We start from the raw sequence: 72,089 nt of genomic DNA on the forward strand, positions 1-72,089 counted from the left end.
ACATTGATTTTTTTTTTCTTGCATGTAAAAAGCTTTGGTGAAATATTTCCATATTTAAAGTAAAGTTATTACATTATTTCATGGTGTTTATCTTCCAAGTCCACCTTTTTCCAAAAGTCACAATATTGCATACAAACAAATGTAAAGGTAGGATTCACTGGAATTGCTTATCCCTGCCAAGGTTATTACACTATTGATTGCCGGAGTATTTAACCACTACCAGTCTCCTAGAGCCCAAATTCCATTGATTTTCCAGGCTGCTTTTAGACAAAGGTGATGGATTCTATTGAACTCATTCACATGGCGGAACGTCACAGCTTCCAGCTTTTAAAGTAAATGATAGTTTTAATCTTTTGCTTCTGTCTCTACCCCCTTCCCCACACCCCCCCACTCTTTCTCTTTCCTTTTTTTTGATAATTTCTGTCACCGTTTGACCGCTGCCATCACACGGAGCCTCGGGGACAATGCGTTGCTGCTTCGAAAGTGTCCTTTATGAGCAGATTGTACTGCAACATCCTGCTCCTCTGAAAGTCTCTGGTGGCGATTCCTGTTCTGTGTTTACTCTCTTTATCTCAGTTAACTTTTTCTTCTATCTTACAGTAAAGTTAATTTCAAGCTACTCTGGTTTCTGAAATCTTTTTTACACCATGGAGGAAAGAAAACAACAATGTTTTCTTGTGACTTGAGGGTGGGCCCAGCTCTGATTTCTCTCCCCATACGGCCTCAGATGGCACACTAAGCAGAGCCTCAAAGACTGGACGCCAACACAAGATAGGAAATAATAATAGCAAAACAACAAACCACAATGCTTTAAGCATGGCTGGTGAATCAAACTAATTAGCAGCGAAGCGCCTGGGACCTTTAGTTAGTCATCTGAGAAGCCCATTAAAGCCCCCTCCACATCCTCTCCCGCTACTCTCTTGCTTTCTTGCTCCCACAGTAAATTTATTTCAGAAGACACCACTTTTTGAACATGATATTCTCCAATCTTAACACATTTAGCCTAATTTCCAGCCTCTCTGTTTTTACTGATCCTTTATCTGGGTCATTGGAATGTTGAATCACAGTTGTACTGTATGCGTTTAATGGTAATGTCTTCTTTAGCACCATCGCTGACCGTGAAATCTAACAGCATAATCACAGAACAGTAAAGTAGCAGTGTAATGGGCTTTATTGACTCTTAATTTGCACTGAAATGTTTCTTGGTTGTATCATGGGGCTCTTTCATTTTTGTTAAACTGTCATTATGGCTTTTGTATCTCATTCCATTGAGATGTCTTTGTGTAAGATGGATAGATAGACAGCAAGATGAGTAGATGGGTAGACAGATAGGTAATAGATACATTGATAAATACTGGAATGCATGGATACTTGGATGGTTAATAACTGATGGATAGTTGATGGACGAATGATACTTTGATGGATATTGGATGGATAATTGATGGATGGACGGATGGTTACTTTGACCCATGGGTTTGATATTGAATAGCTATTTGAATAGATGGATAGATGATAGATGGATGCATTAAGGTTTGGCTGGATGGGTGCATACATGGATGGATGGATAGATGATAGAAGGCTAGGTGGTAACTTGGAGGGTTGCTGGCTGGCTGAATGGATCGATGGGTACTAAGATGGATAGATACTTGTACTTGGTTTGTTGTTTACTGATGGATACTTGGATGCATGCATGGATGGACAGATTTATGATGATTACATTGGATGGATGGATGGATGGATGGATACATGTAGGGTTGGCTGGATGGATTCATGTAGGGTCAGCTAGATGGGTGGATACTTGAATGGATGATGGATATTTGGATGGATTGCTTATGGATAGATACATGGGGGGTTGACTGGATGGATGGATGGATGGATGGATGGATGGATGGATGGATGGATAGATACAGTAGATCATGGATGATGGATATATACATGGAGACTTGGCTGTATGGGTGGATACTTGGATAGATAGATGATGGATAGATGGATATATACATGGAGACTTGGCTGTATAGGTGGATACATGGATGGATGGATGGATACATGGAGGTTTGACTGGATGGGTGGATACTTGAATGGATGGATGGATACTTGGATGGATGAATGTGTATTTGGATGGATGGATTAATGAAAGATTGGCTGGGTGGATGGATGGATGGCTGGATGGAGGCTTGGCTTGGCTACATATGTATGTATGGATGGATGAAGGATACATTGAGTGTTGGCTGGATGGGTGGATACTTGGAGGGATGAATGTATATTTGGATGGATGGATGGATGGATGGATATTTGGATGGATGAATGTATATTTTGATGGGTGGATGGATGGATGGGTATTTAAATGGATATATGAGGAACGAAGAGAGAAAAAGTGATTTGTAAATGACAATGATAATTTCTTAGCAAAACATTCAGAATTCTCTGTAGCCTGGACCAGTGGCCAGTAAAACCTGTGCTGTAATATAATGCACAGGGCATAATGTATATATAGGTACACTGCATCTCCCTCTGTCAGTGTTTAGAGTTGGTGCAAACATGGGAGAAAGTTGTCTCTTGAGCAGCTCCTGTTGTCTGTTCGTGCAAACCCTAATTGGGGTATTATGGCTATTTCTGTTGGAGGAATGTTTGTATTGCAAGAAAAGGCCAAGTCACAAATTTCAGTGCCACACGAAAACACATACAAGCCTGTGCCTGAGCCGGAGCCCGTCCTAGAGCAACCCCAGCCAAAATCAATATGACAAAGGTCATTGCTATTCCAATCATAGCCGGGTCTGTTCTCTCTGTTTACTGTATGCGCCTCGTCTTGAGAAAACGCAGCCACTATAAACACTCCCTCTGTGGCATTATATCAATGAAATGAGGGCACGCTTCCGTTGGGGTTAATGTCATGCACATATTTATTTATCTTATTTTGATGCATTAAAAGATAGTGCCAGTGTGAGAGTGATATAATGGTTTGGTGTTTATTAGGTGGGTTCCTGCCAGTCTGAAAGATCCCTGCTGAGAGTGAGTGCTGCTAAATTGAGACCCAGAATTCAAAGGAGCTCTATCTAGATAAAGGCTCCGTCTGATTCACACAATGACAGACCAGCTTTAGTCATTGTACGGCTGTCAGTCAAGTCCAAACTTCAACCAACTTTTCTTTGCAGTCTTTTCAGTCGTCATGCATTTGGCGGTCAGTGATAGAGGAGGTGAGAACATCTGTTCTGTTAATCTGTGGGGCCAGTTCTTTTTTTTTTTTTCCCTCCCCTCTGAACTTGCGATTCCCGAGGACGCAGCACGAATGTCAGGCCTCGGCTCCAAATCTAACACGCCGCAGCGAGCCAGTGAAATCGCTAGGTGTCCACCATCTGTGTGCATGACCTGCCAAATGCCATGTCATCATCATCACCATCAGTCAAAGCCGCATCAGTCTCTGTGTGAATCTGTGTGTGTGTGTGTGTGTGTGTGTGTGTGTGTGTGTGCCTTGTAATTGTGCAAAGCTTCCTGTGCATGGTTTACGTGCATGATTGCACTTGAGGTGTTTTGTGTGTGTCAAGTTATTCTTTATTAGTCCCCATGAGGAAATTCGTCCTCTGCTTTTTCACCCATTCTGACTATTTAGGAGCCATGGCAGTGCCTGGGGACCAGCTCTTTTTCTGAGGCCACTGCCTTGGTCAAGGGCAATGGCAGGAGTACTACCTTATACCCAACATGCTGAGGACTGATGTTTGTGTCCTGTGTCCCATGTGTCGTGAGAGTTTGGCAACCAAAATGCTCTGCTAAGCATAAGAGAAAAATATGTTTTTGATACAATACAGAAAAAGTCAAAGCATCCTTTCTAATACCTGCCTGATATCAGACCGAATCGTCAACTTGTAACACTCAATTTCTGTCACCCCTTTCTTTTTTATATTTGGCCATAAAAAAAGAAAAAACAACACATAAATAACAGGTGCAGTAAAGTTTACTTAAAAATTGACTTACTAACACACATAAAACAGCACATGGGATACGTTAACCTTCAGGGCTTTCTGTCGGAGAGCTCTTTCTAAACCAAATCTTTTTTTTCTTAACACAGACATCATCTTTTTCATAAAACTCCAGGGTTGTCTGGCTTAAAGCCCTGAAGGCAAACTTCTCCCAACAGCCATGAAACGACATTATTTAACAAAGGTATAAAATTCAACTCAATAAAAACTTTCAAGGTTCACAGACAGTCAGTTGTTTTTTTTGGCTAGTCACCCATTATTAGCTTAAGCATGTGTATGTTAAATAAGTTAGCCCTAGTGATTAGCGGACTTATTTTTCCTCTACTCATAGTTTAACAGATTACATGCAACATTATTATTTTTCTCTCTCACCATTGGTTTAAGCCACTGCGCCTCCCAACAGAACAGCTTGGTTAAATTTCAGCCTACACGCACGTTTTTTTCAACCAAACATTGTGGAAACAGAGCAGCTAATGTTGCTGCAAGAAGTTAGTGAAATGCACATGTTTTATCTCATAATGGCATTGTCTGTTTACTTGTGTTTTTTCCATAATTGAAATTATTTTCACACTGAGTAAATGATGTTATCCTCACTGTCTGTCTCTCGGCTGCTTGTCATCTGACACAGAATTTCAAAATAAAGGCATAACTTAAAGATGCTATTATGGATCAGTGTTTTCACTTTGCATCAATGATATTGGATCATTGATCATTTAATCACTAGATAGATCCAGATCTATGGATCGTCACACCCCTAATGTGACATCATCATGCAATCTTGCAAACGCTCTACAGCACACTGACAATACAGTCTTGACAGCACCAATAAAACAAAGAAACAATCTGAAGGAGGGACAGGACAGTAAAACAAAACATGCATGACACTATGTTTCGATGATGATACTGTGTTGTTTGCAAAGAATGGAATGTAATAAATTAAATTATTTTTGTTTATTATTTTCTGTATTTTTTCTGGTAACGTCCAGATCCCCTGTGTTTTCTTCTTGTGTGAAGGAGCTACAAAACATCTGAATGTAAATTCTGGAATGGCAAAAGCTTTAAACTACGTCTTCCAGGGTTAACACGTTAATCCTGATGTGATTAAGGTCCATTCATAATGCATTTTTTTAAAAGTGCGTTGATCGCATGCTGCTATTTTTGTCTCTTCGATGCACCCTAGTCAAGCCGCCGCAGTGGCTCTCTGCTACCTGCTACCACGGTGATGGAAAATAAGACACCACCTCGCTTTTTTGAAAGGCTCTTTTCACTTTAAAAAACTCCCAGACGGTTCAGTTGATAAGTCAAAAGTAATATGCACCTGCAGAGAAAAAACATTAATGTCTTTCCAAGTCTCTGCTGCTGTTAGTCAGTGATGGAGAGTAAGCCAGCTTTACCTTTAGCATTAGAGCATGATGTAAGTCTGTGTTGTTTAGTTGACTCGTGAAAAGCAAGCCAGTTTCAGGAGGAGGGTCATTGCTGTGGTGTGTTTTACCCTGTTGGAGTTTCTCCAGGAGTTGCAGTCTTGAAAGACTTTAGACCGACATTGCAAACCGCACTGACCGATAGTACCAGGTATATTTATTGTTAAAAATTTCCTGGCACTGTACTGCTTGATTTCCTGATTTGTTTTTAGAGCTATTTTCTTTCTATTATATAATTAATTGTCAGACGTGACTCTGACTGGCACCTTATTTTATTTAAAAAGCATCAAACCCTGCATTAATTTAGTTCCCAATCAAGACAATCTGGTAAGAATTGCTTTGCCTTGTTTATATGGACCTCAAAAATGTTTTAAAATGCAAAATAACAGAATTTTAAACATGCAATTAAAAATGTGATTAATCATAGTAAACTATTGAAAGTCAGTGAGTAATCATGATTAAAAAAACAGTTTGACAGCCCTGGTTAAAATATTCTAACTTTGAACAACAATTCTGTTTCCTGTTAACATCGCCAGTCCTGCTCTCATCCACTAAAATGACATCCTATTTGCTGTCTACTGTCCCGGCATTAGTCCCGCCTGTGGCGTTGATTGGTTAATCATTAGTCCCCGTAGCTGTGCTCTTTGAGTTTGTTTTTACTTTAACTCAAGAAAGTGCTGTTTCATGTCACAATGCAAGATGAAGTCAACTAAATGGAGTGGGCAGCAGTGCTAGCCCTTAGCAAAGGCAGTATAGGCGAATGCTAAGGATGCTGTTATCCATAGGGGGCGCCATGTATGGGGGAAGAAAAAAAAATCAAAATGTTTATGTTTTACTATTTTTTCAAATACTATTACCACTGTTATTTTGAAATATTACATAGGCCTACAACAACATAATGGCATAGCAAAGCCTACTTAATAAAAGAGAGGGCTTTTTCTCTGTGTTAAGTTGATTTCGTGTTCCTCAAAATTGTGCCCGTGTAAATTAGTTGGATATTATGAACATATATTTTACCAGACAGTGTTGGTGTACATGTGTGTGCTTGCAATTTACACATTAGTGCTTGAAAGTTATCTACAGTAAGGCAGTGGTAACATGTATCTAAGTACATTTTATCAAATACTGCAGTTTGGTACAATTTTGAGGTCCTTGTACTTTCATACCAACACATTCTCACTCCAACCTTGTCACATATTGACGTCCAGATATGACGTGCAAGGTACCTTGGGTGAGTCGGTTATTGACATTCTGTGACACAGTGTCAAGTTCTGCCTGTTACATACTTTGTCTTCTTTCAAAATGCACTTTAGTTTTCACAGGATATTTACTGTTTACATACAGTCTCTTACACAATAAACGCACTACATTGGTACAACACCGTGAAATTATTTTTTTTTCCCTTCAACAACAAACGCATGTGGTCAGGTTTAGGCAACAAAAACACCTGGTCAGGTCTAGGCAACAAAAACACCTGGTCAGGTCTAGGCAACAAAAGTACCATCCCGGGTGAAAGTCAGTGTTTGTTGGATCCATCCACCAACCCTCCTGCCCACCCCACTCAGACTTTCGCCACGTTAACTTTCGTTCTTGTCCCGCAGCATTTCCCCCTGACGCTGCCGGGCACCATTAAAATATAATTGCAACTGGCCGCATGTCATGCAGATGTTAAAGGATGCCTTGTTTCGTTGGTGTCTGACGCCGCAAGTCACTGCCCAGGCACTGGATTTCAATGACTTCAGAGTGAGACCAGGTTGTTAATGCTAATTTTACTGCCGAGAGGCAAATACTCTACTTGTGACTCACTATGTTCTTTTGCAGCTGAAGTAACTAGTTACTTTGCAGAATAATATTTTAAACACAAAACCAACAATAAGCTCATGAAATACAACGCATTTTATAGATTCTACAGAATAAAAACATTTCCTCCAACTTGACCAACTACAACATTAAAATGCTGTTTATACAGACTATAAATGCATCAGTAAAAATAATCAAGGGACATAATATACTGTGTAAAAATATAACACCCACCAGGGTTATTATTTTGCATAATGGGTACTTTTCGGAACATTTTTCTGTTAACACTTCCATATTATTATTTAAGGGACATTTTGAATTTCGTATTTTAATGGTGTAAATTTTATAACTTTAAGCAAAGGATCTGACTGCTTCTTTCAACACTGATCAACAGTGTGCGTGATTTCGTGCTTCTCTCTTTGTTTGTGAAGACGTGTTGGTCACTTGTGTGTGTATGACACCTGACCAGCATTCATCTGTCCATCTGTTGTGGAGGAGCTAACAGGCTGCGTCTTCTGTCAGATGGCGGATCTGATGCAGAGCTGAGATCCTGCAGTCTTACAGCTCCGGGATGTTCTTCCCTCTGAGTGGAATCGGTGAACAATTCAGGACCACTGGGTTCTTCTTCACTACAAACTTCGTGAATGAATAATTGCATTTCATATGGAAATAATTAAGTGGTACATAATGCTGAAGGGCATGTCTGCTCTTTGAAGACTTTTCTGTTTAAGATAACATGAACTATATCACTAAGGTCAATATGTGTAGTAAAAATGTTGTTATATTGTTTATCTTTTATTCATCTTCCAGGCCAGAGGCACACCAACCTGACCTGCATATTTAAGACAGCAAATGTCAAAGCTTTAATGAACTGTGTGTAGGTTGAATCAATATTGTGTTCTATCAATGGACAATTAGTGCTACAAAAAAATCTTTATTTATACTGAATGTCAGACATGAAGTTATGAACGTGCTGCCTCTCAATCTGAAATACATCATACCGGCTTTAATTGAGACTTTTCTTTAAAGAAAAACAACAGCATCAGTTTTACTCAGCAACAAAACAAAAATAGCATTTGTTTACATTGAGGTGACAAAGCCCTTTGGCAGCCTGAAGAATTATGACTCTTGTCCGTTGGGAGAAAAGAAAGAAATAGCATCACATTATACAGACTTGGGAGACCGCTGTTCGCTTGCTGTTTTCTACTGACCTTCAGCGTTGGATGTTGGTTTGTTTTATTTGGCACCATGCACGGTTGTTCCCCAAGTTTAACCAGATGGTTCTTATTTAAATGATTATGACAACCATCCCCTTACTTCAGTGTGCGGATGTCGGGATTAACTGATATTGTTTTTTTACGTAATGTTGCTACAATATCTATAGTGTCCTGATTCCTGCATTGCTGCCCAGAGGACATAAATGTTGAGAGTTGCATTGTCTGTGTGTGCAGTGAAATCCCTCGTAAGTCATGGAACACATGTGTCAAGTCCCCAGGAACAGCGCTGGGCTTTGAAGCCATTTTGTCTTAGTTTTGTATTGTAATTTGTATTGTATAGTGGTAAAACATGGAATAATATCTTCCAGGTCAAGTGTTGTCATTGGGCCCAGAAAGACTTTCCCATAAACTTACATTAGGAAAGAGACATCTGTAAATCAGTAGATACATATTTTCAAGTATCGGCCTGATAACATTCCTGAAATCTAGCAGAGTAGCATGAGTAAATCATTTTATCCCTTTTCAAGTTAGCGGAGGGCTCAACCGGGTGTGAGTCACTCAGCCAGCGATAGTCTCTAGTGCACTTGCTCTGTGGGTCCAATGATTCGGAAATTTCAGGTAATTGTAGCCCTGGAAAGTCGAACTTCATGTTCCACTGAGTAACTTTCATAGAAATGAGCGGGCCCACGCCTCCAATGCTGTATCCAGTTCTCTTTCTACATCCATTGTGTGTGTGTTGGTTTGTTTTGTGTGTGAGAGCTGGGCTAATTACCTGAAACTTAAGAGGACGAGCTGTGAAAATGACAGAGGGAACTGTCATTTCAGCTTTATATCCACAAAAAAAGTGCCTGTTTTTGTGCGTAAATCTAACCAAACCTTAACCATAAAGTCTTAGTCTTATTTGTGCAAAGATGGTTTGTAACAGTCTGATATATTATATCATCCTGCTCATAGAGGCATTGCATCATTAGACTTTGACAGTATATGTCACCCTGGATGGCAATTACAAACAACCTATTTCACTTTTATGCAGCTGAACTGAACATTGTTAACACTCTTTTATTGTGTCTTAGCTGGATAATCTTTTGGAATGGGTGAGTTGTTTTATATTGTTTGTGCTATTTATACTTTCATGCTGTCTTCTTGACCAGGTCTACCAAAAAGAGGTATTAATATAAATGGGACCTGGATAAATAACAGTAAATAGAAACTGAACTGTCATTAATTTGGTGGATTTGTTGGTTTTATTTATGCCAGACTTTGAAAGAGAGATATTTTGGTTTAAAACAAAGTGTGGGGAAACAGTCTTTTGCTGTTACTGTTTCCTGTTACTCAAACTAACAAAGACAAAACCTCAAATTTCCCTAAACCTGTTTTATGCAAATCAGAACCGCTTCAAAGAAGATTAGCTTTTTTTCATACTAATTTCAATTTTTAATTGACATTTTAAAAAGTAATTACAAAATTTCAAGTTAGAGTTGTGCACAGCCTGCCAGCCGGCGTAGGCAGTATTCAAAATTCATCTTTAAACAACTCGATCACCTCAATCTATGGAGTCCCCGGTGATGAGGGACCTGGCCTTCTGGCTGTATTATTCTATTATAGAGCAGCTCATGAAAAAAACAACTTCCTCTCTGCTCATCCCCAAAATAAGATTTCAATTGATTAAATGCCACTGTTGGAAGGGAGCATCATCAGATTTGACCAAAGTCTCTCAGCGTGTTGCCACTGCTCCAAATGGGTGGAGTTCTGAGAAAGTCTGCGAGTGGGAAGATAAATGTATAGCGAGGCAGAGGAGGAAGGAGAGGAGGAGGATGGATGTATAGTGGAATGGAGAAAGATGGAAAGGAGGAGACGGAGGAGAATAGAGGGGAGAGAGAGAAGCAGCAGGGTGATGGATGTTTGGGAGGATGTGTTGGCGATGGAGGGGTGTAGAAAGAAAAAGCAAGACCGGGAGATTTCTGCCCGATCTGCAGCATAATCATCCAATGTGTCTCCATCTGGCTTGGCAAAGACATCATTAAGGAAACCAGAGGTCGTCTGGGTTCATGGAGCCGCTGAGGCTCAGCCTTGCTCCCTTCCCTCCTGCCACTCAATTTGTATAATTTACCTCCATTCCGAGTCTCTTTTGAAAAGAGCCTGTTTGACCCCTAATGTGGAGGAGTCAAAAAGTTGCGTCTAAATGAAATGGATGGCTGAGAGACTCCCTGCGAGTGTGTGGCCAGTCAATAGCCTGGCAGGGAGATGCTGATGATGATTCTAGGAGATGGCTGCACTTCGGAGGAGTTGTTTAGGTATGCAGGATGAGCAAGAGGGGCCGACGGAGAGAGAGAGAGACAAGAGAGGTGGTGATGGGTGGAAAATGAAAAGTTGAAGTGTGCCCTTCCCTGCGGTGATTTGTACAAGTGACCCCAGATAGAAGGGATGCTCAGTGGCATTCGTACCCCTCTGCAAAAAAAAAAAAAAGGCGTGCGTTCTGTTTATGTTTCATACTCCATCATGATGAGGCTGCACTCTAAGGGATGGAGGGATGGAGGAACAGAGGGGGCGAGAGTGTATGGTGCAGTGGAGGAGTGATTACCCGGCGTGGAGCTGAGGGATGAGAGCCAAACGGGTATTTTATTTTGTCAATTGGAGTGTGCAAATGGAAATGTCAGAGCGGCCGGAAAACTAATGAATCTGATAGGAGAGATGCCACCTCTCTCGCCGAATGCCTGATCAATTGCCATTGTCTTCTGCGGGCGCTGATGTTTTTCGTTGTTATTTTTTGATGGTTTTCTCCGCCTGGCCTGGCTGCTCGCAGTTAAGAGTTTGATGGTGAACTTTGAGTCAAGGAAATAAAGGAATCGATCTCAGACGCGAATCAATGCTTTCATCTGTTACTTACAAGTCTGGGTCTGTGAAAAGTGATTTTGGATTTGAGTTCCCTAACTCAGTTAGCAAAGTAAACATAAACAAAAAAGGGTGTGCCAGCCCCCCGAACAATTTGCTTCTGCCTGGATCACAGTTAAAAAACGTCAATTTAGTCTCGTTTATTTCCACATTCCCATTTAGTGACAGATACACGCTGATACTGAAATTCCCTAATGGCAGTAACAGAGAACAAGTTGTCTCACTTCAATTAAGCGAGTAACTTTCATAACCTCAGAGCATTTTTGTGCATTAGTGACACAAAATGACAGATGTGTTTAGTTTAAATTTAGACTGACAATGATCCAGTGCGTCGGGGCTTTGTGCTTGTTCAGTCACAATTTCTGGTTACTTGATGAGTGTTGCAAAGACTGCAAGCGCCGCGCGGGATGAAAAGGGGGGGGGGAAGCCTGCATTTGCACTATTCTATTTTGACAAGCAGGCTAATTTCTGCCCAGGGTCATCAATATTTCTGACACTTCAGTGGTGGCATAAATATAGAATGAATGTCCCTTTGTTGTGCTCGGGGAGCTACATGCCTCCGAGCATCAACAAAAATCACTTGGATCTGTTTGTTAGCTTGTTCAGTCAGTCGACGAGCCTGTCGCCGGTCCCTCAGGAGTCTGTCTGCTTTCAATATCATGCATCATAAACAATATCCAATTTGGACTATTGAACTATGAAAATACACTGCGCAGGCGGGGGAGGGAGATGACAAGAAATCAACCAGCTGTATGAATGATTAGTAAAAGCACTGGTTTGGGCTAAAACAATCTATGTGAGAAAAAAGCAACATGATGGTTTAATCTAAAGAAAAAAAGGCCTATCAGGTGAATCAGTGTGTCGTTGAAAATTGCCTTTATAAATTTAAAGGGGGGCCTGCCCATTGTTCCGACCACCCAAATTCCAGAGCCACGTCTTGTTTGTCTGAAAATACACACTCCCTGCAGTTAGACAACCCAACTGCCAGAAAAATACCTTACATCTGTCAACTATGCTATGGTGAATGTGTGGTTAGGTTAAAGCACAAAAACAACTTAGTTAAGGTCAGGAAAAAAATCATGTTTTGGCTTAAAACACACGTTTGGTGGCACAAACATCGCTGGAAAAGCAGGGACTGGTTGGGGTAGAACACCCAGGTTCGGCAGCTCAAGTGCTGCTAAGAACTGCCATGATGGGATGACTGGGATTGGTGTGCCACTGAGAAATGCTTCAAAAGGCTGGTAAAAACATCCATGATCTGTGACTCACATGCAGCTGAGAAATGACATGAAGCGTCAGTCAACAAAAAACGGGATCAGTGGCTCAAACGCAGCTGAGAAATGCCGTAAAGGGTCTGTAAATCATCCGGGATTGGTGGATCAAGTGCCGCTGTGAAATGCCATGATGGGTCGGAAAAACACCCAGGGCTGGTGTCTCAAATGCTGCTAAGAAATGCTGCGAAGGGTCGGTAAAAAAAATCCGAGATCGATGCCTCAAACACCACTGAGAAACACTACAAAGTTTGGCAAAAATATCCAGGATCTGTGGCTCACATGCAGCTGAGAAACAGCAGAAAGGGTCATTAAAATCATCCGGGATCTGTGGGTCAAGTGTCACTGAGAAATGCCTTGATGGGTCGGAAAAACACCTGGGACTGGCGTCTCAAATGCCGCTGAGAAATGCAACCTAGCACTGGTAAAAAATACCCAGGATTGGTGGCTTAAACGCAGCTGAAAAATGCTGTGAAGAGTTGGCAAAAACACCAGGGATCAGTGGCTCAAACTCTGCTTCGAAGTACCACAAAAGGTCAGTAAAACCACCCCATATTGGTGGCTCAATTATTAGAAATGCCATGAAGGGGTTGGTAATAATATGCGGGTTTGGTGCCTCAAACGCCAGTGAGAAACACTGTGGAGGGTGGGTAATAACACCCGGGATCTGTGGCTCCAACACCACAAAGAAACGCCACGAAGGGGTTGGTAAAAAATGTGCAGGATTGGTGGCTCAGACACTGTTGAGAAACACTGTGGAGGGTGGGTAATAACACCCGGGATCTGTGGCTCAAACACTACTGAGAAACGCCATGAAGGGTTGGTAAAAACACACACGATCATTTGCTCAAACGCCGCTGGGGAACTGAAACTAACTGCAGGGAGTATGTATTTTCAGAGAAACAGGACTTTGGAGCAATGGCCGTTTGTTTTTGGGATAACGGGCTGTCTGAGAATGGGCTTTCGGTCCAATGGGACATTTTTCAGACTAATAGGGCTTCTGAAATTTGGGTTGTCGAAACAATGGCACGAAGTTGTCCATTCATTTGGCTGCCCACCTGAATCACACACTAATGTGGCTTTGGTTGAGTTATATCCGAGCATCTCTATCTGTCTCCGGAGTGCTGCGGGCTTAAGACCTCTTTGTTCTAAGAGCGTTCCCATCCCTTTGATTGAATCCTCCCTCATTACCTCAGTTCCCTTTTGATTCTGATCAGGCTCAACAACCCCTCTCACATTTTCTCACCTTGCTAATCCGCCGCCGGAGTCAGGAATGGCGATTGGCACTTGCTCAACCTTTACACCCTTCATTTGAAGCCCGCAGGGAGGACTCTGCAACCAGCATCTCCTGGCTCCAAAGCGAAAGCCCATCCAGACAAAAATAGTCATTTCTTGGAATGGAGATGCAGCGAAGAGCTGCTCCCGCTAATGGCCTGCAGGACTGAGAGAGAAAGAGGAGCCAGACCCTCGTTATCACCCATGTTCTTTGACGCACTTCAGAGGACCACGGAAAGCTTTCTCTTTTGACAGAAGACACAGGGCTTACAAATGGCACAAATCTCTACAGCTAGTCGCACAGACACTACATAAATAGGGCTTTTAGTCATATTCATTTATTTTGTTCTTGCCTTTTTCTCCGACACTTTTTTTTTTCCTTTCTGATCTCAACATATTCAGCACTAGGCAAAACTATGTGGTAGCTTTTTATTCCCCAGTGAGAGAAAAATGTTTTAACATGGCCTCAAGAGAGAATAATTTGTTATTGGTACAATAATGAATGTGATGGTATTCCACAGTCTGCTGCTAATTCCACCATTAACATAATACAATTTAATAGGTCACTCAGTTTCTTTTATTTCATAGATGAACAGCTTTCAGTCAGTAGAAACATCATTCTGGATGCGTGCATTATGGAGGAGAGCAGATTGCCAGACTGTTAACAACCCCGCTCCCTTCATTTCAATTGCAAATATTCTGGGTGGATAATTTATGTAAAACACAATTATCATCAATATGAAACGGTCATTTGGTTTCGCCGTGATCTAATCGAAACTGGTGGATTTGTCTTATCTGGAGATGAAACGGGAGATGGAAACACAAATGTGGACAAAGGACAGAAAGAGAAAAGGGAATCTATCAAAAAAAAAAAAAAAAAGATAATGAAGATCAAACACAGGGCTTTGGTTATTGTTATTCGAGTTTCCAGGGAAGCGTGTAATGAACTGAAGCAATATGGTTGTTTAGTGTAGCCTTACTGCGAGCCGCATGCTGCTCCACAGTGTATGGAATCACACAGAGCCACCATCCACACGTACCGGGGGGGTTGTGAGGATGATTGATGGTACGCTGCAGCCATTTGTGTGTTCATTTTAGGAGCAAGTTTAAAATATCGGTGTAAACAGCCCTGACAGACAGCAGGGAGACACACATAAAAACATCTCTTCCTTCCTGTAGCTTGATTAGCACGGAGGCCTGAGCGAGAGACAAAACTGATGAGTATTGTGCGTTTAAATGTGCTTGCATTGCGCGCAGGTACGAGCAGTAATTTGAAACATACGAGGGAGAGAGGCACAGCACTTTATCTGCGTTGATGTGTTCCTCCGCTGAATGGCCCTCATGAGCCTCGACCCCCATCTAATAAAATCCATCCCTCTCTCCACCCAACGCTGCCATCATTACATCAAAGAATAAGGCCACCCGTTATGATGAAAGACACACACGCAGCCATTTTATTTAGGCCATAGGCCCCCTTTTGCACTCCTATAGTACACAAAGTCTCTAGGGTTTTTAAAAGGACTGCGATGCCAGAATGCAGCTCAGATAACTGACAGCAGTTTGCATTTTTTGAAAAGAGATAAAGAACACCAATATCTAAAGTATAGATATACATGAAGTAGAAGAGAAAAAGAGCAATTAAAAGTTAGTTTTAGTTATATTTTACCTTGCAGATGCCCTGCAAAACACTGTATCTTTTCTAAAAACCAAAAAATAAACATGACAACTTATCTTACAAATTCATTATTTTGGAATATGTTTGCAAAAAGAGCAAAAGGATGAATTAAACAAAATGTTATCATGGGAATCTATTATTTAAAAGCTAAAATATATTATTAAATGTACTAAAATTATAAGTATAAACTGTAGATTCATACTGAACCATACATTTTGATCAGTTTATAGATTATAGGCAAGTTAGTTGAATCACTTCGCTGGAAACTGGTCATAGAATTCAAACTCTGGTTTTAGAGGGCCTTAAATCGTCTTTATGAGGGGTTTTGTCGGGTTTAATTTCATAGTTGGAATATGTTTCAGGTGATTCCTCAGTTTGAAATTAGCTATTGTAAAGCTGCCATGACAAGGTGCTGTTTGCATCCATAGTGCCACCCCAGTCAATGATAGGAGTGCTGATCAGGGTTTTTACTCTCATTTTAGTCATGTTGCCTTCATGTCGAAATCAGAGCACACTGAATCATTTCATCTAGGATTAACAAATCAAACCTTTAACTGGACTGAGAAGAACCAAGTTTGGGAAGTTGTTGATTTTTAAGCTCTGTATTCACTGACTTCTTTCTCTCTTTACAACATGCCTCGTGAAATTACTTTTCTCTGACTCACTTATTTCTCCATCTGTTGTCTTGTCTTTCCGTGTGTATGTGTGTGTGTGTGTGTGTGTGTGTGTGTCTCAGTCACTCTAGTTACAATGCTGAAATGCACAGGTTTGATTGGCTGAGTAGCATCATGTGAAATTATTTAATGCATGCAGTTAGTCTGTAGGTTTTCTAGTCAGCTGAACCAGTGATACAAATGCCTGGGTTAAAATAGAGTTAATTGGTTGTAAGTCCAGGTCTGGATAGGACGCTGTTTGGGTCCAGACCCTGGGGATGGAGAAGGATGGCAGTTGAACAAGAGGGACGTATTTTGGTCATTTGGCTAACAAGGGGGACGGCGCCCCCCCTTCAAATAGCCTCCTGGAGTTAGACGAGAATTAACAGGATCGTTAGCTTGAATTAGTCAAGCCACATTTATGGAATGGGGCCCGGGCCATTTCAGCAGACAGAAAAATACAAGGTCTTATCATTAAACAATTTTAACATTAGAACTGTGCAAAACCACTGCTACTCATATGCTTTTTAAAATAAATTTCTCTCTCTATTTTTGGATCCATCAAGGCCAGCCTGTGATGTCACTTCACTGACAGGTCAACAGAAACACAAAGTGATTTAAATGTGCCAGCAATCTACGAAACAAACTTTAGTTTTAGGTTTTGTACTGCATCTGAGCCAGGGGTGGAGCTAGACGTTGTAGACATTCGGGACTAAGCCCAGTCTGAGGGCGTGCTCCTCCTCCCCATTTACAGCAGCTACCAGAACTCATTTTTAAGCCTTTTGTGATAATAAAATGCCGAAAAATCTGTATATCATTTGGGAAATACATGATAGTTGTCAAGGAAACAAAATCACCTTGAGAGCTTTCATTGTATTTTCTTTCTAATTGTTCTCCAATTGTCTTCATCATTCTGAAACCGTAACACAACTGTTGAGGATGACCTATATTCCGCCCAAAATAAGGCCTAAAACGGTCTGATACTATTTTTAAAGGTTCTGCATGTGGTGCGGAGGCGTGGAGCCCACCCTCCGGTTCCCCTCGGTTAACACCATCTGTCTGCACTGTTGCTTAGCGCTGTTAGTAGTAAGTTAGCATAGTTAGCTGCTAGCCGCTGGCTCAGCCACCCCTATTTTGAGAACCTGCAGACAATTCATACGCTCTGAATTTCGCTGGAGTCCCTTTCAGTTACATCACAGGTCAGGGAGGAATTTGGCATAAACAGCCTTACTAATCTCAAAACCTATTTTTGTTACACCATGCTAGAGATCACAGAATGAATGTTAAGCTGCTACATTTAAACCCATGCCATTAAAAACCTGGGCTGCTTTAACTGAAAATTAAGGATCCCTAACAATTCCAAGTAAATTAGATTTTCTGTTTCAGAATTGAATATTGGGCCAAAAGAATAACCTTTACTCAATATTAGATTTCTTTAGGGAATAGCATCGTAGGATAAAAAAAAAAAAAAAAAAAAAAAAAACATTATCTCAATGACACAAAGTTGAAGGTATTTTAAAACCCTGAAAGATTCTGTGCTCTTGAGAAAACATTCAGGGCCAGAGTCCCAGAGGCCACCGCACACTCTACCTCTGGTCTGAGCGTCATTTATTTTGCTCTTTTTTCCTGTCATGCTGTTGTGTGGTACCACTCTAGTATTTTGTTGTTGCAGCTTATTATTATCACAACCACACGGCATTATTTTCTCTCTGAAAAGCTGCAGTTCATGGCTTTGTAATTGCTGCAAAGAGTAAAACTCTGTGAAGAAAACACTGAAATGGCATTAATGACACAAAACATACATTTTCATACTTCTTACTTGCACAAAAAAAGTCATGATAAATGGTGAGGAATTTAAATTTTTTAACCTCACACGTTCTTCTCGTTATATGAAAAATTGTGACTGTTGGCACAGATGCTTGATCAATTTGGCCAGTGCATAATTACCAGAGAGTAAATTAGCATTTATGCATACTTTTGCAAATATTAGTTGTATAGGCGCATATTATTTCAATTTTAAAAAAGCCCTGGAGACTGATCTCAAAATTGTAACCAGCATGAACATCCATTACTCAACTCCTCTTCATACCGTCCATCTGCCTGCAGCAGGTCTTTATATAGATAGGTCTGAGTGAAGCATTAACCTGCAGTAAAAAGGTGGTGCATACACGGGGAATATAACTGTAGGTAGCTCTTTTCCTCCATTTCACAACAAGATCTTCATGTTCTGTGATGATTAATGCAGGCTGCCATGAATATCGATAGCCCCTGTAGCACTAATGATTCTGATGGGAGCGATGGTGCATCTGTGTCAAGTTGACGAAGCTTTAGAAAACCTGCTAAGGAATGGGTGTTCGTCCGTGTCCTTGCTTGTTAGGTGTGTGCACCCCCCCCTTTTTTTTGTCCCAATCCATCATTAATGTAAGCACATGCATGTGAATAACTCATTAGTCCCTGCATCGATCAGCTGCACGTCATAGAGGAAACAGACAAAGGCAGGCAGCAATCAATCAGTAGCCCAGGAAACCAATCAACTATTTGAGAATGGGTCTTCCAATTAGCGGAAAAGCCCTCTGTGGTGTAATATTATTTCCACATTCAGTCCAGGTTAGACTTATGAGCTCGTATTTATCAGTGTGTTGGGTCCCTTATGATGAATCAATGAATCCATATCCTCTTTTATATTTGGAATTTCAGTGATGTCATGCAAGCTGTGAGTCAGAGGAAATATGTAAATGTGAAGGCAACAGTCTATCAGGTGCACATGGGGCTAGCTGGAAATGGAAGTGACTAATAGCGGCTGTGTTTTGGTGGGTCCCTGTATGTTTACGGATTTGCATGCATGGGGATGTGTGTGCATGCTTGTGTGGTCATTTTGATGCACTGCGGAGACTCAAGGGGGAAAAAGCACGTCATTTTTAGCTGCACGTTGGAGGCGCCTTGGGAGTGATTGCTATGGAAATGGAGACAGGAAGAGGCCAGGCAGAACAGAAATGCACATACACAAATGGCTTTTGACTGGTCGCTCTTTGACAAGCCGTAGCAAATCTGCTGTGACAATCTGTCTCTACTTTTCAGGAAATACACAGCAATACATGTTCAGAATGGCGATGCTCTGGCCAAATTCTGGCTTGCTGATGATACATGGTGGGTATGAAAAATTCACCAGTCATCAGGAGTAACATCGGCTTTAGTGTAGACGCATCAAAACGTGCTAAGACAGAGAACAACCTAAACTGCTGCAGCAAAACAGTAAAGAAATTACTGATAAAAGTTTACCTTCATGATAATATGAAACCTGAACAAATATTTAACTGCAACACTCTTTGCTCCCATTTCTCATGGGTTTAAGTTAAAGATCTAAGACTTTGTTTATGCACTCAGTAGATATATTCTTCTCAAATTTTGGTCACTAATTAGTTGTAATCCGTGGTATTGAGCACTTCTCCTTTTCCAAGATAATCCATCCACCTTACAGGTCTGGCATATCAAGATGCCGATTAAACAGCGTCATTACTACACAGGTGTGCCTTGTCACAATAAAATGTGCAGTTTGATCGTACACCACAGCGCTACAGATGTCTTAAGTTTTGAGGGAATGTGCCATTGGCATACTGATTGGAATGTTTAGCAATGTCCACCAGAGCTATTGCCTGTGAACTTAATTCATAGGCAACATTTCACGACTGTAAGACATCTCCAGTGTTGTTTTTCTGAATTTGGCAGTACATCCAACCAGCTGCTGTCAGGTCACAACCCTGTTGAGGATGATGAGAACGCAGATGAGTTCTCATCATCTGAGATGGTTTCTGATGGTTTGTGCAGAATTCTTTGGTCGTTCAAACCAATTGTTGCATCAGCTGTTGTGGTGGCTGGTCTCAGACGACCTTGCATGTGACGATGCTGGGTGTCGAGGTCCTGGGCTGGTGTGAGCTACAGTTGTGACGCTGTTTGGATGTACTGCCAAATTCACAGAAAGGACACTGGAGAATGCTTATGGTAGTGAAGTGAACATTAAGTTCACCAGCAGCAGCTCTGGTGGACATTCCTGCAGTCAGCATGCCAATGGTATGACATCTGTGGTATTGTGTTGTGTGATCAAACACTACATTTTACAGTGGTCTTTTATTGTGACCATCCCAAGGCACATCTGTGTAGTAATGATGCTGTTTAGTCAGCATTCAGTTTTTATGAGAAACACGTCTATTGAGTGCATAAGTCGAAGTAATAAGGGCCATAAGTAGAAAAGGAGCCATTGTCCCTTTGCTTTAGACCCCTGGCCAACATTTGATTTACGTCTGAGATCGCTGTATTATAGCTAGAGTGATCCCATCGTAATATGGTCTCTCATACTTTTTCTGTCATATGACTCCAAGAGACAAATCTATTTTTATTCTGTCATGAAAGCACTCCCTGTTTTGTTATTGCAGTCTATAGGTCATTCGGTTGTCCCTCCAGTAGCTGGCTATAAAGGGCTCTTAAAAGCAAGCATTGGCATTAAACATAGTGCTAGCAGCAGGATTGTAAATGCATGTTGACATTTCACTTTTCATTTAAATGTAGCTGCCTGTAGCTACACTGGCTGACCTACGTGGAAGTTTGTAACTTTAATAAGCTGATAATTCAAACATATAAAAGTGCCTGTAGCGGCTTGAATATTGTTTGCTTTCTGCAGCCCTCGCAGTGCAGCGCTATAGGGTAGGATCTTATCTTAGATAGAGGGGAAATTAAACATTTAATTGCAGCTTTAAAAATGTGGAAAAAAGGAAAGAAATTAAGAACACATATATATTAAATCAGACTGTTGTCTGAGGAGGACTATTATAAATATGAACCATTTGGAAAACAGTCAAATACAAAGTGTGTAAATAATACCTTCCCACATGCTCTAGGAATTTAGTAGAGGAGTAGAAGAGCATTCAAATAAATCAACTGCAGTAGTTAAAGTTATGAATTCACATTTCCTGTAATTCATTTTTTCACCCAATAAAAAGGAAAATTATCTGCCAGCCACTGACTTAATGACTGCCTTTTGTTCAAAATGAAATAAATAAATACACTATTGAACTTGCACCTCCCACTGGTGGATTGCACCTACAAATCTCCGGCCCCCTGACAATGATCCTCGCAAAATTAAAATGAATATGTAACCAGTAGGAACACCCATCTATAAGCCTTCACAGAGCATGCTTTAATATCTGCCTCAGAGCAGATGGCTTTTTTGAATAGAACAAGGTGGTTTTAATATTTGAAATATTTGAAGATTCAGCAAGAAACATAATTTTTCCTTCCTCACTGCGGATTAAATGGTGACAGCTCACTGGTTCTTTTCATGTGGGATTTAAGTTAAATCCAGAGGGGCTTTTTTTCTAATATAGGTTGCTTTGAATGTTCGAATTCAAACAAAAAAAAAGAAGGTATAACCCTAACTCAAAATGCCTGCCAGTGGAGGGAGAGTGTCGACAGCGAGGGGAGGGAGAGGGAGTGAGACGAACAACGTTGTGGAAATGCAGGAGATTGGGAGAGACAGCAGGAGAGATGAGTTTCTGGATAACATTCAGCTTATTCACTCAAGTATGTAATCAGGAGTTGTAAAAAAAATATAGGAAGAACAATATGGCTAATATCCATGAGCTCCTTTAATCTCAAAGAACATGTTTGGTCGGTGGACTCATTTACTGGCTCCTTTGGCTGTCATGTTGTGTTTTTCCCTGGACGCAGACCGAGAGAGACGCTGCTGCACCTCTGTGTTTGAAGGGTAGGCTGATTTAGTGCTTGTGTGTGTGCTTGTCGATGTTCACGTTTGTCGTCTTCTTGTAATTAGTGTCTTTGTATCAGTGAGTAACCTTGAATCAGGGATGGCAGTTTAAGTTGATTTTGCCTTCAGTATCTCAACACTCATTAAACAGTAACTTAACATTTAATTTTTATGAAAAAAAAAAAGAAGCAAAATGACATGAAATACAAGAGGCCGTTACTTTCAGTCCAGTGCTCCCTGACTCAGTTAGCTTTAGCTGCATTTTAAAGCGCTATCCATTTAGAGGAGGTGAAATTTCAATGTTAAGTAATGTAAACATTTTGCCTTTTATTTTATTTGCTGGCTGTGTTAACATGCAAAAACATAGTGCTCACTGCCCACTGCCCACCCTCCAGTCTCCACTGGTTAGCTAACATTAACCTTGGCCGCTCTGCACTACGAACCACTCAGGTTGGGTGTTTGCAAGCTAGCGGTGCCGCTCATTCGGCAATTACTATTTGCTGTCCCCGCTTCTGGGGCGGCGTTGCTGCTAAAACATGGTACTAACCTACAGTCTCCCCCGAGGTAGCCCAGATAAGTAAGTGGCTTCGTTTTGAGCCGCAAAACCCCTTTATTATTGTTAGCTCTATTAGCAACACTAGCTTTGCCGCCACTGCTTACAGTGCTAACAGAGCTAACAGTAATTAATAATGATATACAGGGTTTGCAAAGTTGAGCAGCTTAATCACCACGGCAACCGAAAGGGGGACAACCATGTTTCCATGGTAACATTTTTGGGTGAGGATGATGTTACTGGTGGCAATTGCAGAATAAGTGGCACTGCTAGCTAGCTCCCACCAGACCTGGTCGGTGCGCAGTGCAGTAAAATGTAGAGGAGCAAAGTTAACCTGTAGACCCAGGGAGCCCTAGAGGGTTCTCAGGGTAACTGCTGGGGGGGGCCCTTAATTATTATTTGCTAGTTTTTATTTTAAAAAGTTTTTTTCTTTTCAAAAAATTTAAATATCTAAAATTAAAAATTAACATGAATCCAAAATACTTTGCCTTTTGCAACAACTTATCTTTTTAAAAGTAGTGTCTCCTTCCTCACCTACCTGAAAAGCAAATACAAGTCAAGACGGCAGCCTGAGGCTCACATGGCTCTCTGCCTGACAACCTTCACCCACCCGGTTAAATATGCAATGCAATTTTTTACTATATATGAAGTCTGTGGTCCCTGCGCCATCCCTCTTTGAGCTAAGGGGTCCATGGTTTGAAAAAAGCTGAGGACCCCTGCTATAGTCTGACACGGGTGACTGGTCAAACATATTCTCTGTGGCAACCTGATTTACAGCTAACCCATGACATCCCGCCCTTGAATTTAGGTTTGCATGTGTCTGTATGTTGGGTTTTTTGTATAATGTGGGTACAGGTGCGTCCTCAGCTCCACCAGTCTTGTTTGTGCAACCATATTTTGTGCCTACATTTGCAAGGAGACAGACTCAGTCTGACCTGAGCGTTACCTGAGGAGCACACCACGTCATATTTTAACTCCCTGTGTCTTTGACAGATGGCTCGCCTCTAAAAGCCTCTGTCTATGGTGCTGAAGGCTGGCCTGATGTATGAGCGTTAGGGCCTGTTTGATAAATCCACCATGTCACTCTGCCTCTGACAGCCATTCATCATGCTTGGCTTTCTCATGTGAAATGTTCTGTGTGCCGGATAATTCAGTAAGACAAATAAAAATGTGAGTCCTAAAGCTGCGACTGGGCTCCGTCCCACCCTACGTTGACTTTTCAGTACTGTACTTTATCTCTCTGTCGTAGGGACGCTGTGTCCCTGTCTAAGCACAGGCAGCTGCTGTAGCTTTAGCACAGTGACTATATTCAGACCAGCTGAAGGACGAACATGTTCTTAATGAGGCGGCTAATGAGTTCTGTTCTTTTGTTGCTGTTTTTTTTTTTCCTTCTTCCCAGGGTTAGGACAACCATTCAACCATTCAGCTGACTTTTCCCCCGTGGTCTGACTCAAAAGACTCCCTCTGTGCTACTTGGTCATTATCAATATTTTGTTTCACATGTTTGCAGTTGAAATGTCACATATAAAAAGTCATTACACAGTTAACATTGCGCCATGGTTGGATGACGACAAAGAGAAACGTAGTATAACTATAACACCATGCATTTGGATTAAAATAAGCTACATTATTACAAACATGAGAAAAAAGCAAAGCAGAAAAGTAGGCGATTATTTGTAAAAGAAACAATGACATTTATTTTTTTCTTAGCACTTTTCTTAATTAGTCTGTTGTGCCCATTGATCACATATAGTACAGTTAATATAAAAATGGCTTTTTAACTTTACACCCAAAGCAACAACGAAATGTTTTCTTAAAATATGTATGCTAAAAATACTGAGAAAGTATTTCCACTAAAAGTACCGGAGAATAGCTTGTGATTCTGCAATGATGACATGGCCATGTTTCTTCAGTCTCTTCTCTGTTTACCTCATGTAGTTCTTGTTGTAGGCACTTACCAGGGCATAACAGACTGCTTCGTGAGGAGACAACACATCAATCACCTCCATTTTAATTAACCTGTTATATTTGTTTTAGTCCGACGCCTTTTTTTCTCCTAGTCACCGTTGCAATGAGAACTACACAGCATAAACAGCCATTTGGCAAAACGTCCTCGCTAGATACTCATTTTGTAGCTGAATTTCATTAAGCTTAATGTGACGTTGTAATCAAAAGTAGTCCGCTCCTTGCCTTAATTTAAAACCCATTCAAACTGTTCAGATACAGAGGATTTGTCATTACATCAACATAATAGAATATATAACAATATTTCCATGAAAAATCAAGAATCCATTTTAAATAGAAAAAGGGGGGTTTATATTTCATCAAAAGGCTTACACCATAGTCACTGTAATTTGTCTACTCTACTATATCTCCCTTCCCATAATAGACAGGTGTTATTACTGTATCTCTAACTCGTCTATGGATGTTCGACAAAGCACAGACGGTATTGCTTGGGACCACACGGACAGTTCCACAACTCTGAACACATTTAACAGTCAATTACAAGAGAGTTGACCATCATCATCATCATCTCTGCTTTCTTTTCTCTGCCTGCATCTCTGTATGAATGGTACTGAAATATATCGTTTTGCAGTAAATGCCCCTTTCTGTTGATGTGAGCTTGGTTTGATGTAACGGTTACAAAGCCACCACTTCAGCTGGGGTCGAAACCGGGAGAGCATGTAGTCTATTTTAAACTGTTCCATCCCAGTCCAATAATAGATTTGCCAGTGCATCTGAGTCGGGGACCAGCAATGGGTTTGCCTTTGAAACAGTACTACAGATTTGTCCACCCCCGCCCATGGCCTTGTCCATTCAGTGTAGTTGGTGTGTGGTGCTCTACAAAGCTGCGCTTCTTAAAAGGCATTGTCAGATACATTTATGACTGTGGCTTTCACTTTGACTCCACTTGGCAGTCCCTTACCCGAAACCCACAGCTTTGTAAAGAAAGGAGAGTGCATACCGGTAGCTTCCACTGGTGTCAGCGAAGCTTTGGAGTCGCATTTCCTTATATCCCCATAAAGGTGGTGGTTCCTCAGAGACACATAAATAAGCAGGCATGCCACTGAAATCACAGCCAAGAGCACACCAAAGACGGTGATTACTGCTGCGTCCCATTTTTCTGTGTCCTTGGCTGCCAGCTCTAATCCCTTAGTGGTGACATTGACACATTTGGTGTCATGGTTGGAGTGGATGCTGCTGACATCCACACAGACTTTGTACAGAGTGGCGGGGCTGAGATGAGTGAGGTTGTAGACCTGAACGTCAGAGGGAACCCTGGTGGTAAACGCCGTGGTGGGATGAGTAGCATCTGACCCTGTGTACCATTTAATGTTGGGAGCCAAGGTGCCGTGGCCGGCCTTCCACGAAACCAGGATGGAGTTTGCCTCCACTGATTTGATCATGACATCCAGAGACCCGTTTACAGGTTGGGGGAAATATCCATTCACCTCTACGGAAACAGATTTAAGATCAGCTCCGACCAGATTATGGGCGACACAAGTGTAAAGACCAGCTTCTTTTTCTGTTATATCATAGATGTCAAAAGTCCCCTCTGGGTGCATGTAGAACTTGTCAGACACGGTGTTAGGCAGGACCCTGATACCAGACGAGGTGATCCAGTAGATGTCTGGTTCTGGTTCAGCGAAGGCCCGACAATGGAGTGACACTGAGCTCCCATTCTGTGCTTTAATATGCCCAGGCATGCTTTCGGGAGAGATGAGTGGCAGACAAATCTCCATCATCTCCCTGAAGTGCACCTGTCGGACATGCTGGCCCTCGTACTCCGGCGGCTCCACACAGTACAGAGAATCAGGCTCCATGAAGCGGAGATTGGTCTTGTTCATGTTCATCCAGCGGATCACACAGTCACAGCGGATGGGGTTGCTGTGCATGCTAACCTCTCTGAGATTTGGGAGGGACTCGACAGTAATCCTGTGGAGGGCACTAAGCGCGTTGCCGTTTAGCATTAGGGTTTCCAGCCGCGGTAGTTTGTAGAAAGCATTAGGATGGATATAAGAGAGTTTAGGATTGTTGGTGGCTTCTATTTTGGTCAGCTCGGGGAGGTTATTGAGGGCAAAGCTGTCGATGGAAACTAGCTCTGGCATGCTATTAATCCCCAGTTCTTTCAGATGGAGCATATCCACAAAGTCTCCTCTCTGTATCCTTGCAATTGGGTTTTTATTTAGATCCAAAAACTTAAGATTTTTTGCGTTTCTCAAGGCAGAATGAGGCACCTCTGGGAAAATATTATCATAGAATGAGATGCTTTCTAAGTTATCAAGACCAGCCAGTGCATCATCAGGAAGCTGAGACAGATTCATCCTGGTGAGAACAAGACTGCGGAGGTTACTGAGAGGTTTGAAGTTCATATCGTCGATAGAAAGAATAGGATTCTCACCAATCATCAGGATCTCCAGATTCGGCATGGGATCAAACCATTCTCTTTTAATTACCTTCAGCTTGTTAGAATTGAGGTGGAGCCGCACGAGGTTGCTGAGACCCTGGAAAGCCATCGGGGAAATGGAGGAGATGAGGTTGTGATTCATGTAGAGCTCCTGGAGGTTAGCCACCTCTGCAAGACTTCTCTCTGGCAACTCTCGTATCCAGTTTTCCTCCATGTGAAGGGACAGCAGCTGAGGAAGATTCCCCAGGTGGACATCGCTGATGGAGGATAAGTTGTTTTGCGATAAATCAATCTCTGTGATGTTGGCCAGGTAATCCAAGGGTTTGTCAATCTTGGCAACATTGTTTGTTTGCAGTAATAGTACTTGTGTGCCTGCTGGTAATTGTTCCGGCAGGCTAAAGAGTCCCAGGTCATTACAGTCAACTGTCTGCGCCTCCATGTACACCGAACTCGGAGAAAACCAGGGTCTAATCTCACACACACAGAGCTTCGGGCAATCAGGCCTCTCCTCTGTGGCCACAACAAAAGAGGCCATGGCCAAGCCGACGAAGAGACGATCCACGAATGACACGTCCTTCATATTGGACCGATTCCCTCCAGTAAGAAATTGGTCCTTGTAGATTAAGTGGTCTGAGCTGTTAACTTCACAAATAATGAATCATTTGCTGCAGCTGCTGAGGCGATTGACTCACCGCCCCTGCCACCGCCACCACCAACTGCAGCAGGGCTCCCTGGGGTTTTTTTTGTCTTGCTGTGTAGACGCCCTTGGATGTAATGACCAATCACTCAATGCTGCCTGCGGGTGTCAGGGTTCGGGGCCAAGGCTGCAGTCAGGCAGATCCGAAAAGGTGGGAGGGGGAAAAAAGAAAAAAAGGATGGATTGATATTATACCTCAAAGGACTTATGTTATGCACATTCATAGGTATCCATGAAAAATCTGCTCTTTCTTTAAAGATGGATGTCCTCATTGATTGTCGTCACCAGCTTCCAGAGTCCACAGCCCAGTCCATTCCTACCTGCGTAAGACAAACAAGACAGAGAGAAGCGGTGTGAGTATTACATACTGGATGAGGTCAAGGAATTTCATAAGAGAAGGATTTGGACATATTGACATTTGTTATAGGCACGGTGATGCATGTTGACATTTGTACATGCTCCCTTTAAGATATAGAACCATGGATTTATACCTGCTTGACCTTCTAGACTTCATTCTGGGTACGTACTGATGTGGCCCAACAATATGGCATTCAGTACTGATGTAAGCAGTGTGACTCTATTATTGGTTAAAGAGAAGGCTTTATTAAGATTCTTAAATGGTAGACATCCTAGGGCTTAAGCATTAGCCTTTAGGGCAAGCTGCTTAAAGACACTGGAATATGTCAGTCACTATGGCAACAAGTAAACGGGCAGCCAGCAACAGAGAGACAGTTGGGCCGTACATGCAAACGAAGCATTTGACACAGATGCAGTTTGCACCTGTTTGTTAGAATCTGCAGCATCCGACAGCCATGAAAATTAAAATGCATGAATGTGTCGACACAATTAATCTGTGCAATCAACAAATCTGCACGCTAATAGGATTTAACATTTTTGGAAAATACAGGTCATGCAGTTCATCAGTGGCTCCGTATTGCAAACAGCTATGTTAACACCCAAGGGCCTAAAGGGAGGGGGGAAAATACGAAATTATGGTCTAGGACACACATATTTACAAATAATAATCAAAGCTCAGAAAGAGAACCACAAGTCCTGTATGTGGCTTTGTTAAATGACATTTACGGACTTCTTCAAAATGACACATTGAACAGAAAGTGACGCCTTTACTGTCTGAAACTGTCTCATTCATTACTCACTTATTCATCATCAACATGTTGTGTCATCACTCACAGGTGTGTAAGAGTCATTTTCACATCTATAATAGCAACAACTAATAGGACTGTCAGCAGAAAGTAGTTTGCTTGCAGTTGACTCTATTGGTCCTATTGTGTGAATCTATTGTGGGAATTTTGAGAGTACTTTAGTATACTATTTTCACACCAAAATTAGGGTGTATAAGCAAGTTTTTTAAATGTGAGAAAATCCGTGAATAATAGGTGATAGACTCCTTTTGGTTTGTCCTGTTGATGTCACAAATGTGCCTGACATTAGGTTAGTAAATAGTACAAAGCAGCATGAAAGCCAGTGAAAATGTGGCTATGTCTTTTTCACATCCGTTACTTATTCAGTCTCTCTGTCAAACTCTATGCTGAATAATTTGGAATGATGTTTGAGTGCTGCTTGGACAGAGATAGAGAGTATTTTTTTGTGTTGCATCATTGCATTGCTACAGAAAAGGGCCAAAAAATAGCACGTCAGGTGTCATTTCCATCACTGCCCATTGGAGCTGATCAGAGCAGGATCCGAATTAATACCTATGATTACTGCAGTCATTTACCTGCGAGTGAATGCTGATTGTAATCTTTCCCATTAAATACAAAAGCCACATGTTAGTGGGTTTATTGTCCATTGGAAAGGGGGCTTTAGTATTCATATATCCCCACAATTAAAATGGCGTAAGATGAATTTACTCCACTACAAAGTAAAGAGGTAGTGATTTTGGACACAATCCTTGTCTTGATTGAGTGAAAGCTCAAAGCTAGAACACATTTCATGTATTTTATTAGTTTTTAGGTCACAGACCTGGTTTGTATGTATGTTAGAGATTGAGGTAATGTGTATGTATAAATGGTGTTTTGGGGACATAAAACATTTCTTTGTTTCACTGACTACATTTACATGCACAAAATATTCGTACTAATCTATTTACATGACTAATGAAAATAATTATTCCACTAGTTTTCCTATTCATAAGCAGCCATGCATACTCCGATAAACATGACCTTTCGTGTCATTTATCATGTCAATATGTAAAGTGGCTTGTGCCATTTTGCTTTTCCGCATCAAAATACATTTTTTCCACTGTTTTCCATGGGTGGCAGACTTGTTTGAACACAGCCTCCCTCTTTCGTTTCTTCAGCCACCTTTTTGAAAAGGTCGGCGTAGCGATATCCTAAAACCTATTGATATCCAAGTCTTTCATAGTGTTTTAAAGTAGGTTTGTTTCTTCTTCAACGCAGAAATGTGGGCTTTTCTTTTGGGCATACATCTCTACCACAGCCTTGCAAACTATTGGCTAGTTGATTTGTTTACAGCGCATACATGACAATACACAGAGCTGACCGAAAACAGGCAAGAGGACGTGTGTCACACACTGCAGTAAAAAGCCCAATTGAGATGCATTTTCTGAATGTGCTGTGTACATGTCCAAAGACTGCTATTACAACCTGAATAATACTGGTCCCACATGTCTTTATTGGAAAATTCTGCATTTGGAAAAGGCCTAATTTTGAACATTTAAACGGAATATGCCGTTCGTATGACACATATTAAATTCAGGATGTTGTTTTATTCTGAATAATAGTGGAGTGTCAGTGTGCACATAAACTTTATCACTGACAAATAGTGAATAAACAGGAGCGGTTAACAATAGTGTCCAGTGTGGATTTCTGGGAGCCCCTTTTTATAGTTCAGTTATTAACTATGTTATGAAATGGGGCACATTTAAACAAAGATTACAAGGCAAACAAATCACTAGATTTGGTCCTTTAATTATCTGCAATTTCTGGTGTAGCAGAGGGGATGCAGTTCTTTCAGTTCTTCCAGCGACAAACAGTGATTGAATTATCTATAAATATCTTCATACAAGCATGAAATAATGCAAGGGAACAATCATCTGCTATATATTACAAATGGAACTATGAAGCATCCTCTTACATGCGAGTCAGAAATCTCTTTTTTATGTTGTGTCTCGTTTACTGTCACATTATTCATGTTCCATCCTCTCCTGCTACGGTAGATACCCCACAGTTGAAGTGTACCATGTAATTTTGTCGTATGTAACTGCCTCGTACCGAACAAATGGGTTTGATGGTGCTTGTGATATTTTGGGCCTTTAAGAGCGCACAGCACATCATGGGAAAAGTCAAGAGAGACAGGGGATGAAATGGAAAGAATCAAGAGAAGAAGTGTGACGGCGGCTGGAAAGTGAGAACAAGAAAAGAGAGAAATGGTTTCATTTCATCACCCTCGCCGTCTCCACCTCAGTGGCCACGGGGGAGATGTGGGAAAAAAATAAAATAATATAAATAAATAAAAACTTGAGAAGGCAGCAGAAATGCTGCAGTTTGCCCCGCTGGCGAAGCCAAGCCAAGGGTTCATTCCTCAACCTGTGCTCCGGCGTTGGCTGGAGTCTGGATTTAGAGCGGCGAGGGAGGAGGGACGGCAGACACGGAGCTCGGGGAAGGAGAGTGAGAGAGAAAGAGAGAGGTATTATTTTTCAAAAGCACCTGGCACTTTAATAAGCTGCAACACCCAGAGCATTCTGATAAACAGGGTTTAGCTTCTCTCCCTCAGCACTGGCTCTTCATTGTGGGCTATGCAGTTGATCCGTGCCCTGGAAACACGGGCCAGAATCTGTAATTCAGCCTACAGCGTTTAGGTCTCACCTCTGCTCACTCTGGCTTCTCTCTTTGGTAATCACAATTACCAGCAGTGTAATGCGGTCAGGTTAACTATTATTGCATGGCTTTATTGTGCAATCACTGCAGGTGGCTCTAACGGGGTGCTGTTATTTGTTTTTCCGATGATGTTAATTGTGTCTTTGGGGATGTTTTTAGGCTGTGGCTTCTGTTGTATGATCAATATTTTCAGTTAGAGGCTTTGCAGCACTCAAATCTGAAGTCTATTAAGTGTTGGTGTGGAATAAGAAATAGTGCTGCCTGAGGGCGTAGTGTTGTTTCAACACTGGGGGGGACACAAATGAAACAGGGGGTTTTGTGGTCCACCACCAGAAAAATGTGTGCGACAAACACTGAATTTCCTGCACTTTCAGCATTATTTGTGACTTTTCCGCATCAGTTTATGGTGTAAATCTATTTCATTTAGTCACCTGCTACAAATGCATGTGTTCTAAATACTGAAGGAGATATGTCCCATGCTGTCCTACTTTCGCATCACATTAAAAACACATTAAATCCTGTATTACTTCATCAGATTTTGGTAATATTGGATGTGAGAGGACATGGCTGATGGCGAGGAGGGGGGAAAACAGATTGAGCAGGAGAATGAATCACTGTCATTAGTTTAATGTTAATGTCTGTTGTGCCACGTTGGCGAAAATCTAGGATGGGATTAAGGAGGCTTTACCGGACAATTTGGAAGGCGGTGTGGCCAGCAAACACAACATATTTCCCTGCTAATTAATGAGGATACAATTCTGTTAATAATAATCCAACACTTGGTTGATGAAGATCTAGATTTTAGGCCTTCTTGAGTGTATTATTGAAAGCGAAGCTTGGGATGTTAGTATTGGAACAGATAGCTTTTTCAATAGATTAAAATAATAAAAGTCTATTAGATGTCTATAAAATGAGAAAAGAGAAAAATGTCTATCACAAAACCTCCAAGGGGTGGATCTGAGCAATATATTACATTGACGTCATGATATCACACTTGATATCATCTTAGATTTTGGATATTGTAATATCGTAAGTGTTGTTTTTCTTTTCCAGCTTTCCAGACTGTTGTTCTATTGTTTGTCTTTACCCACTTAGTTACTATATCCTCAATAGTGATGATTATTTAACAAAAATCTCATTGTGTACCAATAGTCAACCCTACGATATTGTTGCAATATATCCAGGTATTTGGTCAAAAATACTGCGGTATTTTGATTTTCTTCATATCATCCAGCCCTACCCAGGGGGACTGCCCATTTTTCTGACAGCTCATTGTTTCGAAACCCCAAGAGTCCGAAAAATATCCCATTGAGCTGAAAGCCTATTGTTCCAAAAATACAGTCTATCAAACAGATCATTGAACCTTTCTGGGTGCCAATCGTTTTTTCCTACTATGATGAAAGCATGATTGGCTAGTACTCGTTGCTATGGTTGGTTGGGTTGGTTAGGTTTAGACATGAGGAGTGAGATTGGTTCGGGTCAGGGCAAGCCAGTCAGAGGCACAGTAGGGCAAGTCATGGTAGAGAAAAAAAATCACAGCAGGGTCGACTGATTACAGGACATCAATCTTTCTAACTACAGAGAAGGGAGTGTATTTTTGGAACAATGGGCGTTTGTTTTCTGGATAACAGGCTGTCGAAGAGATGGACTTTTAGTCTAATGGGACAATTTTCAGATCATTAGGGTTTCAGAATGATGGAACATTGGAACAATGGCATGGCACCTTTAAAGACCCCAACCTGACGTGTCAATATTGTTTGTTTTGGCCGACCGACAGTCCTACACCCAAAGATAGTTTGTTCACTGTTATAGAAGACTAAGAAAACCAGGAACACATTCACATTTGGGGAGCTGTGAATTTTCCTCTTAAACGATTACCAAAAACTCACCTGTAGTTAATATCGAATTATGATTCTAACCATTCAGTTTGAGGTAAAATGGCTTTAAAGGAAAAGTACTAAAGTATGTATGAAAATGTGCAGCTCCAGATGGAGCTGTGCGAAATCTGATAAATTGCAGCATGTGATGTCACTTGTGTCATTAAATAATTTAATTAATATTAAAGTTATTCATTTAGCATTTTTCTTCCATTGTATCCAATATTGTGGATTTTTAATTGGCCTAATTTGTACTCCATTCAAAAGCAGATTAATACTTTATGCTCTAGCCTTAACAATGAGTTAGGAAAACTCTGCAATACATTTGAAATGGAGATTTACTCTCAAATTATTGTTATTATTATTAATGCTGCTTTTTAATTTATTCCTCTTCTCACTGTATATTTGACTCTGGGATCAAGACCGGATTAAGTATTGCATGCCTTTCATTTTACCAGAAAAAAAAGTTTCAAATGTTGTCAACAAATCTATGTAAATCAGGTTTAATTTACAGTCTCCTGGATGTCAGCTGAGGTCCCAGTGAAGGCTGCTGAGGGAAGGAGATGGGAGTCATTTGTAAGAAAACGCTGACTGAATCAGAGGTGGCAGACCTGCTTGCCGTTCAATGACTTCGTCATGCAATAAAACAGTTAAGAATAAAGGCAAGACGGCCATGTAATACAACTAAGAAAATGTTTATACAATGCATGCTTTCAGATTAGCTAAATGTTAATGGCAAGTGGAACATCCTCAGAGCTCAGTGTACTTAATCAAGATGTGTTAACACATCAGCGGAATTGAAAAGCTTTCAACAACAGAGCCTCCATTAAGAACGCTTGTTTGGCTGGAGAAATTGGGCTTGTTAAGGACACAGAAACCGCATTTCATTACACTTTGGTGTGAAGCCGAAATATTGCACCAAACTGCATCATCTTAAGTGAACTATCCCAATCATGCACAGGCAGTTGAACAGGTAAATTGGTATTGTTCAAGTGTATTATGTGAAGCACGGTGAAAAGGCAGTCTATATTCTTGGGGCCTTTGCACCGTGACTGCTGTGACTACGGAGTCCACACACTTGTACTAACCTATTACTAAGAGGTCCAGTGAAGCTACTCAGCCGAGGCCCTCCCACACACACCCCACTGCCAGCTAATTTCCCACAATCCACTGCTCAGTTGCCGGTAATTGAGCTAGAACGGGGAGGGGAGGGAGAGATCTGGAGGACAAAATGACTTGCCAGAGGAGGAACTTGTCATAGTATTGGTAGTGGTGTATTAACCTCTGGTGACCTGGAGAATGCTGCCATTGCAGGAAATATTAACCTCAGCCAGACCAGGGAGCAGAAGAATTAACAAGTCAAAGATTGGGAGAAAACAATGACTACCATGCAAAAAAAAAATGTTGTGGTGTTTTTGGCATTAAGTGGCTGTAACCTGCATTTGGCTACACAAAGAGTAATGTGGTTAATACGGCTGGGGCAAATAGAATTAAAAGACGGATGCTTGTAATCTCTGCCTGGGAAAGCCTTTGGGAATCTTGTGTCAAGAGATGCATAATCAACAGCTGCTAATGTAACCTAGAGGGCTTGAAATGGGATCTCCTGTAACCTAATGTCTAACTGCACTTACACGTTAAGCCCGAGCTTTGACATTTGTTGGGGCAGCCAATGGAAGCCTTTTATAGGTCAGGCTAAGGTGTTCACTCATGGAGCTAACACGAGTTCCCAGGTGTCAGAGGGAGGAGGGGGTGGGAGTGGGGGTTGTGGGGGGCAATCATTCAAGCCATGGTCTCCAAAGCACCACCATTACGGTAGCAGGCTGACACTCTAGCCCATGGGCTTTTCACCTTTACCAGCGTTAATCCTGACTGTGAACATTACAGCAAACAAGCTCCTGGTATCGGCCTTGTTTCAGGAACTGTGAGACAAACAGCTAGGTTTCTCTGCCATCACTGATTACACCAAAAAAAGGTTAGACCTGCATAGCAGGCCATTTTGGTCACAAAACTCAACATATCACCTTTTTAAGTTGACCCTGATAGCACAAAGTTGCCTATTAAAGAATCCTTAATGGCGCTATGTAAAAAAATATATATGTTTATTGCAAATGTAACCATCAATGCCCTCAAACTTCCATGTATCTTTAATGTTGGAAAAGATACATCCACTATATGGCACTAGAGGACCTTGTAACACTACCCCCACGATTTCTGGTGGTACTGCTTCATTTTATCTCTATACGTAAGCTTTCAGAAAACGCAAAATACTTCGTCTGTGTCCATATACATATCTGACGTTGAGCATAAATGAGCCTTTACACATCCAGCAGATATGGAGAAACATCAGCATTTATTTGTAGTCCTCTCTCTGGTCTCCAAGTCCAATATTTACTCCCTTTCAGCACTGGTTTGGTCTCCATTTACTCCTGAGGGACATATCTGGCTCTTAAGCTGCTAAATGCTCCACTCTGCTCACCAGCTAATTGCCAACTTTGTCTATCTTCAGTTTGGTGCTCAGCAGGAAGTGTATGGTGGGGTTTTTAAAGCTTCTTCGTTGAAAACAGCTGCCTTCTAAGGCAAAACAAAGACCGTATGAGCTCAAAGACGCTATATCTTAGAGCTGAGGGGAGCAGAGTCATGTGATTACTATTACAGCCCTACTGATATTAGATTTTTTTTGGGGGGGGGGGCAATACTGATATGAATATTTGGATGTTGTAAAAAATGTGATTTGCTTGTCACTACAAGAGGCCCTTTCCATATCTGGCATTTATTAAAATTAAAATCATTTTATGTAAGTAATTTTGCATCACCATGAAAGCTCAAATAGGCAGTTTAATTTTGGCATGATTGGACAAAAATCCCATATTAACCTTTAAGCATATTGTAATTGAAGCAGACTGAAAGAACACTAAACCTCTGCACTTCCCGCTTGGCTCTGTTTTCAGGCTTTAGAAAATCCAGCCCATGACGGGAGACTTTGGCCAATCAAAGGCCATTTTCAAAGAGAGAAGCTGTCAATCATGTCAATCACTGCTCATGAACTGAGGTCAAACTGTCAAACGAGGCAGCGCTGATCAAATATGAATCAAGATCAGTTACTGCATTGACCATTTATACCTCTAATGTTTTCAGAAACATATTTTAGTGTACTGTTTAGCTGTAAAATGAGAAGTTTGTGATCCGGCCTCCTTGTTAACAACATTCGAGCCGAAATGAAGAACTTCCCACTGGCTTGAGTAAACTATCTCATTTAACAGCTAAACAGTGCGCTAAAATATGTTTCTAAAAACGTGTAAGACGAGAAATAGGCAATGCAGTAACACAATCTTGATACATATTTGGTCAGCACTGCCTAGTAGGGCTGAACGATATGGAGAAAATTTCATATCTCAATATTTATGCCAGATATCTCGATACCGATACGATACGATATGACTATGTGTTCAGTGAAAACTAAGCATTCTTTATAAAAAAAAAACAAAAACGAGTCCGAACCATTTTCTGGAAGCCCTCTTTAGTGACTGAATACACGGGAATCATGTGTAGCAATATGGTACGTTATAGTGTTTGTAATGTCTTTGTGCCTGCTGGACGTCGATTGGTATGGCATTATGCTACTGAATGCATCGGCAATCCGACCTTGCTTGGGCTTGACACAGGAGGCCCCAGATGTCCCTGCCGTGTCTTTTATTGCAAGGCACTGTTCATACAGTACTCGGTAGTGTTGTCATGGTACCAAAATTGGGACCCACGGTACGATACCAGTGAAAGTATCACGGTTCTGAGTAGTATCATGATACCACAGCAAAAATGAGGCAGATGTGCCTTTTGTCATTTATAATAAGATAAATCACTCCTCTATAATACATCAATGATATTTCAATGGAATAAATTATTTATTGACTTATTCATACTTCAAAAACAGCATCAATAAGTGATGAACATCGGGGGGATCAAAATAAAATAAATAAATAAAATAAAAATCAACCAGCCACCCTCCTCCCCTGACAAGTAAAGAACAGTCCCTAAAGTGCGGTGAGGTTTGTGGAAATGTGAACGGCTCATTTTCCTCTGACACGTCACATACCTGTGTGCCGCCACGGCTCGGCTGTTCAGGTACTACTGGGCAGTCATGACACCAACTTATTCACCTGGAGCCGGGCTTCTCGGTCGCCGGTAGCCAGCGTCACCAGGCTCTTCACGTACGGCGAAATGCTGGTAAACCACGTTATCTTGCGGTGGCCATAGGGCTCCGCCGTATTCCCGTCTGTGACCCCCGTTCAACTCACAACCGGTAGGTTTCGTCTTTCGTTTCTGCTGCAGGTTGAAATCTGTACTCACACAGCGTGCTGAATGATTTATTTTGCTCAAACAAAACTATTTTTAGTCGCAAATGTGTTGTGTGTACTAGCAAGTTGCTAGCAGCAGCACGTCTCCCTTTTGCTCAAGGGGATGTTTGTGATTGGCTGGCTTTGCTGTCGATCCAAGGCAAGCAGGAAATGAGGTTTGTGATTGGCTGGCCTTAGCTGTACATTTAGGGCAAGCGTAAAAAGGATGTTTGTGATTGGCTGAGCTGTACATGCAGGTCAAGCTGGGGAAACTCATGGGGAAATTATATCGTCAATATCGTTGCCTTTTGGGATATTAATATCTTGCATGTTCATATCTCGGTATAGATACGATAACAATATATCGTTCAGCCCTACTGCCTAGTTTGACAGTTTGACTGCAGTTTATGAGAGGTGAACAACATGATTGACAGCTGTCTTAGATTCTTTGGCTCTGATTGGTTGATTGGTTTGATTCTTGCAAATGCCATTAGGAGCATCTGCCTCATGTACTTATGTCAGGATATAGTGACAGTTACAAAAAAAGTCATTAGCTTAAAAAAAGTTCCCTACCTTAGCTTTAGGAGTTGGCAGCTATTATATCTGTATATTTATTGACATTTTCCAACAGAGAAGCTGCTGAGAAATGACACAGTCATTGCATCACCATTACAAACTGGCATGTCTTTAGTCCTCGTTAGTCACAGATTTCACTCTTAATTAGTGTGACATTTGACACCACTGGAAAACCTGGAATCTCTTCTCATTAAAATGCTGCACATTCAGGTTGCCTTATTGTTGTTGTCAGGTAAAAAAAAACAACAACTCCTTTTTTCGTCAGATAATATTAATTTCACACAGGAACATACTTTATGTGAATGAATTTCATGAGTTACAGTATGTGCCCAGAATGTACCATTTGGAGACAATTTGCTCTCATCTGGAAATATAGCGCCAGACTAATCATGATATACCTGATTTGGGACCAGGCTACATTTAAGAGGTTCAGCTGCTGTCAAGGTGAAAAGCTTTTCCATTCAGATCTTGGCAACACCTCGCACTTACTTTCCCACCGGGCCACCTCCATTATACTAACACTGTGGCTGTTCCGGACAGTAATGGCACAAATACAGTTTGATTAGAGACCAGTGAGATATGACCACTTTAAATTAATGAGTGTGCACAGCAGGGGCAGAAAGCATTGGTCCTGGTGGCTCTGCGGTGCTAATTCAGGCGAGCCTGACTCAGGTCGGCCGCGCCGCCAAACAGCCGGGCAGAACTGTTTGTTTTATACTGTTTATTGAAATGAGTTATAAATCCTCCCCCCTCGCTTCACAGGGCTCAGATGGGGTTTAGCGGAGCGGGGAAGTAAAGATGATTGCTTTGTCGCAGGTTGGGTGCTCGTGAATGCCCTGTGCGGCGATTGACCTACAGTTCATGTAAAAATAAAATCACTTATTATACAAAACACAAGTTGTGTGAGGGTTATGGCAGGCATGAAAGCGAACATTTGTGAGATCTGAGCTGAGGAACAAGTGTAGATGTAGGTCTGTGTGGGGAGCATATTGGCCCTTGGGGAGATGATTATGAGGCCTGCGCGGTTTAAGTTGTAACAAGGCAGTATTGCATCTGCTGAGAGGTAGACATTACACTCACTGTGGTAAAACTGGGTGGAAGACATAAAGGTCAGACCTAAGTAGAAAGTAGGGCGCAGGCAAATTGCCTCCTCTTTCAGAATAGCCTGTGTATTGTAGAAATGGTTCGCTGGGAATTTTGATCCACTGGTAATAAGCCTCGCAAGCCTTTCTTCTTCAAGTCACCCTCTCGCTCTCAGGCTCTTTCTTCTTCCTCCATTTTTCTCGTGAGTTTGCAACCCCCACATCTCTTTTTATAAATCTCATAGTTAACATTTCTCCTTATGTTCCCCACTTGCATCACGATCCACCCAAGCCACGGACTACTTAGAAAGTCGGCATTTAATTTAGTCTCCCTGCATGTCCTGGTTGCCGTCTTTCTTTCCGGGCATCCTACTGTCTCATTGCTCCTTTGCTGTCAGCCTAATTGCCTTCTCAATACTTGTCACCCCTGCTGTGCCAAATCTAGTCTATCTGCATACCATGTGACTGTTTGTCTCAGTAGCTGCTAGCTCCTAATTACCAGTGTCCGTGTCTGTGTGAGTTTCTTTTGGCCTGTGCGGCATGGCTTTTTTGAAACTCCTAAAGTCTGCCGGATGTGGTCCAGTTCTGTGTGCAGTGTGGCTGTCAAAGCCAATTGTATTCCACTCAGTGCGTCTTTTTCCATCAGACATCAGCGTTCTGGACATTCAGAGAAAACCAGGGCTGCCTAGGGCGCCCAGTATGCTAGGTCCTTGACAGCCGAAATAAAAAACATTATTCAAAATTTAATATGTTTTGATGGTGAATATCACTGCATATAACACACTATTTATATTTTGATTTCTTAATATTACACGCAGTCACTTTGCAGTTATGCAATATCACAAGTGCCTGATGGTGTTCACACAAAATTTAAATGCAATTTTGGCATTTTTTATTAGTTTATACATGAATTTAAGGATTACTGTAAGTCTTACTGTGTGATTGGTGATTTCTTAATATAAATAAACCCATCTAAAACCCATTGGCAGGGTTTTAGATGAACACCCACCAAGTGCCAAATGCTGCTTGATTCTCTGTTTGGTGAGTAAATCACACAAGGCTATCCGCCACGCTGCTGGGTAAATGTTTTGTACCAAAATAGTCCTGTGGTAAGAAACTATTATTAGAGTCTTTACCACGTTTTGGTGTCATTTACAGGCACGCAGCTGTGCAGCTCCTCTGCTGTCAGTGTCGCAGTTTGACACGCACATACACACAACCTATTTTTTGACGGCACATTACAGCTTCACGCCTTCCGTTCTTACCTTTCACAGTAAAAGGCCCTAGACATGTAGGCCGCACTGCATCACTGCTCACCAGAGGGAACTTATTCACATGCTGAGGCTGTGGTGATGAGTTTTTGAATATATTAAAATAATTTTGCTTCATATTTTGCCCTGGCAAAACATAACATAATGCTGCGTTCACATGAAATCAGGCAGACGGTAGACAGCAGACAGGAAACGCCTTGTGGACAACAGAATGGCAGGACGGTCAAACAAAACGTGCAGGACGATATGCTGCGATGGTGGCACCATATTGTTAACAAAGAATGCAATTATATATAGTAAATAAAATGGTTTGGTGTTTATTATCTTGTGTAATTTTTCTAGTAATTGTCCAGTGCACCTATGTTTTTGCCTCGTGTGGTGGAGCTACATAATATCTGGTTGTCCACAGTGGAGGACGGAAGCAAGGTAAATACAATTTTACCAACCTGTTCTCGTCCACTAAAATGATATCTGATTTGCCATCCACTGTTCACCTGATTTCATATGAACACAGCATAATACCTTTGTTACCTCAGTGTAATGTACTGAAACACAAAAAAGCTATTTATTATGACCGGTGAAAAATGTGCCTGGCTGGTGGATTTTTTCATCAACCAGTCCCCTAACTGGTGAGAACAGTTTATTTCGGACACTTGGCATTTGAGTTATCTGAAAAAAGAATTTACACTCACAAAGCTAAAAACATTTTGGAGATACACAGTGTTGGGACAGTATGAAATCCTTCTCACTATAATAACAAACAGTTTTTGTGTTGCTCAGCTTTTGGTAAAGTTTTTATTCCTCCTTTAGCGGTTAATTACTGCTAGGACCGGGCAATATACTGATAGTATATCAATATCGTGATATGAGACTAGATACTGTTTTTGATTTTAGACAGTAGTAGTGATGTCTCGCGGTGGTTTTAAAGGCTGCATTACAGTAAAGTGATGTAATTTTCTGAACTTACCAGACTGTTGTAGCTCTTCTATTATTTGCCTTAACCCACATAGTCATTATATTCACATTACTGATGATTATTTATCAAAAATCTCATTGTGTAAATACTTTTGTGAAAGCACAAACAGTCAACCTTGCAGTTTCTTCACAGTATCGATATTAAGGTAAAAAACATTGTGAAATTTCTCTAAATAAATTGCTCTAAAAGCACGTGAGAGAAGACTTGTACAACACTTGCGGTGACACTGGACCCACGATGAACATAGAGCGCAGCCGTGACACCAATTCCGATAGACATTCTGGGTAAGCCCCTTAGTGGGTGGGCACCTCTGAAAGGCTTTACTGTCCCTCCCTCTGCCCTTCACCTCATTGATTTACTATTATGCTTTCTCCAAGGTAAGGGAGAGTCCATTAAAGGGAACTTTCTATTCAGTGTGTATGCATAATGGAGCTTCCCGTACTGTATGTATCTGGGTGCGCGTGCACGTGGGGGCGGATGGAAACCTTTCCCCTTACATCTGCACTTGTGCGGCCATGAATCAGCAGCAAGTCGACTGTTAATGTAAAATCAATGTTCCAAATTAACCACAGGACCCTAGTCTCTGGGTTTTCAGCTCTTTTCTGGACAGGATGTGCCCTTGGGCTGAGTGAGGGGGAACACACATGCTTCACTATTGAACGCTGTTGCACCTTCACTCACTCACACACACACACAAAGAGTAGACAGGAACACACACAAGTACATAGAGAGATACATGCATTTGCAGACACGAGCGTGTGCGCGTAATTTATCCGACAGTGTCCTCACAGAACATTAAAGAAAAAAAAAACACACCCGGGCTCATTGGCATAATGCATGCATAACGCACCGCGCAGTGAAAGAGCACAGCTAGGTCCCCTTGTCTAATTCGCATAGTGCTGCATCTATTAAAATTAAGCCAAGGTATCCAGCTTAAGGCTGCCGCTGATAAGGTCAAAGGCGTAGCGAACATTCCAACACTCATTTCTCCCCCAACATAATCGCACTCACTCTCGACAAAAATCTGCATAATGTTCCATGTATAGCTGCTAGCCAAAATGAAAGAGGGAGGTGTGAGGGGAGGGGGGGCTGGCAGGGGGAATGGAGCCAGCGGCATATCCCTCAAAGTCAGAGCCAAATTGAATCTGCAGGTGCAAATGTGGCATGTGTGCTGCCTCTAAGATGCGCAGCTATCTATATTTATATGAATAATATATGGCTGGTCAAGGGGCCACAAGCCTGCAGGGAATAAGTTCCTACGGCAGACGGAATCAATCATTATATGCCACTGAAATGCATTTATCGCTGGCTTGGACCTCTTTATTATGATTTCATGGGGTCTGATATGGGCTTTCTCTTTCTGTTTTCATTCTCTGCTACTCTTGCTCAGCTAAAACAGATGAAAGATACGGCACTTTCAAATGACACCGTGGCTTTGCGTCTATCAAAAGGCTTAGCAGCCGAATGACTGCCTGATTGGGAGACAGCCGTTGCTTTATATATGTGCATTTATGTGCATATTTCTGCACGTGTGTGCACATAAAAGCAATGTGTGTCCGTGCATGCATGAAATCACTGCAGCTTCATCAATACACGAACACTTGGTTTGGTCTCATGATACGGCATCATCCAAGCTTTTCATTAGTGCACCGAGAGCCTATATGTATCAATCTGAATACAGAACAGATGGACGGCACAGCAGTAGCCCTTAGATGTCCTCCTTCTTCTCCGCTCATGTTTGAAACTGCAATATGGGCATATGTTCCTATCATGTCCAACTCTGATATGAATCTGCAGAATGGCAGACTAATTAGAGCTTAATAGCTTTGATTTTTTTGTGTGTGAGCGTCAGTCTCAGTTCTTGTTTTCCAAACACCTGACATTAATCTATTACACATGATCGTTTTTTCAAACACACTGTCGTGAGAGCGGCATGGTTCCAGCACAATAGTGTGCTCACACACTCTAGAAACATGTGCTATCTAAAGACCTAAAATGCTAATGTAAAAGCAAATGTCACTGGATACAAAGAAGGTGTCACATCCCATTCTGACCTTTGATATGGACTGAACACCAAAATGTCATGGCTGCTGCCATCAAAGCATGTTTTGATCCTCACCTTCTTTTTGTTTCCTTCCTTCCTTTCTTTCTCTGTGTCTTTCTGAGGTTCCTACAGCTTGAGGAAGGTTAGACTGAAGACTTTTAAAGACTTTTTAATGTCAGAATTAAATTTTAAAAAAAACAACCAACAGTAATTACTATGGGTTTGGGATAATTTCACCCAAATGTTTGATGTAACATGAAACATGACTTTTTGGTGCCATGGCGAAGACAGGGGTTGAACTGAATTGATAAAGGCCTGGCATTGCTGGCAAGTTGTCCTGCCCTAATTCCATCACACCAAGTTTGAATTGTTTTTGCATAAAATACACCAAGCCTTGGATGCACTGCCGGGTTTCAGTCATGCCACAAAAACATAGATAAATAGACAGTTTTTGTTTAATTTGTACTGCCATATGTTGTCCAGGGTGTAGCAAGAGCTAGCTAGCAGACAGTGGATCATCTGCTCTGAGCATCCCAGCTGGTGCTGATGTGTCCACTATCCTGAGAGCCTGGTCTCACTCCTAAGTTGTCGAAATCTGGTACTTGGGCAGTGACTTGCGGCATCCTTTAACATTGGCATGATACCTGGCTGGTTGCCATTATAATTAAATGATGCCCAGCAGCATCAGGGGGAAACGCAACGGGACAAGGGTGAAAGTTAAGGCTGCAAAAGTCCAAGTGGGGCAGGTGTTTGCCTCCCGTAAGATTCTTAAGCAAGATGTGTATCTTGAAAGAAGACAATGCATGTAACAGGCAGAACTTGACACGGTGTCCCAGAATGTCAATAACCAACGCATCCAGGGTACCTTGCACGTTGTGTGTGGACGTCGAAAGTCCATGACCAAAGCATCAATACATGACGAGGTCGGAGTGAGAATGTGTTGATCCTGACGTGGTGACATTATTTATTTATTTAAAAAATTACTTGGAGATTTAAGACATTAAGAGATTCAACAACATAACATCATCGGATAAAATGATCCTAAAATCTTACTTCCCATGTCTTAGCATTTTTAAGACGTTTGAACAACATGTCCTCATGCAACTGTTTGTATGATATCCTATGAATTAGCACCCAACAAATGATGTTAAGTACTTCAAATTAAGTCACGTACTTCACATTAAGTTACGTAGGTTAGATTTATGAAAATAAACATGGTGACAACGTACCTTAAAATTACTGAAAGTTCACTCAAAGTTCAAACAGTTCCAAACTCTGGTCTCATGAGGAAAGTCCTGAGTTTTGTGACTCGTCCATCACCCCACCTCCCTCCTCATGGGGACCACTCCCTTCTTTATTCCCATCATTGGTCTGGTGATCACGGGGTCATCCCTATGTTTCCAGGGTTCTATGTTTCCCGGGTTCTGTGTTCCCCACTTAACCCTGCAAACAAGGTTCTATGTTCCCCGCTTACACAAAAGCGGGGAACATAGAACCTTGTGTAAGCGGGGAACATAGAACCTTTTTTGTGTAAGCAGGGAACATAGATCCTCTTTTGCAGGGTTAAGTGGGGAACATAGAACCCGGGAAACATAGATACGCTCCCGTGATCACTGCCTTCCCAAATACGTGGGTTTTACACAATCTACTGGCTCAGTTTGGTGCAATATTTTTGATAGGGAAAACGTAGGAACAATGCTTGAGAACAGCCTATTTTGAAAGAGTGATTTAAGATATTTGTGAGTTTAAAACAATTAAGGCCTTATTTTTTGGTTAACACCTTTTAAGGATCTGTAGGAACCTTGTTTCATATATTTTGGGTCTACTACAGTCCATCCACCAGATCCAAGAAAGAAAAAAACCTTGCACTTCACTCTCTTCCCCCCTATTCCTTTTGCCCTCTGCCTGTGCTTATTCCATTTTAATGGGTGCCTGTGTTTGTTTGGGAACAGGATGCTATCAGAGAGCCTATGCTTGGCTGCACAGACTGATCCCCTGCAGCCGTCTTGTGAATATGTTTACATGCATTTCACTCAGGAGCCTCAATAGATTCCGGGGCACCTTGTTACCACCATTATGGAAAAAAGATCTTGAGATTAATTAGATTTCGATGGAGCGATAGTGTAGCCTATCTGAACTCCACTTTGACTCTGAACCGGTTGTAGCGTTTGGCGCCCACACATCCTCTCACCTCACAGGAACCTGCTGCCCTCTGCCTATAGAGAAATGAATATGGAACACCCACACCGTGCTGCCTATCATGTTCTTCCAAGCCTCCACAAGGCCACTGCAAGCACAATACCTTTTTCCACACACACATCCGCCTCCCCCCCACCTCACTGTTCACACGCAGATCAATAGGCAATTCGTAAAGCCGCTCGCTTTAAGTGTATGACTTAGTGAGGACATGTAGTATTGATTTGTTTTGAACAAATGTGACCAAATTAATAAAGCAACCCATTACTGCTTTGCTTCACTGTTTTTATCACCACGAGGGGAGGAACTGCAATGTGGTTTCAACGTTAAGACATGAGCACATACTCAAACCTCTTAGGACTGTATTTTTACAAGATATGAAATCATAACCGCCACTGTTCAGTGTCTGCAGGAAAACCCTTCATAAACATTCACTCTCAAGGATCACTTGTGGAAAGCTGATGGCCAAACATGGCAATATACACTTGGCCATAGCTGGACCAGCAGGTAGTCACATCACTGGAAGCGGGAACAATACATGTTGTGAGGGCCGAGGTTTTTCTCAGCATGGCACGGCGTGTCTGATGTGAGGGCATGACGGCTTTCATGTGGCATTTGACTCGGTGTTTCATATCGAGCAGCTGCTTCTGGGTGAGTCATTCGCACCATGGAGGCCACGATCTATTGTATCCATCACCGGGGAACGAGCGCACACACACTCCCATGCATGCACGCATACACACACGCGCACGTCCACACAGAAGATTACAGCAATCAGATTCAGCAGCCCCCTTGGTGAAAATCACATTTGTCATTATCGGCCATTATCTGTTTATCTGGCTTTGAAATATTCATGAGTAATATGTCTGCTGGATGACATACATTTTGGACAGAAGGGAGGGTGTGAGAGATAAAATGGGAGGGAGAGAGGGTAGAGAGATGCCCCAATGCAGTTAGGGGATTAGTGAATACCTTCCCTCTCCCTCTTTTTCTCTCCAGCCGGATCCCTGGATGTGTGGGTGTACTGGTACAAGCAGGTGAAGTGATGCTGGTGAATGTGCTCGAAGATGCCTCTCAGTGGCTGTGTGTTAATTACACAAAAAGCCCTGGATGCAACGTGCCGAGATGGCGGTAAAAGCAAAGAATCCTCTCTGCGCACCAGCTGGAGTGTGTGTGTGCCCTGTGTTAAAAAGGCGCCCGGGTATGTACTTTCGTGGCATGTGTCGGTAACGACTTCTCTGTTTGCAACAGGAACGGAGAGGAAAAGAGAGAGTGAGGAGGAGGAGGGGGGGAATGAGGAGGTGGAGGAGGAGGGGGGTGGCCACCATTCTGTGGATTTCTTCGAGACGTGTCTGGTGTGCGCTCACTAAGCAGGACCCGGGGACATGAAAACTGCCAGTCCATCACTCTGCACACACGCACACACACACACACACACACAAACACACGTCAAATTCCCTGAATTGATTAATGTTTTGTGAAGCCTAAACACTGTCCATCATAAATCCGGTCTGGTTGAGGCGCATCCTACATAGTTGCGCAAAAGCGCGTCTCCACGTCAAGTGAAGGTTCGAGGCCAGTCATCAGCATAATTATCCTGCAATGTTTCCCCTAATTTCTGCAATCACGCATGACTGATTGGTGTTTGGGAAGCCAAATGATTTCAATCACAAGACTACGTGTCCGTTTAAAAACCGCCGGATCACTGAATTCAGGCGTTTTTCATTAACTTGGAAAATGCGTTGCGCAGATGCAACCGTGCGACATGTACACTATGAAATGACAGAGACACATTTGAGGAGTAAAAAAGAGTAAACTTACCCGATTCTACCATGATAGCCCTCGAAGCAGTATGTGTCTATATTCCCATCAAGTGCGCCGCTCCAATGACGAGCGAGCCCCAGCGCGCAACATAAAGCCAGTCAACAATGTGTGGTCTTCTTATTTTTACGCAGCTGCTGAGAATTCAGTTCTTCCACATCGAAACGCTTCTGCATGAAGAGGGGGAAACGAAAAAACGGCGAAGTCCAAAAAGCAGGTTGTCGAGAGTGTGGAGAGAGATTCATGTGTTCCCTGTGCCCTTCCCTTCCAGTCTTCACAGCGGCTGTTAAGGGCGCATCTCTCCCCTCGATCAAGTGTCAGGCGGACCACATAGATGCGCCGCCGTCTCCTCAGCAGTCATTAATATCAGAACAAACCCCGGCTCTCCAGAGGACAGCCAATAGCGGCAGAGAAGCAGGCGAGGTGCTCGCAGCATCCCTGCTCTGGTTGGCTGCGAGGAGCCGTCAGTCATATCCCAGAAGCCTGTTCTCATCTATGTCTTCTTCTGTTGGAGGTGAAGCACGCTGCAAAAAATATCCATATTAACAACATTCTACTCATGAAATGTAAAAAGCATTGGCATTAAATAGATATTTAAGTGCTTTCTGATAATGTGCAGGAAGAGCAGTAAGACTCCATAATGACCTGTCCAATGTGTGAGGACTCAACTTGGCACATGACCTAAGAGAAAATGAGTTTGCACCAACTATTTGAAAAGACATAACTAGGTTCAGGGATCTCGCTACATGCAAAGATACCAAGCTTTATTCTAACTTCTACTTAAATCTTAAGGGTTGACTTATTAAAGCTCTTAATCATGTTTGAATCTGATAACACATGTAATACATCCAAACAGAATCCATCAATATACACCCAAAAGTCGCTGTGACGACACATTAAACAATGACAGGTTCAAGAGGCTTAGCACATTTGTTGTTAACATTATTTTGAGTAACTAAAATTAGCAAGACTACACTGTAAAAATATGTGAACACAAGTAAAAGTCATTCACTGACATTTTTAAGCAAGTTAGCAAAATGTACTTACAGTATCAAAAATCCCCCCTGTGAGTGTTATAGCTTACTATATAAAGCCTATTACATATTAGGTTATTATCACTGTAAGTAGCATTTTACTGTTGTAGTTGGTTAAGGTAGAGCTTACTTGAAACTATTTTATATACTTTTGAGGATGTATTGAAAATCTCATGGCATGTCTCGTTGTAAGTTTAAAGTTATGAATAACTATCACGTAAATGCAGTGAAATAAAAAGTTCTCTCAGAACTGTAGCACAGTGGGAGTATAATGAGACATGAAATGGAAATATTCAAGCAAAGTACCTCAGAGTCTCTAAAATGTGTACATAAGTTCAGTATATAGAGTCAATATGCTAAGTTACATCCCACCTAGGCTCAAATTACTGACACTAAAGGCAGGCATTGCTTTAATGTGCTCAGAGATCTGTAGTGTTCAGAACAAACTAAAGTATTCATGCAGTGCTGCATGAAAGGGACACAACTTGATTAGTAAATGGAAGCAGGCTGTAGCTGCTGTCCATTGATTAAACATGGCATCTTTTGTAGCCAGGGGAGCTAAATGAGTCAATCCCTGCACATTGACAACACATTGTCTCAATGCATCACAATAAAAGGAAGAACTGACCGTGGCAAAACCATCCAGTCGCCAGAAAAAATGTTGGCATTGTACGTTTCTGCCAAGCCACTGATACATTACATTTTTGTTATTTTGTAGTGGATACATTGAAAGTTTATGTTTCAACAATGTTCTGACTAACATGTGGTTAACTTTAGGCACAAAAAAAAGGCTTACGCTCTTTTTGTGGCACTATCCTGGCTGGTAATGCAGAGATACTTGGGTAAAAACAACCACTTATTGCGGCACTATCCCTGATGGAAAAAACAGCGACGAGTCACAGAAAAACACCCACGCTTGGTGGCTAAAACGCTGCTGGAAACAAAGCAGTGACTCTCTGAACACAACTGGTTGTGCTGTTTGTTGGTCTCGAGCAGTGTTCTATGGTGTTCAGCAGCATTGCAGGCATCTTGCCCAGCGTTGCTGCCATCCACCGTCCCCTCCACTTCTTGATGACAGTCAGCTCATATACTAAATCATCTCTGAAATATTGATTTGATAGGTGTGAAATGTGCAAATTTACTTAAAACAATGTTTTCTTGTGGCGACTGGGCTTTGCAAAATGTGGCCATTTAGGACTAAGATTGCCTCCAGACATGTTTTAAGACACGTCCAGTGATAAGACACATCAAGTGATAATTTGTTTCGGATATGTTTTCCAAGAAAAAAGTTCAGTTACTTCCATTATAAATTAACATCTTCTTCCTCAGTAAAAAAAATCCAGAATCTATGAATATATACATAAGTTTAACTGCTTGGCACAAGATGTCTCTTAATTCCCGTGTGCACATTGGTGGTGTCAAATTTCCACATCACACTTGTGCATGTAACGACTATATTTGGCTTCCAGACTATTTTTTAGGTGTCAGAAAATCCTGCTCGTACAAACACTTTAAACTGATTTTCAAGGTGAGCACAGAGAAGCATTCTTTCTGCTGTCAGTCTGCGCATACATCACTTAAACAACGTCAAATAAAGTGGTTGAAGATTAAATTTTGATTAATATTTCACCACTGCTGCTGCTGCTGCGTCGCTTGCTGCAGCAGTTGGAGTTGAATTCACGCTTAACTGTGGCTGCCCGGCCAGCCGCTTTCTGTGTGCATGTGCATTTGAGATGGACATTTTTTGCAGTGCAGGGGGGAATGAGGAAGAAGGCGCAGGCAGGGAAGAAAATGGATATCTGTACCTATTAGCTCCAGAGCTCCCGTCTCAGATCCCAGGAGGATTTCTAACACAATGTTCTACAAACTGATGTTCCTGGAGGTCGAGCAGGGTTATCCGCAGCCTCGGAGAAAGAGACGTACTTCATCTGACAGCCCAAAGGGTTCTGATCCAAGGACTGTACTACCTGAGACTGAGGCTGGTTGGAAGTCTTAATATATACAACCTTACCGTGCATGATTGCGTTCTTTTATCTGTTTGGTGTCATTCACGTTTCTGTAAAGCCTCAGGGAGTTTGGAGAGTTTTGCTGGGTCAGTACCCTCCTAAGTTCCCCTTTGATGCTCCAGTAGAAATTATTCAAATTTCATGTAAATTGTGTGAAAGAATTTATTTTGAAAGTTTACTCACAAGTGGATGACCTCTATGAATAAAAATAATCCCACGAAACTATTTAGACAGTTTTCTTTAATTGGATGCAGAGGATTTCGCTGTGCCCCAGGTGCTGCTCACTCAAACTGTAGTAATTATGCAGTTTTTCAGATACTTCCCATATGTTCCCCTTCCTTTGCTTGTTTGGCTTTTTCCAAAATGCTACTCAAGATTTGTGTTGTCTGTAAATTTGGAAACAACCCTCTGCCTGTGATCATTGGACAAATGCCCTTTCAAGGGGCCCCAGCTCTGCCCTAATGATACCAAAGAAGGCTGGTGAGAAGCTGTAGTCTTTACGTAACCAATGTTTAATGGGTAATCCTCTGATTTAGGGTCACTCCGTTATTTCGCACCGTAATTAAGAGGCAAATATCAGCTAAAGTTGTCCATTTTTCAGCCTTTTATTGTTGCGCCTGTCTGCCAGCTTCACTAACAGGATGACAGGCTACCTAACAGGGTGACACATTTGTTTTCATTAACATGTACATTATAAATAGACAAAAACACACACACACAGACACAAATTTTACAGTTGTCAGATTTATGGTAAATCCTAGTTGAAAAAAATATATAAGAGCTGAGTCACCAGTTTTTCTTTCTTGCTTAAAAATGGTTAGATGCTTTTGTGTTCATTTCTAAATCATCTGTATTGGTCTTTAAGCTGCCCAGTTGCAAGAAGAAAATGTTTGCATTGTATATTTTGGCAAACCACAGATATGCTGCATTAATACGTTTCATACGTGCCATATCAACCTTTCTAAAGTGATGTAGTTCTGACCAAAAGTTGATGTATGTGATTAATCTAGAGTATTAATCACAGAGGATGTAAGTTATTAGATTCATTTATTTAATCGCTTGACAGCCTTAGTCAAATGTAATCTATTAAATCCATAACACATAATAAAGTGCTTTTAGTGCCTACACATAACCAAACCACAGCTTTGTGGAAATGTAAACTTTCAACATACTTGCTACATACTGCTGAACCAATGTTATATGTCTGTGGTTTACACAAACATACAATGCCATCATTTATCCTGGAGATTGAGTTGCTATAAGAAGGCTCAGTGTAATTAAAAGCCAACCTGGTCTCACAGATATATGTGAAACAACCATGACCTCTTAACACAGCATTACATGGTGATGGTATATATTGTGCTGAAATTACGTGCCAATGGAAAGTCGGTTAAGATCCTTTGTTGTGATGGATCCATGAATTCCTTGGTTCAATGATGTCATGCAACGGTGTTGATTAATGTCATGACCCCATAGGAAGTGTGAAGAACAGGAAAGTCCTTGTAGCATCGGGTGGTGGATGGGTCAACAAACACTAGACATTCAACTGTACTTAAACCCAACTGCTCTATCCGGCACGTAACAAACATAGTTATTTAAACCAAAAGTATGATATTTTTTCCCAAACCTAACCAAGTTGTTTTGATGCCTAAACCACGACAAGATGTTACCCCGCTCTCACTGAAAAGAAAAAGCAACCACATATAAAGGTCGACTGTACAGCTTACCGCGAATCATACTTACGTTTCTTGTAAGGTGACACCCTCTAGTGGCCATAGTAATTATTCCAGGAGCAGAGGAGGAAGTGACGTGACACAGCAGTAGTGAGAAAATTGGTGTAATGTTGTAGCAATGTTGAATAAGCCCTTATAGGCTGGGCGGAAGCAGTGGTGGATGGGTCAAACCAACATGACTTTCACTCAGGAGACTGGCAGTCGCGTTCTGAAGTCTATGTTGCATTCTTCTAATAACAACGTAGCCTAGTACGCCAGTGCGTGTAGCAAGCTGTGCTAGTGACATATGACATATGTCACATCCCAGTGCGTGTAGCAAGCTGTGCTAGTGACATATGACATATGTCACATCGAAAACATAATATACCCTACATGTAAGGGTTATACACTCTGGATTTCAGGAACAATAAACAAGACTGAGATAATTAATATTTTCAGAGCCTATTTATCAAGCATTGCAGAATCTTGTGCAAGAGAGGATTCACTGTGCACAAGGTTAAATACACAGACAGCCCACGTACTAAAGTGTTTTTCCATGTCTGTGTCACTGACTGTATTCCACACTTGAATAAAATAAAGCAGTGTCCAGGTGATTCCACACTTGAATAAAATAAAGCAGTGTCCAGGTGTTGCCATGACTTGTACTAATGTTCCTCATGTGCATACTGGTGCCATGCCATTGTTCCGACGGCAGAAAATTACAAAGCCCCATTAGTCCAAAAAATGTTCCATTTGATGCCGAGCCATTTCTCTGGTTATCCCAAAGACAAACACCCATTGCTCAGAAGTCCCATTTCTCGGAATATACAAACTCCCTGCAGTTAGTTCCAGTTTACCAGCCGCCTATGTGCCAGGGTTCCGGATGTTTTTACTGACCCTTCATGGCATTTCTCAGCAGCATTTGAGCCACCAACCCCAGTGGCCCCAGGTGTTTTTACCTTTGTTTTGCAGGGTTTCCAAGTGGTGTCCAAGCAATGACAGCAAGTGTTTTTACCAACCCATCCCTGCTTTTCCAGCAACTATTGTGCCACGAAAAGTGTGTTTTTAAAGCCAAAACATGAGAAATTTCTAACCATATCCGAGTGGTTTTTGTGCCTAAACCTAACCACACATTCATCATAGCTAATCTCAGGTGCTATATCATAGGCAACTGGACTCACATCTCATCCAAGAGGCTTCTTCACTTCATGCTGAAGAAGTGTTTTTCCATGTCACATTAAAAACCATGATGTTTTTCCTAAACCTTACCAGGTGGTTTTGCTGACTAAACCTAAACCCCATAATTAAAGAGCAGAACTGCAGCTGATCCATGATGTAAAGAACATGTTTAAAACTGTAACCCTTAGAACAGTAACAGGAACCAATTTCATCATTTAGGTATGACAAGTATAACGTGATGTGGTGTTCAGAGGTCGTGGTCATTTCACTTATTTTCATGAGATCCTGTTCATAGCGTTGTCTATTGATGCCATTTGTAATTTTAGACATTTGTGCCCCTTATTTTTGTAATTATGCCCCTTATTGACTAGAAGTGCAGTTATACATTTCATCATGAATCTTTTTTCTGATGCCCCGTCATGCTACGTACCAAAAACCTGGGCCGTTATATACCTGAGCTGCATTATACTATAGACAACATGGCTGGATACGCACAGAGAAAAAAGCAGCATCCACAGAAACTAAAGGCAAAGTTTTACTCTAAAACCAAATGTGAAGCCAGCTATAAACACTTCTGTCATCAGAAGCGGTCAGACAACACGTACATTATATTTGCCTTATGTTTGCATTGTAAACCCTGGATAAACCCTGTATATGTTACATTTGTCAACAATGCTGTAATGAATGTTGGTGAAGAGGCTTCTTCAGCATAAACTTAAAGGGAAATTTCGGTTTATTTCAACCCGTCTCCTATCGTCCTAAATTTGTTTCAAGTGACTAGTGACATAGAAATAATAGTTAGCATGTTAGCCGTTAGCCTAGATACAGCCGTAGCATCAGACCTGTTAAAACTTAATTGAACGGGCATCCCTTCAAGTGCAAAGTTAGTCCACTAAACAAGCTTTTTCTCCACAAAGACCGCCTCATATCGTTAGGATAAATGTCAGAGAACATATAGAAAACGACATGTAAACGTGTTGTCTTACCTTACCGGTGTGGTGCCATGTTTGTTGTTTACCATTTAGCTAAGGCTGCAACCGGTCCCATTCCTTGCAACAGAGGTATTCCTCTTCTGTGGGCATTGGGGTACAGCATTCACAGGTAACGTTACACCACCGATCTCCAGAGCTAAAGCCTTGCAGCAGCCATTCCTCCTCTGTCGTCCTCTACCTGTTGTGCCTCTCTCTCTCCTCCTCCGTTCTTCAATTTCAAGAAGCTCTTCATCAGTGTATTCTGGTTCAAATAAATAAGTCAGACCTGTTAAAATTAAGTTTGTTAAAATTAAGTTTTAACAGGTCTGACGCTACGGCTGTATCTAGGCTAACGGCTAACATGCTAACTATTATTTCTATGTCACTAGTCACTTGAAACAAATTTAGGACGATAGGAGACGGGTTGAAATGAACCGAAATTTCCCTTCAAGACGCCTCTTGGATGAGAGGTGAAACGTCTTCAAGAAACTCAAGCAAGTCCAGTTGCCTACGATAAAGCACTTTAGATTACCATGACCTGGATGACTGAGAATCTTCACCAACATTCACCACAGCGTTGATGACAAATGTAACATATCTTGGGTTTACGGAAACTTACAATGCAAACATTGTTTCTGGTGATAAAGTGCAGAGAGTGTGTATTTTTGGGGAGATGGGACTTGTTTGTGGGATAACAGGCTGTCAGAGAAATGGGCTTTTGGTCCAATCGAACATTGTTCGGACTAACAGAGTTTTGAAATTTTGGGCCGTCGGAACAATGGGCAGTCCCCTGCATGTATTTACCTTCTTTGACAGAAGAAAAGAAACAAGAACAGACTTTAAAGAAAAAAGACGCATGCAGGTTTAAGATATAACACAAGCTAAAATTCATTATCCAACTCAAACAACTACAGAACTTTCTGTTCAGTATTAGGTTGAGATCTTTTGTCACATTCTCCTCATTAAACACGAGTTTACAATAATAGGAATGAAAAACAAGACAGAAGGTTGTTTTAAAACTCTTGTTAATGGATTCTCTGTTTGTACTCGCCCGACAACGGATCAAAGAACAAACTGATGCAACAGAGACATCAGTTCAGGGAAAATGTTTAGGTTAAAAAAATATCTCGCTTTTCCCTTCATGAATCTAACAGCTATAAAACAAATGATATTTCCCTCTTCTTAAAAAAGAGGTCATTCACAAATAAGAGCTGCTTTAGTCTGTGCACTGATTAGTGTGTCACGTACTGTCTGACTACTTCAGAAGACAGAAGTGTTTATAGCTGGCTACACATTTGGTTTTAGTGTCTGTGGATGTTACTCTTCTCTGTGCGTATCCAGCCATGTTGTCTAAGGTATAATGCAGCTCATGTCCATAACGGCTCAGGTTTTTGATACATAGCATGACAGGAGGCATCAGAAAAAGATTCATGATTGAACATATAACTGGACTTCTAGTCAATGACAGGCATAATTACAACATAAGGGGCACACATGTTACAAAATGCAACAGGCATCTATAAAGAACGCTATGAACAAAGTGATCGTACAGAAATACGTGAAATGACCACTACCTCAACACCATTATGCTACACTTTGTCATACCTAAACAACGGAATAGGTCAATTTTCACTGACTGCCAAAACAACTAATATGACCGGCTCAAAACGTACATATATTACCGCTCTACGGGTTACAGTTGTAAACACGTCCTGAACATCACGTACCAGCTGCAATTCTGCTCCAAAACTACGTGATTAGGTTTAGTCAGCAAAACCACCTGGTAAGGTTTTGGAAAAACATCATGGTTTTTAATGTGACATGGAAAAACACTTCTTCAGCATGAAGTGAAGAAGCCTCTTGGATGAGCTGTGAGTCCAGTTGCCTATGATATAGCACCTGAGATTAGCCATGATGAATGTGTGGTTAGATTTAGGCACAAAAAACACTCGGATATGGTTAGAAATTTCTCATGTTTTGGCTTTAAAAACACACTTTTCGTGGCACAATAGTTGCTGGAAAAGCAGGGATGGGTTGGTAAAAACACTTGCTGTCATTGCTTGGACACCACTTGGAAACCCTGCAAAACAAAGGTAAAAACACCTGGGGCCACTGGGGTTGGTGGCTCAAATGCTGCTGAGAAATGCCATGAAGGGCCAGTAAAAACATCCGGAACCCTGGCACATAGGCGGCTGGTAAACTGGAACTAACTGCAGGGAGTTTGTATATTCCGAGAAATGGGACTTCTGAGCAATGGGTGTTTGTCTTTGGGATAACCAGAGAAATGGCTCGGCATCAAATGGAACATTTTTTGGACTAATGGGGCTTTGTAATTTTCTGCCGTCGGAACAATGGCATGGCACCAGTATGCACATGAGGAACATTAGTACAAGTTATGGCAACACCTGGACACTGCTTTATTTTATTCAAGTGTGGAATATAGTCAGTGACACAGACATGGAAAAACACTTTAGTACGTGGGCTGTCTGTGTATTTAACCTTGTGCACAGTGAATCCTCTCTTACACAAGATTCTGCAATGCTTGATAAATAGGCTCTGAATATTTTAAGTATCTCAGTCTTGTTTATTGTTCCTGAAATCCAGAGTGTATAACCCTTACATGTAGGGTATATTATGACAAAATGTAGCTGCAATAATACATTACCATATCTTAACATCTTCTACTTTTCCATACTTGCAAGGACCAAAGCCTCTTTTAGATGCTCAGGATGACTGGGGCCGCGATGGCACCATACCCAGAGCTGATTCTGCATTTTTGCCTTGAACCTTTATTGTATAAGTTGACCGCGGTGACTTCACACCTCATGAAGCCAGTCAAGGGTGCACTCAGTGCATCATAAAACCCCTCCAACACAGCTTGGCAGTGTCAAGGAGGAGTTAGGATCTCACACAGACAAAAAAGCAGGATATCGCCCCGCTGTGAAAAATCTGCATCACATTTACTGCAATGAAACATTATTTTGGAGGGGAGGGAGCTTCCTGTGAAAGAAAAGGCCCGAGGTGTTTACAGTGTGAGTTATGTCCTCGCTCATTCTTGTTTATTGCAGGGTTTGGGGAATATTCTGAAGGTGTTTCATGGTGACATTTTGTGATGTGTTCCGCAGGGGGAGAAAAGGCCGCAGAGGGCAGTAGAATTTATTGACTGAATTTCACAGTTATAAATGGGTCTTTTACAAGTGACATAAAGAAAATGATCTGTTCTCTGCTCAGGCGGTGGAGATCTGTAAACTGTGTTCTGTGTACTGCCAGCAGTCATGGCTCTTGTATTGAATAAAGTTTCATTCAGTAGACTATAACTTTGCTTTTGATAAATATTGTGCGTAGAATCAAAGAGAAAGGGGAAGTATTTAAAGCACCTGAATAGTTCCTTTAATACAAACCTTTAGCTGCTGTGCATATTCTGTCTACCAGCAATATGTTCATTCTCCTAAGGCACTGTATGAACAGACTGCATTTGCATTTTCGCATGTAGCCCAAGCTGTGTTCACTATCATTGTCTTATGTGTTTTGTAAAAACCTTAGGCTCCCATTCTGCTCTGAAGACAGTCTATGGGGAGATCTCCAGAAGAATAATCGTCTCTAGAGAAAAGCTGTATACAAAGAGACCACTGTCTGTGCTGCTCAGTGTTACTCAAACAATACATATCCCTCACAAAACCACCCCAAGGCTTTAATGTCTTTCCTCAGACTGCTGCGGTCTGAAAAAGACAGCTGCATTGCTCGCTGCAAAAATGCACTGTTTAGAAATCAGACAATTTTGTCTTGAATTTGTAGTTTTCCGCAAACTTGGAAAGTCATTTCAGCAAATAAAAATCTTGCTGGTGGAGGAAGGAGACGGTCTAAAGTGACGCTCAAAGTAAAGTCAAATCATTGAAGAGAATTCAGAGAAGCAGCTTTTCACAGGAAGTAGGAGATTTTGTGTCAACCATTGGCAGATTTTTTTGTTTTACCAAAAAAACAGGTGGAAGACATACTTACATTCCTTACTTAAAGGGATAGTTCATCCCAAAATCAAAAATACATATTGTTCCTCTTACCTGTAGTGCTGTTTATCCACCTAGATTGCTTTGATGTGAGTTGCAGTGTTGGAAATATCAGCTGTAGAGATGTCTGCCTTGTCTCCAGTATAATAGAACTAAATGGCACTCAGCTTGTGATGTTCAAAGTGCCAAAAAATAAATAAATTAAAAACTCAACAGCAATGTCTTTCCCCTGAAATCATGGCCCGTTTAAGCCTGATTTATGGATGGGCACTCAACACTTTTGATAAGTGTCGCTCAACAAAAATGACACATTAAAATGTTGCTCAATACTTTCCTTTTATTTCATGCACCTGGAGAATGTTTTTATGTTGCAAACACCATCATATTTTGTAAAGCAATGTGACTGGGTAGTCATGGTGAGCCTCTCTGATGTATCGACTGAAGTTTTTTGTGTCCCAGCATGAGAAACATGATGCCGGATCTGGTTGACCAGATTATCAAAACAGTTGTCAAACATACAAAAATATCAAAAGTGCATCGCCTTGTACATGTTGCCCATTTGTTGGATGAATACATTTTCATCCTATAGCTCCCTTGTTTGGTTTAATGGACACCAAGGCTGTAGCCATGGAGTCAACATTGGGGGGGGCAGGGGCGTCACTAGGAGTTGAAAACATCCAGGGCTTTAGCCCTGAAGTGGGAACAATTTTTTACCTGGGGGTTTCTCCCCCTGGAAAATTTTGAATAATTCCCTGTTAAACACGTGATTTTAACGTATTTTGACAAAGAATGAGCACTCGTCTTCTATTATTGGGTTGCCCAAATTGTTGGAACCCCGAAAGTCCCCCAACTGGGGGACTTTGAGAACGACTTTGCAAACACAGTGTGAAACAATGCACTGATCACGAAGAATATAGTGATGTTGCACATCAAATTTAACAACAGAACCTGGGCTACAAGGCTGCCATAGAATAGCAATGGAAAAAAAAAAAAAACTTTTTTTTTTTGTTGTTGTTGTTATTCAGTTTCAGTTATATATTCAGGGGGACATTTTGGGCATATCTGAACATTGGGGGGACGTGTCCCCCTCAATGTATATGGTGACTACTGCCCTGATGGACACACTGACCACCTCTTTTTCTTGCACTGCTGTTGTCTTCCTACTAGATTAGGTTTTAAATGTCCTCCTCTTCAATTTAACTAATTGATTTAATTAAATCCTCCATAATCAAAATCTAAAGGAATACAAAGCAGCACAAATATAGATACATGACAAAACTGTCAGAGGGACATATATACTGATCGAGATGATATGGTCTAACCAAACAAGCTAGCTGGTAGATAGTGTCTGGTTACCATGAAGACGACCGAAACCTTCTGCTGAAGCCTAAATCGAAAACGTAGAGCAGCTCTTTAATTTCTGTCAAGCCGCCGTCCTCATCAAAAGTGTCTAGCACCCTACCATAAACCAGGCTTTGCTCAAGATAATCCACAGACCTTGTTGTGAGCAGTTTCATGAAGGAACCATTTTCTTTCTTCCAAACTACACCAGGCAACTGTATCACTGCGTAGAAGGAAGTGTGCATCTACTGCCAGCTCACCTAGCACCACAGAGCTGGGTAACGTTACAGCTCAGCTGAGGAGGACATCGTTAATGTTTCCATCTCATACTGTCATGAGCATGGGCATCTCGTCCTCCATGAGTAGATGCATGGTTCCTTCAGTGCGGTGATACAGTTGGCGGGTGTACTTCAACTGAAAGAAAATAGTTCCTACATGAAACTGCTCACAACAAGGTCTGTGGATTATCTTGAGTAACTGGGTCATGATTTCTGGAAAGAGACATTGCTGTTGAGTTTTTCAAATGTACTTTTTTTTTTTTTTAGCTTTGAGCACCACAAGCCAAGTGCCATCTAGTTTCATTATACTGGAGAGAAGGCAGACATCTCTACGGCCTATACTGTATCTCCAACACTTAGCAACTCACACCAAAACAATCTAGACTGATAAATAGCACTACAGGTAAGAGGAAAAATATGTACTTCTTATTTTGGGGTGAACTGTCCCTTTAAGTACAAGTGGTAATACGATGCTTTGAAGATTTCATTATAGTTTACGCCTGCATTCACATTTTTAGGTAAAAGTCCAGGCATAATAGCAGCAAAACACAACGAATCAAAACCTTACAGTACCTTGTTTATTCTACCGATATAAATTGTAGTACACCATGCTTCTCTGAATGACATGTCTATTCAAAGATTTGCCTTCTGTAACCTTTAGCTCATTAAGCTTAATTTCTAGATTTTCTGTAACATTTGATCAAAACTTTGGTGCTGCGGGCAGTCAGTGTTTTGTTATATTTGCCCTGAACCTGACAGAGATCACCTGTGTGGGCAGCAGTGTTTGGGCTTGTATTCTCGGTTAATGAGGTTTGTCAGCGGCACTGTTTCCTTTGTCTGTTTAACCATTGTGGCTGTTACTGTGTGCACTCTCGACACTCTCTAAGTTTTATTTTTTGTATTTCAAGCAAACAAGTTCCTGTGCACCAGAGACAAAATGCTGCTTGTTAAGAGGAGCTAATGTGAAAGTTCGATGTACATTGAATCACTGCTACCTACAGCGTTATTTCAATCAGTGGCGGAAATGAAAATATTACACCACTGAGTTGTAATTCATCAATATCCTCCAGCGCTGGAGGCCTTTAAGGATCACACCGATCACGTTCCCTTGAAGATGCCATTCTTAGCTCTGATTCAAAATCTATTTCTAGCTAATCACACCCACTACAATGGTGGTGACGTCAAGCATTATCCCTCATGGGTGCTTCTTTAAATAATAGTTGAGACTCACAGCGCAGGTTTGGGCTCACAGCGTCTATCTGTGTAAAACAGAACAGGCAGCCTGTGCTTTGGTTAAAGCCCCGAAGAAATGACAAACCTGGACGTCAGCAGACAATTAAATGCAGGTCTCAAAATTCCAATTAAGCTCTTTATTCTCTTGGAATTTGCTTCGCATGTGCTGAGAATAAAAGGAGACAGAGATACAGATATATCTCTGGCCTGTTTAGCTGTTGTTGTTTTTTTGCTTGTTTCTGTATCATGCTGTGCCTGATTGAATTAAACCTAGTGCCCTTTATAAACAACTGAGGGAAATTGTATTTTCTTCCTGATAATCATACATCCGTGATGGATGATATAAGAATACCCCCACAAGTAATGGCCCTGAATGGGTTCAGAAACAGCATGCTGTCTGCGATATTACGCATAATCTGTTTCATGTTGGAAATTTTAAAAATACCTCCTGCTACTGTATGTAAATAAGTACATTTCATAACGAGATGTATAGATAGAAAATAAGCCTATTTGCTTTACCTCCCGTAGCGATGAAACGCCAAACATCGCTTACACTTTACCAATTTGCATCACATTCATAGTACACGCAAGTCAACATCTCTAATGATAAAATGGACAAATGCTTGGAGTCCGCATGCTGGATCCTGAGTGAGTCATTATGCCACAGTATGTGATGACCTACTTCACATTAAAAGACTATCTGGCTGTTGTGCGGCAGGCCAATTTACTTCATAATGATGGCAGAGGAAGAGAGAGTGACAGGGAGCAAAAGAACGAGAGAGAGAGAGTGAGAGAGACTTGTCATGCTGCACAGACCTTGTTCTTCTAAAGCAGTCATAATGCTTCAGTTGCGCCCACACACCTCTCTGAACCTCCCACACGCACATGCACACACACAGATGCACATACACTTCACAGCCTGAGGCACGATCTCCTAGTGTGGTCAAAAAAAAAAAAAGCCCAGAGAGTACTTCAAGTGCTGATCAATATGCAGAAGATTTTCAGAATTAAGTCAGACAGCTTCTTCAAAAACTCACTTATGTGGTCAGTTTCTTGGCTAATTGACCGTTCACTAAGCCTCAACCTCCCTTAGTTATGGTTGCTATGCCTGTCTTTTTTTCTGGCATGGCACAAATGCAGTTTACAAAGATAACTGTGGAGGATGTACAACTCAAAACTCTTTGTATTTTTGTAACAATGGGTCTTTGATTTCAGACAGAAAAACAAAAGCAGGTTTCTCATTTCTAGCCAGTGACCATCAATTTTGCTGCCTAAGATATCAACTGTTACTGGCAGGTATAATCAGCTATAGCTAGCTTGCTAATTAAGCTAATATCTGCTTCACTGGTTTGTAGAAAATGCTGTCTTTGACTGACATTTTAATGTTTCCAGTTGACTCATTTCAAAAACAAGAATTTTAGGGGGTCTTAAATATATGGCTACATACATGCCGTCATGCAAAAGACTGAGGATAAAGCTGCATGTCCCAGGTAAAAAGTGAGCATAGAAAAGGCATGAAGATAAAGAAGCAGCTTTGTGCTTATATTGCAGTGTAGAGCTCAAAGTATGATGAGAAAAAATATTACATCGCTGTTATTTCCCTCTAACGTAACCATGTTTGGCTCAAGGTTTCAATCTCGGGGTGAGGGAGCCCCTCTGCATGTTCTCCCTGTGTCAGTGTAGGTTTTTTCCGGGTACTCCAGCTTCCTCCCACAGTCCAAAGACATGCAGGTTAATTGGTGACTCTAAATTGGTCGTAGGTGTGAATGTGAGTGTGAATGGTTGTCTGTCTCTATGTGTCAGCCCTGTGATAGTCTGGTGGCCTATCCAGGGTGTACCCCGCCTCTCGCCCATTGTCAGCTGGAATACGCTCCAGCCCCCCCGCAACCCCTAACAGGATAAGTGGTTACAGAAAATAAGCCATAGTGGCCAAACCATGGATGTATAAAGAGAGCTAAATATAGTGGTGGTCATTTCTATCATAGTTGCTCAGTGGGGCATGAAGCCAAAAAAAAAAACACTATCTCTGGTAACCAGAGACCAAACCCAAAGCCAGTAAGATGCAGGACACAGCTGCTAATGTTAGCCAAAATTCGATATATCAGTTTTCAGGACTAGGGCTTGGTATCAATGCTCGATACCTTTAAGGTATCAACTGAAATAACCCAGCATCAAGTAGTGTTGAAACGTCTCTAGTTAAACGATACCTGCATCCGATCTTTTTTGCGCTGGAGGCCTGATCCTGGACAATCCTGACTCCCTGCCGGATGAGCAAACTTTCTGTTGCTGCCATCTCAGCAGCCACTTTCCTGTTGGCGGATGGCAAGTTCAACGTCTGCCCAGTAAGCATGAGTTAATAAAGCAGCAGCAGCTCACAATCCTCACAAGCCTTTAAACGGTCCCAGTCACAATGACAAAGAGATGGCTCGACTCTGTTGATAAACCTGTTAATAACTGTTAGGCAACATTAGCCGTGCAGTGCTAACAGTTAGTTCTGTCACAGCACATGTGCTGCCAGGCGGACTCTCACAACTGTCCCCAGCGCAGAGCTCACACTCCCTCAGCAGGGGGGCAGCATACAGTCTGTGGTGTGGTGGAGTCTGGCACGGTGTATTGATGGAATTGGCAGGTCAGCCCCTTGAGATGCCACCAAAATGTTCAAACGTATGGCTTTAGCCTACTACAGGCTGCCTCGTTCACATTATGGGTATCGCATTAAGTATTCTACTGGCATCAGTATCACTTTAATGGCACTGGTATTGGTACTGGCATAATAATGTTTTCCACTAGACCCAGTCCTGTCCAGGACTAGCTGCCACACAGTGGATGTGCTAATTGTGAACTGGGACTTTTGTGAAAGATAATTGACATGCAAACTCCTGGCTTTGTTACTAAAGTTTCCAAGACCGGGTAGTGAGCAAGTTAGCCGGACATGCTAATGAGTGCAGCTTGTGTTAAAGCAAATAATCACACTTTTTAATCCATCTCTGACAATTTTGGTCTTGTGATTTTGGTGTTAGAGAAGCCTCCAAACTTTAAATAGTATCACTCTCACTACAGCCTCAAGCACACTGCTTTAGTATGTAAGGAACTCCAAAGCTTGACAGGAACTGCTGTGCCTAGTAACAGTTGCTAAGCTATGATTGGACAGTCGCCATTCAGGGGAGGTGTAACGAAGGGTCAGTTTATCTGGCTGACCAAAAAAATATCTGTCTCTGTGTTAAATATTGAGAAGTAAAACAAAACAGAAGATGTATTACCTAAGGGGGCTGTACTGTAACAAAAGATGAAGTATTTGTCAGCGGGTCAGCTCGGCCACAAGTTCATCTCCAGCAGCCCACGGTGGTTGCTCCGATGCCCTTGTCAAAAAGATCACACCTCACAAGTAACAACTCAATGCCCTACCGTAGTCGCGATGTTATGCAGTCAAAAGAGAGCTAACATTTGTATTCCTCATCATCCTCGCCGCGCTGCACTTACTCCTAAGCCCTGTCTACAACGCAAGCAAAGTTTACGGCATAAAAGCTAAGTTTTTGTCTTTTCACCGTGAGAGAGCTGAGGCTGAGGAATATTGCCTGAGGATGTTTCATATCCCCACAGCCCTGACTGCACACTCTCTGCTCTCTGCTCCCTCCTTTATCTCTTTTTCTTAATCACTCGTCTTTTCACTCTATCTCACCATATCTCTCCCTTTTTTTTCTCTCTGAGACTAACCTGCCTCTTTTCTCCCTCTCTTCTTTCAACTCCCTTCCCCTTCCCGCTCTCTGTCTCTGTGCATGCCTTTCCTTCACTATCTCTTTTTCCGCCCGCCCCCCCTCCTCCCTCCTCCCTCCTCCCTCCTTGCCTATCTTGGTGAGAGTGCAAGCAGGTCTCTCTGTGCTTTCTGGGCCTCCCCTCTCCCTGTCAACCCAGCAGCATCCAGAGGAAGAGACAGCGCTGTCACTATGGACTGGCTCCGAGAAAGACGATGCAGAGCAAGTGAAAGTTACAGAGAGGAGGGAGAGGAGGAGAGAGGGGGGAGAGGAGGGGGAGGAAAAACATGACAAGGAGGAGGTGTACAGATGACAAGTCCCTTCATGGGGGAGTTTTGTGAAGTGAGGGAGCTGCAGAGAGGGAGAAAGAGAGAGAGACGGGAAGGAAGGGAGGGGGACACCAGCAGGCATGCAGGATGTTTTTTTGAGGAGAAACAGCTCAGGGATGGCACTCGTGCACTTCTCCCCACAGGTTGGCTGTTCTTCTGCGAGCACTCCTCGAATAAGCTAGCCGACTGCACAGTGCAGTGGGCAGATGTTGCTCACATCCAGCTCCGTGGCTGAATGCATAATTCGCTGGCTGTTTACCTAAACCACATCTTACCCGTCAGTTGAAGGGCATGCAACATGAATTTATCGAGTCAGGTAGACAAGGGCGGCTTTCACAGAGCCGTGTGTATTCGCTTCACGTGTCATGTTTTAGCCTACTTTGTTCATGTGTGATACAGCCATGTAAGGCTAATGTTTTGATCCGTCCAACTCAGCAAGCATACATCCTCTTTACCTGAATTATTGATTCACAGAGCTCTGTCGTTAGTTTAGCATTAATGTTTAAGCCGGCACAGTATGGAGCTGTAATAAGTCACTGGATTGGATGAGAGAACATTCGCCCCCCTTGATCCGCCATACCCATTTCTGCCTACTCTCAGTTCGCTGTCCCAACATCCGATCAATAAAAGCTCTTTCACTTCAAAGTGCAGATGCATTTATTTTGAACAATTCCACATGGGAGGTTGTAAGGCCTGTTGATCACGGCTCATGCCATTCTCTTTGATGTGCACACATGAGTTTTTGAGTTAAATAACTCCGAACGGTGAACGGTGTCCCTGAGACACTGTGCACAAAGATCAATTACTTTTTTCCCCCTATTGAGACCAACAGGAGTAACACTGCTCTTTTGATGAGACAATTTGACCTGGAGATTTGGAGAGCTGCAACACCACAGTAGTACTTCTCCAAATGATGCTACAAGGACCCACTGGGCAAAAAAACACATCAGTGTAAAGAGCAGTGGTGGGTAGAGGACTGACAATCTGTACTCAAGTAAAAGTACAAGTGCTCCCATTAATAAAATGACTCAAGTAAAAGTAAAAAAAAAAAAGGTAAGATCAAGAGAATGATTTTCAGGTGAGACTTCTCTGATCACTTTTGGAAGCTTTAATGAAGACAGGTGGAGCGCACAACAATCTGTATATGTCAGCCAGATAGTGCATCATCCTGCATCAACCCTTTTAATGCTGGGATCAGGATGATAGAGAGGATAGCTGTGTTAGATAAGGCAATCCTAACGTCATACATTCATGCTGTGACTTGGCCAAGGTGACATGGCGGGATACACGTTGGACGCAAACCAATCTTAGCTTGCTGTGTTTCACGGCCTGCGTGAAGTGCAAAGGTAACTGATGTCTACTAAATAAACAGAGGCCTTTTTTTCTGTGTTCCTATCACCCCTCAGCCCCTCTCCCCGGCTGGTTACACTTTACCTGCTCTCTGGGGGAGATGAGCAAGTTATCCAACATCTTGTGAACACGCTGTATTGTTATCCTGTCAAAACGATAAAAGCTTTCTGGTGCCAATGATGATTTACATTGTGGAGCGTTCAAGCTCTTTTCAGTAAAAATGAGTATGGGGCAAAGGTAAATTATAACATTCTCATGATGTGTTCAGTGTAATCTTGTAAAATGTAACTTTTAGTGAGAAACTTGATTAAAAACAGCTGTTTGAAGGAGAAATTTATTGATGATTTCACAGCTCTGTAAAATAGATATTAGAGAGGGAATTATGATGTGTCATATGTAGTAAAAGGCTTTTTGCTTTTTTTTGGTAGATGTTTTTCATAAATGTGTATTATTGAATTGTGCTCATATAAAGGTAGTGTAATGAATGAGTAAATGTTTTTAAAACTGTCCTTTTTTTCATGTAGATTTGCATTTTTCCCTGAAACCAAAGAAGTATAATAACAAAATTTTAAAAAAGGAACACCAATCAAAGAAACATTGGTGTCGGCTATTGGCGAAATTGTTATTTGAATCACTGGTATCAGTACTGGCCCAGAATTTCAGCTAGCTCAATTAGAAAATTAATTTTACATTTTATTATTTTACATTGTCATGTGTTAATTTATTGTTTATTCTTCTGAACAAGTGAATGTGTAATTCTTTTTCTATTGATTATTGATTTATATTATTATTATAACACATGTACAACACGTTGCCAAGGGCATCAAATGTGCCAGGACCACAACTGATTTACTAGATAAAGATAGTGGAGTAATGGCGTCCCATGTAGTGATTGAAATCACGCTACCCCTTGTGTTGTAATTTGAGCTAACACCGTTGGCTCTGTCAGCACTGTTGCCGTTGTTTAACATTGTTCATAGAGTTAGCACCATTAGCTGCTAACTGCCGGCTCAGAGCTGTGTCCAGACAACTCATATGCTCTGAAATTGCACAGAGCCCCTTTAAGGGTGTGCAGACCGGTGCAAAACAATAATAAAAAAGGAAAACAAATCTTCTTCAACCATAATTATGGGAAATCATTTTCTAGCTACAAGTTAATGTCATTATCATAACAGCAAAGATTAGAATTATTAGCTAGCTAGCTACATTTTCACTTACAGTATGCGCTTATTCGAGGAGATTTTAAAAGTGGATATCTCTGTGTTTTACAGGAGGCATGGTAGTCACTTTGTCATGTAACTGTTGTCCTTTTACATTTTGGTATAAAAAGTGTGGCCAGATGTGACCAGAGATTGTTTCTGGAAGCTGCCTTTTGTTCTGGGTTTTGCTCTGTCATCAGTGCATTGTGGTTAAACGACAGGTGGCGCTTCTTTTTCTTCCAAGCAGATGGCAACAGAGGTGCTCCTTGCACACTCTCCCTCCCCTACACTTTATCTCTGTATTTAGAGCAAACTAGCTGTATTGAAGGCAAAACTGGCAAATGTAGCACAGTAAAAAGTAGATTACTGGTTCAAAAATATATACTCTAGTAAAGAGCAGAAGTACAGTTTTAAAAATGGAAGATGAAAAGTACTCTTTCCTAATAAAAAATACTTTTTTCAACTCATGTGTGCTGCATGTAACGCGTAGCACTCACCACTGGTAAATTAAAGCTATATATTAGCCCCTGATGAGACAAACATGGGGTGAGAAGAACATGAATGTTAGGCACAACATTGCCTGGTTTATCCTGTGCAGTAGAGGAGAATCAATGCAGCATGGGACGTTCCAACAAAAAGACTACCATGTTAGAATTTTTCCCCGTCATGACTTGTTCTATGACGCTTTTCCACAGTCTTCTAACTACAACACTAAACATGATGAAGCAAAAGAAAATTGTTTGTGCTGCCAGCGTGAACAGAGACATTGGTTACCTTTGTACCCTACACAGACCGTGAAACACAGCAAGCTAAGATTGGTTTGCGTCCAACATGTATCGCACCATGTGGCCTTGGCCAAGTCACAGCAAATATGTATGACGTAATGATTGTCTTATCTAACACAGCTATCCTCTCTATCATCCTGATCCCAGCATTAAAAGGGTTGACGCAGGATGATGCACCATCTGGCTGACATATATAGATTGTCGTGCGCTCCACCTGTCTTCATTAAAGCTTCCAAAAACCAGAAAAGTCTCACTTGAAAATCATGCTCTTGATAGAAAATGAATTGTTAGTGTTGTGTATGTTCTTGCACGTGTTGCAGTACCTTTCAGATTCCTCTTCATTAAATTGACAAGACTATAGAGCTGTAGTGTTTCACCTTTCATGAAAAGGCTGTATAAGATCCAGTAGCCTCTAGAGACAACAAAACACACCTGAGCCCCCGCACTCAGCTGTTGAAGGTGGAAGAAAATCATTGCTTTTTTAAATGCTCATCTCTCACAGCCTGAAATTGGCTCATTAACAGTATTTGTTATTTAAGTGGTTGATTTCCTTGATTTCATTTCCTATGCATAGAAGAGAATTAATTAAAAGTGATTATTTTCACTATCTTTTCAATGATGCACAAAAGACTCTAACATAACATAGTAGGAGCAGGCATTAAGGTCAGTGTGTAATGTCTGACATATCCTCATGCACAGTTTTTATGGTATCTTGCAGAAATGCACATACAACAGTTCATGTGATATGTAACAAATTAGCACCACAGGAGTGGCGTCATTACGTTAAGTACTTAATGCAAAGTTACATAGATTAGGTATAGGAAAATAGAGCCACTTAGGTTTAGGAAAGTAAAGTCATGTAGGTCAGAATTAGGAAAATACAGGTATGTGGCTTTAGGAAAGTAAAGGTTTGGCTTAGAAAGGTAAAGTTATGTAGGTTAAGCTTAGGAAAGTAAAGTTACGTAGGTTAGGTTTAGGAAAGGAAAGGTACATAGGTTAGGTTTTGGAAGGTAAAAGTATGTAGGCTAGGCTAAGAAAAGTAATGGTACGTAGGTTAGGTCTAGGAAAGTAAAGTTATGTAGTTTAGGCTTAGAAAAGTAAGGGTACGTAGGTTAGGTTTACAAAAAGAAATTGTTAACTGCTGGGATGATTGTACTTAACATAAATTTACATAGGTTAGATTTAAAGAAGTAAAATTATGTAGGTTAGGTGTAGGAAAGTAAAGTTATGTAGGTCAGGTTTATGAAAACAAATGGCTAGACATTAGGATGTTTTGTACTTAAGTGAAGTTACATAGTTTAGACTTGGAAAGGTTAAATATGTAGGTGGGGTTTAGGAAAGTAAAATTATGTAGGTTAGGTTTTGGAAGGTAAAGGTATGTAGGTTAGGTTTAGGAAAGTAAAATTATGTAGGTGGGGTTTAGGAAAGTAAAGGTATGTAGGTTAGGATGTAGGTGGGGTTTAGGAAAGTAAAGGTATGTAGGTTAGGTTTTGGAAAGTAAAAGTATGTAGGTTAGGTTTAGGAAAGTAAAATTATGTAGGTTAGGTTTAGGAAAGTAAAGGTATGTAGGTTAGGTTTTGGAAAGTAAAGGTATGTAGGTTAGGTTTAGGAAAGTAAAATTATGTAGGTTAGGTTTAGGAAAGTAAAGGTATGTAGGTTAGGTTTAGGAAAGTAAAATTATGTAGGTTAGGTTTAGGAAAGTAAAGGTATGTAGGTTAGGTTTAGGAAAGTAAAATTATGTAGGTGGGGTTTAGGAAAGTAAAGGTAAAAGTAAAATTATGTAGGTGGGGTTTAGGAAAGTAAAGGTATGTAGGTTAGGTTTTGGAAAGTAAAGGTATGTAGGTTAGGTTTAGGAAAGTAAAATTATGTAGGTTAGGTTTAGGAAAGTAAAGGTATGTAGGTTAGGTTTTGGAAAGTAAATTATGTAGGTTAGGTTTAGGAAAGTAAAGGTACGTCGGTTAGGTTTAGCAAAGTAAAGGTATGTAGGTTAGGTTTTGGAAGGTAAAGGTACGTCGGTTAGGTTTAGGAAAGTAAAATTATGTAGGTTAGGTTTAGGAAAGTAAAGGTATGTAGGTCAGGTTTTGGAAAGTAAAGGTACGTCGGTTACGTTTAGGAAGGTAAAGGTACGTAGGTTAGGTTTTGGAAAGTAAAGGTACGTCGGTTACGTTTAGGAAAGTAAAGGTATGTAGGTTAGGTTTTGGAAGGTAAAGGTACGTCGGTTAGGTTTAGGAAAGTAAAATTATGTAGGTTAGGTTTAGGAAAGTAAAGGTTAGATGTTGGGATGATTGTTCTTAAAGTAAAGTTATGTAGGTTAGGCTTACGAAAAGAAATGGTTGGATGTTGGGACGTTTTGTACTTCATGTAAAGTTATGTAGGTTAGACTTAGGAAAGTAAAATTATGCAGGTCAGGTTTAGGAAAGTAAAGTAACATCGGTTTGTTATGGGAAAAGAAACATGATGAGGACATACCATTAAATCACTTGGTTTCACATGGGACACAAACGCTGGTCTCCTGGGGGGGATGGTCCTGTGTTTGTTTGACCCATCTACCACCCCAACCTGCCTCCTTAAGCAGACTTTCACTCTTTATACTACTGGCCTCTTTACTTTTGACAGCACATTGCTCACATGATTGCAGCCTTCCTGTTTATGTGGTTTACAAATGAATTCCACTGCATAACTTTTCATAGTTACACGTACCAACACTGCATGAGAACAGCCTGGTAAAATCTGAGTATGTCTGTGGTAAGATATGTAAGTAAACATCATCTTATGCAGAGTTTGTGCTAATCTAGTAAGTAAGCAGTAAAAGCAGTAAAATAGCAGTAATAGCAGTAAAATAAAGTTTACCTGATATCTGCTGCTGTGTACAGGAACTTGTGCTCTAGCGAGTGGAACAAAGTTAGGAGAAATAACTGTGGATTTAAAGGCAGGTGTATCTGACAGCTCCCGCTGCTTCCACCTACTGTGATTGTTGCAACAGCAAGTTTGTTAAGGATAAGAGGATTTTTTTCACTTCCCACTCTCTGGCTCACCTCTCCACCAACTCTCCACAAATACAGCATCTCAGCAACCCTAAGAAGGCCACGCCGAGTTACGCAACATGAACACTTGGGGATGCAAGCGTTTTTGTGATTTCTTTTCCCCTAAACAAACGATCATTACATCTCTCTTCCTGTTTGGTGGCGTTCTGTGCGCAATATCGGGGCGACAATGACTGCCCTCTCAGCGCGGCTCTTCAATGGCTCCCTGAAATGCTTCTTGTTTCTCTGTTGCCTCATTATAATC

General features: G+C 41.4%; 1 protein-coding gene across 1 annotated transcript; it reads right to left on the bottom strand.

Annotated features, from left to right (window-relative positions):
* Positions 1-24,130: 24,130 nt before the first annotated feature.
* LOC126385149 (leucine-rich repeat neuronal protein 3) lies at positions 24,131-47,959 on the bottom strand. Its single transcript, XM_050036706.1, has 2 exons — positions 47,629-47,959; positions 24,131-27,914 (listed from the first exon to the last, which is right to left on the bottom strand). Exon 2 carries the CDS (start codon positions 27,475-27,477, stop codon positions 25,348-25,350), a length of 2,130 nt encoding a protein of 709 aa, XP_049892663.1. The 5' UTR covers positions 27,478-27,914; positions 47,629-47,959; the 3' UTR covers positions 24,131-25,347.
* Between the last annotated feature and the right edge of the window lie 24,130 nt (positions 47,960-72,089).

Source organism: Epinephelus moara, chromosome 23 (assembly GCF_006386435.1).
Source record: "Epinephelus moara isolate mb chromosome 23, YSFRI_EMoa_1.0, whole genome shotgun sequence".
Lineage (NCBI taxonomy): Eukaryota > Metazoa > Chordata > Actinopteri > Perciformes > Serranidae > Epinephelus > Epinephelus moara.

Excerpts from the sequence above, each read along its gene's own strand:
- LOC126385149 (XM_050036706.1), bottom strand. The coding sequence starts at position 27,477 with ATGAAGGACGTGTCATTCGTGGATCGTCTCTTCGTCGGCTTGGCCATG.